The following is a 72,089-nucleotide window of genomic DNA, read 5'->3' as shown; positions in this document are numbered from 1 at the left end:
TAAATTCTAAAGTCTGAACACACTTGGAAAAGCATTTGAAATCTTGCTAAGTGCGGGTTAGGGCAGGGCAGCGCATAAATTGCCTACTATATGTATAAATGCCCATATTATCTTTTAGGGCGGAAATACCAATTTTTCATAAGGACAAAATAGACTTTAGATTCGTGAAATAACTTGCGGATCCCGAAAAAGAGTTGCAAGTAGGATGTGAAACCCTAAGAATAAGGTGGGACCTTAGAAGAGAAACCCTAGATTTAGGTGGGGCTGATTCCTATTCTAATACACTTGATGTTGTTTCTCTTAATTTGTGCATGCATTAATGGTTGCACAGGAAAGATTGATTGTGTTTGTAGCAATTAGATCTAATTGTAAATATATAATCAGGATAATAAGAGGAAAGATCATGCTATGCCTCCCCCACAACTATACGCAGAACCCTGCTCCAAGGGGTATCGTTTTGTACTGCCACAAGGAGCTTTGGACCGGCCCCGATGGCAAGAGGTTGCTCAGTGAGAAATCCATTAGGGAGGAGGAGGTGGGAGTTCCATGAGAGCTCTTGTCGTAAATCTCTCAATCGCTCCTAGGAAATGCCTGACCCTCACGTGAATCAAGATGGGATCCATGAGTTCCTAGTGTTGAGATATCGAGCTCCACTTGTGATATGCCAAGGTGACTGTTGTGCATTTATGTCACCGACTTGTCAGTTGGCAGATGCAGTTGGTACACCGCCCATGAATAATAGCTAGATGACAGCTATCCTTATCTACTCTAGTTCGTGGCTCAGTTAATATGCCACCTTAGTTAGTTGAGTTTGGTTTGAGACCCATATATAGGGTTCTTCTATTTCTATGTACTTGAGTTCTTTTTGGCTTACACAACTAAGAAGAGGAAAACTGTTTTCAGCCTCCACCCTTGTGTGTATTCCCCCATTGTGCAAGCAAGAAAGCTACAAGTGAGACTCCTTCCTTCTCTCCCACAATCTTGACATGGTATCAGAGCCTTGTTCGTGGTAAGGAGCTCAAGAAAGCAAGCCAAGTTCGCGGTGTTCTGGTAAGAGGACCAGTGTTGCTTTCATTTTTCTGTTTGGGAGCAAGTCTCTGCAGGTAGCACAGCCGGAAAGTGCAGGAGTGCATTGTCTCAGATTGAGACGCCCTTCGCGGTGTAGCAAGGGGGCAGTATATGCTGCGGGAGAGGGCTTTACCCCTTGGTGTCTCTGTTTTTTTTATTTGAGGCCATTTCGGGGTCTGTTTTGGAGGCGGAAGTTTTCTGCACGCACTCAGGAAAATGCCATGTTTTATGCTGTGCGACCATTGTTCTACAGGTCAGTGAAAAGTTACCACAGAAATTGCATCGTATGCTTGTGTGTAGAGACATTGGGAGTTACAGAATCATCCTTAGTACCTGTTTATGAAAAATCATCACTAGGAAGTGACTGTGTGGTCAAATACCACTTTCGCCAATTTTGCAGATTTGCCCTTGTGAGGGTGAAGCTGTGTTTTTTGCAGTGACATAATTTTTTACAGTGTTCTGTAATGTCGTCTGATTCTCTTTCACAGATTGTAACTGAAAAGCTTGACAAGAACAACTTCCAAGCATGGAAGTTTAGAATGACGAATTTCCTTATGGGAAAAGGATATTGAGAATTTGTTGCAGGAAATGAAGAAGAACCAGTTCTTCCTTATGTTCCTAATCAACAGCAAATGCAAGCATTTAAAGCATGGCATGAGAGAGCCAGGAAAGTTATGTACTGGCTATCTATCAGTATTTCAGACTCTATGATTGTGTATATTCAGGATGCAAGTATGCCAAAGGAGGCATGGGATACTCTGTCAAAAATGTATAGCACAAATACGCAAGCCAGGAAAATACAGCTCAAGCAAGAGTTGCATAATGTGCAAAGAGAAAGTATGAGCATCAATGACTACCACATGAAGGTGAAGAAGATTGCAGATGCACTTGCTTCCATTGGGTCGCCAATGGAAGATGATGATTTAGTTTCTGTGACCTTAAATGGTCTAGGAAAGGATTATGCATAGTTTCGGACATCCATTTCAGTTCGTAAAAGATTTTCTGATTTTGAGGAGTTGATTGCTCTTCTAATTTCTGAGGAGCAGAGAAATGGTGGTGCATCTTCTTCAGGAGGAACTTCAAAAGAAACTGTCTTCTACTCAAATGCTGGAAGAGGTAGAGGCAGAGGTAGAGGAGGCCGATCTGGAGGCCGTGGTAGGAAATCAGAATATGCAGCAGACTCAAGAAAACCAGTCCTATGGAGGAGGACGTGGTAACTCTAGAGGCAGGGGGAGCCAAAGAGGTCGTGGTGGATGGCAAAGAGGCCAAAATGCAAACAGCAATGTTGAATGCTACTACTGTGGTAAAATGGGTCATATAGCTAAAGACTGCTATAAAAAGCAAAATGACATCATGAATGGGAAATTGCAACAAGGAAATTATGCATCTTCTAGTAGACAGGGTGATGACAAAAATGAGCATTTGTTTATGGTGCAGCATATGAACTCAAGTGCAGAAGAAAGCAACAAAGTGTGGTATGTTGACTCAGGTGCATCAAACCACATGACAGGTCATGCAGAATGGATGCAGGATGCAAGAAAAATGGAAAAACCAAGATTTGTGGAGACTGGTGATGATACTGCACATCCTATTGTGCAGATTGGAAAAATTCCTTTGTCTATGCAGGATGGGAAAAAGAAATACCTGTCAGATGTATTTCATGTCCCGAATATCACCAAGAATCTGATTTCTGTTGGTCAAATGGTTGAGCAGGGCTTGCAAGTCAGATTTAATCCTCATGGATGCTTTGTTGAGGATATGAAAAATAAAGGTTGCTTGATAGCAAAAGGAAAGAACAAGGGCAGAATGTTTACATTGGATACAGACATGCCTGAATTGAGTGTAGCAATGTTTGCACATGGGACCAGTGTAGTTGTAGATATTGATATCTGGCATAAACGCATTGGTCATGTTAATGTACAGCGACTTAAATCAATGCAGGCCCAAAATATTGTTGCAGGATTGCCTAAATTCAAGGTTGCAGAAATGCATAAGGTATGTGAAGCCTGTCAGTTTGGAAAACAGGTAAGGAAACCATTTCCTAGACATGCTCAAGAGAGTAAGAAGCCATTGGAATTAATCCACTCTGATGTGTGGACTACTAAAGCTGCATCTCTTGGAGGCTGTCATTATTTTGTCACTTTTATTGATGACTATAGCAGAAAAGTTTGGGTGTATTTTATGAAAAAGAAAAGTGAAGTTTTTGGGCATTTCAAAACTCTTAAAGCTATGGTTGAAAAAGAAACAGGCCTGTAAATAAAATGCCTAAGGTCAGATGGAGAGGGAGAGTACCTCTCAAATGAGTTTGCAAGGTTCTTGCAGGAGCATGGCATAAAGCAGCAATATTCATACAGTCATACCCCACAACAAAATGGAATTGCAGAAAGGAAAAACAGGCATATTGGAGAGGTATCTCGTGCCATGCTCAATGAAAAAGACCTGCCAGATTTTTATTGGGCTGAGGCTATTGCTACAGCAGTCTACATAATGAATAGGACTCCCACTGCAGCAATACATGGGATGACTCCATAGGAGAGGTATACTGGTAGGAAACCAGATATTTCTCATTTGAAAATTTTTGGTTGCATTGCCTATGTTCATGTGCTAGATGAGTTGAGATCCAAGTTGGATCCAAAACCTGAGAAGTGCATCTTTATTGGTTACTCTTTGCAGCAGAAAGGGTATAGATGCTATAACCCTTCTACTCGTAAGTTTACAGTGAGCAGAGATGTTATTTTTGATGAGATGAGTAGCTGGTATAAACCAGTAAATGTGATTGATAATGTAGATGCACAAAATGGTAATGCTGCACAGAATTCATAGCAGCAGTCACAAGATATTAGTGGACCTGGAGCGTCCTCTAGCAGTGGTTCACATTCTTCGCCATGGACAGGCAGATTGAGATCAGGAGAATCTTCTCAAAGCAATGCAAATAGTGGTATGCAGGTATCACGAAAAGGAAAAGAGAAGGTAGATCTGCCCATGTTTGATGTGAATGCAGGTCACTCTTATGTGGATAGTTAATTCAGTGGCTCAGAACAGAGCATTGATGATGAGTTGGGTATTCCTTCTATTGTTACACCTGGAGTAAGGAAGACCATGGATGTTTTGAGAGCACCTGGGAGTGAACCTACTTTGCGCAGGTCTACCAGAGCTAGATATCCTTTGGATAGGCTGAAATATGATGGATTTACAGCCATTCACTATGCATATATGGTCAAAGTGATACATGAACCAAAACCCACTTCTTTTGAGCAAGCCATGGGAAAAGAAAAATGGGAGAAAGCCATGGATGAAGAAATGGATGCCTTGGAAGCAAATGCTACATGGGAATTGGTACCTTTGCCTAAAGGTAAGAATGCAATTGGCTATAAGTGGGTTTATAAGGTGAAGCACAATGCAGATGGTTTTGTGAACAGATACAAGGCAAGATTAGTAGTCAAGGGGTATACACAAACATATGGCATTGATTATGAAAAAACATTCAGTCCGGTTGCAAGGATGGCAACCGTAAGAGCAGTCATTGCTATGGTTGCATCAAAGGAATGGTCTTTACATCAGATGGATGTAAAGAATGCCTTCTTGCATGGTGATTTGCAAGAAGAGGTATATATGGAGCAGCCACCAAGTTATGTGCATGCTGTTCATCTTGAGTTTGTTTGCAGGTTGAAGAAAGCCTTGTATGGTTTGAAGCAAGCACCTAGAGCATGGTCTGACAAGATAGGACAGTATCTTGTCACTATTGGCTTTCAGATTTCCAAGGCAGATTTCTCACTTTATGTGAGAAAAATAGAGAAGGATATTATGTTGGTTGTCATTTATGTTGATGATTTGATTATCACAGGTGATAGTGATGAAGATATCCTTCATGTGAAAATGCTATTGAAGCAAAAGTTTGAGATGAAGGATTTGGGAGAGCTGCGTTATTTCTTGGGCATTGAGGTGATTAGATCACCAAGTGGGATATGGCTCTTGCAGAGGCAGTATGGATTGGACATGCTGTCCAAATATGGGATGACAGGCTGTAAGCCTATTTCAGTTCCTTTGGAGCAGAATGTGAAGTTGAGTGCAGATGCAAGTGAGCTTCTCGAAGTCCCTACTGTGTACAAACGCATAGTAGAAAGTTTGATTTATATTACTATTACCAAGCCAAATTTGAGCTATGCTGTTGGATTGGTAAGTCAGTTTATGCAGGCTCCAAGGAAACTACATTTGGATGCGGCTAGATGCATACTTAGATATGTGAAGTCCACATTGCAGTATGGACTATTTTATGAGACTGGGGTTCAGATACAGTTGCATGGATACACTGATGCTGATTGGGCTGGTAGTATTTCTGATAGACGATCTACCAGTGGATATGTGTTCTCTTTTGGGAGTGTTGCAGTCACTTGGAGCAGCAAGAAATAGCCTACAGTTGCCTTGTCGAGCACAGAGGCTGAGTACAGGGGTGCAGCAATGGCTGCATGTGAGGTAGCTTGGTTGCATAAGCTACTTTATGATATGCATCAGCCTATAGATGGGCCAGTTGTCATTTATTGTGACAACATGAGTAGTATACACTTGGCAAATAACCTAGCCTATCATGCTAGAACAAAGCACATTGAGGTGCATTATCACTATGTGCGGGAGAGGGTTTTACTAGGTCTTATTGATCTAGTTTATGTTAGCACAGAGGATCAGGTAGTTGACATATTCACGAAGGCATTGGGCGCAGAGAAGCTGCGCAAGTTCAGAGACCTGCTTGGTGTGCAGGAATTGGAATTGAGCTCGAGGGGGAGTGTTGAGATATCGAGCTCCACTCGTGATATGCCAGGGTGACCGTTGTGCATTTATGTCACTGACTTGTCAGTTGCAGATATGGTTGGTACATCGCCCATGAATAATAGCTAGATGACAGCTATCCTTATCTACTCTAGTTCGTGGCTCAGTTAGTATGCCACCTTAGTTAGTTGAGTTTGGTTTGAGACCCATATATAGGGTTCTTCTATTTCTATATACTTGAGTTCTTTTTGGCTTACACAACTAAGAAGAGGAAAACTGTTTTTAGCCTCCACCCTTGTGTGTATTCCCCCATTGTGCAAGCAAGAAAGCTACAAGTGAGACTCATTCCTTCTCTCCCACAATCTTGACACCCAGTGCTAGTGAAGGGATGGAAATCTTATAGGGTTTGTTTTCTTCTGCACAAATAGAAGGGATTTTCCGGTGAACAAAGGTTTATCTTCTGCATAGGCAAAAGGAAAAAAGCATTGTAAATAACTTTGAGAAATATATTTTGCCAAAAGACTGTTTTCTCTGTCTTTGTGTTGTGCTGTAAAATTATGCGAAGGAAACTATGATAACGGGTTAATTAACGAAACTGCTTTCATATGTCATAACTTAATGTGATAGGTAATTAGAAAACTAAATAACACCATTTGTGGAAAGTGGGTGGGCGAGATCGTTGACGGATCCATCCTACGAATGGGTGGTCTCGGTAAGTTGGGAGCGTCTCTCAAGAGATTGAACAAAACATTAATTAGGAAAAATTAGATTGAGCTGAGCATTGACTTACCTAGAAATAGGTCTTAAACCCTTTATCAGTATTTATCTTACGGAAAAGGTGCGGTGGCTGTGCCAGAACTACGTTAAGGTTCCTTTAATCCTAACCATGTTGGAAAAAAGTGTTGCACTCCATGAACCAAGGGTAACTATGATCACTCCAGTCAGATGAGAAGCCCTTATGGGACACCCCGATGGAGCTAGTTGATGCCTTGAGACCTCAGTTGTCAAATTAGGACCTCGAGCTTGCAGGTTGATCCTCGTGAGGACATCCAGTACCTTCCATTTTATAGGGTGGACTTTGGGAAACCTAGACGATAAACCCCATGCTTTCTTGCAACAAGTGTCAGGCAAAGCCATCTCGGATAGTTCCATGATGGACCACTAAAATGTGTAGGGAATTATTAGGTAGGCATATGACAAAATGGTGGGATTGTTCTTGAAGAGCATGTTGATTGGGATGGAGACACTTGTAGAGGCTAAAGCGGTTAAAAGATCAGGGTCTACTTCTTGATACCATAACTTCCTTGACTAACCTTGGGCTATGTGCCAAATTCAGTAGCGGGTCGTTCAAAGGTGTTATGGCCAATTGTTGAGGCCAAGGTAAGTGTGCTAGTGGTGCCATGTGGTTGCAAATTGTTCTTGGCTTCTTCAGCCCTAATTTCAGCTTGAGCCTTGTCCACCTAATTCTTTAATTTACTAATCAACTTAAGTTGATGCTTGGGGTCAAGGTATTCACCTACTTTGGTTGATGCAACCATTTCTGTGTGTGAAGCAAATGTAGCTTGCTTAGCACTCGAAGCAACTGTGAGAGCTGAAGTGACCTCGTCACTTTTGAGTTTGAGAGCAACATGCTTAGTTTTCTTCTTTGCATTCTTCTTTACAATGACATAACTAGTAGCTAGAGATGGACCAGGGATATTAATGCCACCTTGCTTAGCTTGTGTGTGGGTAATGCCATTAATCGGTGTGGGAATCACATCCTCATCTCTCAGTATTTCAACTGTGAAGAGAGTTAAGGGCATAGTGGGTACTATAGCTTTGCTAGAGCTAGCATTAGTTTTTGGGCAATCGGAATACATATGAGTTATTGCACATTCCAAACACCTTTGGTCAGCTTCATTCTCCTTTGATTGTTCTTGTTTTTTTAGGGCACCATGTGGAGATGTGACTGGGTTGGTCACAAGTCCACAACAGGAAAGAGTCTCTTGGGGTTGCATCAAGCCGTGCCCTTGGCCTCATCCGAACATCATGATTAGGATGGGCCTATAGTCTATAAGAACTGCATTTCCTTCTTCGTCTTAAGAGACATATTGTTTGGTATAATCATCATCCTCAGTAGGCTCTTTAACAAAATGGATTAGAGCATCCCTAGGTGGGTGAGTTATGAGCAGGCTCGGAGGCTGCCGTGGGATGCTCAATGGGTTAATCTTAGCTCAAGGAGCTACAGGTCATTGTTTAGAAGGAGCAAGAAGAACCATCTTTGAGGTATTGGGCATGGGAGCCCACGATTGGCATGTGGCGCAACATAGAGAAGATGCCTGGGGGCTCGACATGTAGATGCCTCATGACCAAACCACCCACAATTACTGCAAGCCTCCCTACTCTATTGAGAGCATTCAGATGGTAAGTGATCATCGTCACAATGTATGCACTATACATTTGGTTGGTATGGTTGAGTCTGCCTAAATGAGTTAATGTTTTTCAGGAGCTCTTGTTGTTGTTTCATCACATTGGCCATGAGATTTTGAGTTTGGATGTTGCCTATCTCAAGTTTTCCTTTACTAGATTGGGAGTTAGATTCTAAGCCTTTTCCTTTCTTGTCTCACAAGTTCTCTCCTTGTGCAGTGTAATATTTTCATGCAATAAAATTTAGTTGGTTAGTTCAAAAGTTAGTTAGTCAATTAATAAGTTAGTAAGGTTACTAACTAAAGAAAAAAAAACTAACGTTAGTAACTAACTAACATTAAAAACAAATAAATAAATAAAACCAAGAGTCGTAACTCGATATTTTTTTCTGAATTAACAAGGACCACAGCCACCCTTCACGGAAGTTACAATGTGAACAAGAGATATGAGCTATATTAATCACTAATGTTAATGTGTATAGTAAGGATGGTCTAAAAATATTAGATTTTTGGACAAGACTAGAATATTTTAGATATTTTAGATATTATCCTTTTTTTAAAAATATATGGAGATTTCTAGAATTGGATGCCATTTAAAAGAAAAGACAAGTGAAGTGTTAGTTAGTTTGAAGATTTTATAAAAAGAAAAAGAGAGAGAGCGAAAGATTAGCAAAATCACGCACGCCGCAATCGCAGTGTACAGATAGAAAACATCACTTCAAACAAAGAAAAGAAGAAGGAGTGAAGTGAGAGCTTTCTAATGAAGTGTCTTGGAGTTTTACCCCCCTTTCAAAGCCAATGGAACCATCATATTTATGAGTTAAGCAACATCAGATCACTGATCTTTCCAAGATTGTGCTCCACAAAGAGCTCCACTTCTCAGCTCTACTACAACCCTTCTTCTCCAATTCACTATAAATAAGAGGCATGGGAAGTAATTAGGGAGAGATAAGGAGACCCCAAGAGACTGTGATAGAGAGGTAGAGAGAAGGATACCCCTCTAAGAGATTGTGAGAGAAAGTTTGAGAGAGAGAGAGAGAGAGAGGAAGAGAGAGAGAGAGTTAGCTCAATTCTGTTGTCTCGATCTTCAACTAAGCCATATTCTCTTACACTTTGTCATCTTGAATCTATTCCACCTTCCCTATCTCTCGAACCACTCGTGGACGATGGCTCCAAAGTGACGATGTGGAAAAACCATGGGGACCAATGCAACTGGTCAAGCAACAGGTATTGCCAATGATATGGGAGTGCTCGAGGTTGCTAGATTTGCCATTACCAATGGAACATCGGGTGTGGCTAATGCAAGGGCAAGTAAAGACAAAATTCCTAATGTCATCATGTTGCCAAACTAGGTTATTCATTACTAGATTATTATTTTGCTATATAAAATAATTGCATAAGATTATAGCTTCCATATTCTTCACTCACACGAATCGATAACTCATCTAAAAAACATATTAGTAAAAGCATAAACAATTAATTGTTATGAATCGCAGCTAGATTAATTGAGATTCTAAGTCATAGAATCATGTTAGAGTTAATTGCCAAAGGTTATTGTACATACTTCGTTATGCACATTCGATATAGTTATGGTCAAATGCGACAAGGTTAAGAGTTGAGTAACGCTTGTTATAGAAACTAATTGTCTATTTAAGAATCCTATAAGTCATCTCGTTGAGTTATTGGCACAATATATTTCTTTAAGGAATTTTGCTTATGTTGGGTGAGATAGCCCAAACGGGAAATTCATGCCTTGCTTAACATGTTATAAGAGATGTACTCAACATTTCTTTATGGGGAGGAGAATCCTCATTAAAATATAAGGTTACCTTAGGATAAGGTCTACCTTGGCTATGTAAAGCTATGAATTGCATGATGGTTTGATTGTCATTGCATCATTTGATATACATTTGAAAGGATTGTTTGTGTTTGCTAGAATCTAGATCTCTGATTGAAATTATTGTCAAACAGAATAAAAGGAAGGATCGCGCTAGGCTACCCCCAAGCTAGCGGCGAGACCCTACTCCAAGGGGGTCATGACTATCACTATGAGAGGCTTGGACCGGCTCCGTAGGCGAAAGGTCTGTCAGTAGGGATAGTCTCAGACAATAGGAAATGTAGGTGCCAGAGGGGGCTCTTGTTGTAAATCTTGCATGTTTCCAGAATCTGACGAGCCCTTCATGACCCAGGATGGGATCTTGGAACCCTAAATACTAGTTATAAGGGTAGAATCTTGGTGGACAGAATATCCTCGTGGATTTCTGTGTATCTTCTGCTGGGACGAAAAGATGGAAATTGTAATAAGCTTTTACTTTACTGTTCGAATTGTATGTGTGTTGGTGAGATAATTTATGTGAAGGAACCTGTGATTTAATGGACTAATTAAGGAAGATAGTTGTATATGTTCCAATAAATGTGTTGTAGGTGATTAAAAAACTAAAGATGATCCTGTCATCAAAGGAAAGTGGGTGGGCGTAACCCCCATGGGTCCGTCCAATGGTAGGGTGGTCCCAATTAGTTGGGAGTTTTTCTAAATCGACAATAGCAATAGGAAGATGGTAAATTGACCAACTAGTTGTTAGATAAAATCGACTTGCATTGTTTTAGGGGGCCGGAATGGGATTTTGCCTTATGGGTAGCAGGGTTGACTCCGTCTCCCATTCTCTTTGAAGCAAGTGCAATGGCAAGTCTGATTCAAATCGAGTAATCCTATAAAAGTGGAACTCGAAATTACTAATGCTAGTTGGATGCTAGGAGAACCATTCAATTTTAGGAACCCGAAACTTCAGGTCGATCCTAGTGGGTTTGGCCAAAACTCCTGTTGCAAAGTAGACTCAGTAGGGCCTAAGTGACAAACCCAGTGATGTTCGAAGGGAGCACCGAGCAGCATCATTTTTAGAAAACCTACTGATGGACTACTAAAAGGTGTGCGGTGGATTGAGACTAGTGAACACATCACATGTAGGTCCTTTATTCGAACTAATTCATCTAAGAATCCATTGAGATTTGTTCAATCTAGCACAGAGTTGCTAGCCAATGCCTCATAGAGCTTTTAATCATTGATACCCTTGATGAAAGCCTTCGTAACAGCTTTGGCAGAGCAGTTGGTCTTTTGGCTAGTGAGATTTTGGTGCACAAATCGGACGTCGTATGCATGCATAGTGAGCATTAGAAGGTCCCCAAGAACAAAATAACTCTACTTTTTTCACAAAAAACAATGAAGAAAGCTTGCACGACATGAAGCAAGAGACAAATTGGGTGCAATCTCCCTCCATGCCTTGTGTGAGCACTCCACAAAGCATGTATTTTATATATTATTCATCTTCAAGCTCAAAAAATAGCCCAATTTACAATTAGCATGCTTTAGCTTTTGTGTTTGCTTTTGTCCCACTAAAGAATTAAAGCTATTGGGCGCCCAAGAAGTCAGGCGGTACCCAAATACAATGTCCAATACAAATATTTAAATCGTGCGCCCATGCGCATACAAAAATAATAAATAAATATCAAGAGCTTTAGTAAATAAGCACGACAAAATATGAGCGCCATGCCTAAGATACGCGCCCATAAAAAATTGATGATAATTTGAATACACTCTATCCTCCAATACTTCCCAATGCCACCGCTGCTTGCTCTACACATCAACTGAAGCATTCACAATTGTTAGAAAAATAACACAATTAAACCGACAAAAGTGAATACCTAGCAGTCTTCAACTACAAAAATAAATTGGTTCGAAATCAATCCTAACCTTAATTTATTACGAGTGTGCACTCTAAACTCATAAGCGTTTATTAATTTAAATATGTATTTTGCGAAATCACCCGCTATGGAATCACCCACTTACACATTAAATTAACAAAAACGCCCGAAAAGGATAGGCGTCCCCATCGACTTTTTGCACAAATAATCCACCTTGTGCATGAGCCCCGGTAATAAAATTTTATGGAATCCACTACAAAACCTCACGAAATCCACCATGGAATATGCCTCCTGGCATCATACCCCCTAGGTGGGATAGCAATTGTCCTCAATTGCTATTAGCTCAATGTGGAGCTAACAGTGTGGGGAAAGCACTTAGGTCTCTAGCATGCATCTATTGGGCCTCTTCAACAAGATGATTTTTAAACTTGACCAAATATCTAGAATATCTACGGCCAGTTCTAATGGTCATAAAGTCAGTATCTATAATAGTTTCAGGCTCAAGGATTTCAGTTTCTTCGTCTAGCAAAGGAGGGTTTTCATAGATAGGGTGTACAGGTAGCTGTCCTCTAAAAGGTCGTGATAAACTTATATGGAAGGTGTTGTGGATTTTCCAATGTTGTGGTAATTCTAGTTTAAATGCATTGTCATTGATTTTGTGTATGATCTTGAATGGTCCATAAAATCTAGGTGCTAATTTGACAACGGGGTGTTTATCTACACTTTGTAATCTACGTTTTTCAATTCATAACCAAACATAATCATCAACTTTAAAACTCATAGCCTGTCTTTTCTTGTTTGCTTGTTTTGTGTATGATTGCTGGGCTTTGGCAATCATATCTTTAACTTCATTAAAAATAGTAGCATGCATGTTAGCAATATCATCAACAGTTTGAATTTTGTTTGATAATGATGTAATAGGTGTAGGCAATCGATATCCATAAATAATTTCAAATTGTGCTTTCTTTGTAGCTGTATGTGGTGTGTTATTATATGAAAACTGAAGTAAATGTAGATATGTATCCCATGTGTGTGGTTTTGAGATTGTGTAGGCACGCAAAAGATCTAAAATAGTACTGTTAGTAGCTTCTGTTTGACCATTTGTTTCAGGATGAAATGAGATGAAAAATCAATCTTTGTTCCTAAGTTAGCAAACAAAGTAATCCAAAAATTATTGTAGAATCTAGAATCACGATCAGAAATAATGACATTTGGTAAACCATGGTTAGTGAAAACAGTTTCAAAAACAATTGAGCAACTTGAGATGCAGTTAAGGTTTTCTTGCATGGAATAAAATATGCTTATTTGCTAAACCTATCTACAATAGTTCAAATCATATCATGATTAGCTTTAGTGTTAGGTAGACCAGTGATAAAATCCATTGAAATCTGTTCCCATGGTCGTGATGGAATGGATAATGGCATTAGTAAAGCATATTGTTTACCATGGTGTCTTTTAACTCCTTGACAAATTAGGCATTCAGATACAAAATTAGATACACCAGTGTCCATATGTGGCCAATAAAAATCTTCAATCAATGTACGCAAAGTAGATATAATTCCTCTATGACCTTGATATGGGGGACAATGAATTTCATGCAAAACAAATGATCGAAATGGAACAGTCACACATAATATTTTTTCATAAAACATAAATCCATTAGTGTAAGACAATGAATCAATAGGAATCCAATTATTTGCAACTAGTTTATTCCAATCAGCTTGAAAAGTAGGATCTTGATGATAAGTATCTTTCATAGAAATAAGGGAATCAAATGATATCACATAAATATTTTGAATTGTCGGTCTTCTACTCAAAGCATCAGCAACAACATTCTCTTTTCCAGGTTGATATTGTATAAGGGGATGAAAACTTTGAATAAAAGCAGCCCATTTAATGTGTCGGTCAGATATTTGTGGTTGACTAAGGAGATGTCTGATGCTTTGTTGGTCAGTTTTGATCATGAATTCAGATCCCATTAAATAATGTTTCCATTGACGTAAAGCTTGTACTACGGCTAGCAATTCTTTATCATAGGTAGAATATTTAAGTTCAAATGGTTTGAGTTTGCAGCTAGAGTAAGCTATGGGATGAGAATCTTGCATAACGACTGCTCATATTCCAGTTCCACTAGCGTAAGTAACTACTAAGAAGAATGGTCTATTAAAGTTAGGTAATTGTAATACAGGAGCATGAGTTAAAGCATGTTTCAGCAAATCAAAGGACTTTTGTTGATTGTCAGACCAATTATACACGATACCCTTCTTTAAAAGATTTGTCAAAGGTAATGCAAGTAATGAGAAGTTCCTCACAAATTTTTTGTAAAAGCTAGTAAGACCTAGAAAAGAACGTAATTCATGCACATTTTTGGGTATCGGCCAATTTAAAATTGCTTTTATCTTTTTAGGATCGACTTTAATACCTTCTGATGAAATAATATGTCCTAGATATTCAATTTCTGTTTGGAAGAATTTACTCTTTTTGGGGTTAGCATATAATTGATTGTCTTTTAATAACTTAAAAACTAAAGACAAATGTTCATAATGCTCATTCTCATTTTTACTGAAAACTAATATGTTATCAAAGAAAACAATGATACAATGCTGATGTTTCAAAAATATGTGATTCATCATACGACTGAATGTGGCTGGTGCATTAGTTAAACCGAAAGGCATAATAAGAAATTCATAGTGTCCAAATTGTGTTCTAAATGCAGTTTTGAATATATCAGATTTGTCCAATCTTACTTGATGATATCCAAATTTAAGATCTATCTTACTGAATATGGCAGATCCTTGTAGCTTATCCATAAGATCATCTACCCTAGGAATCGGGTATCTATTCTTAACAGTAATTTTATTTAGGGCACAATAATCAATGCACATGCGATAAGTATTATTTTTCTTTTTCACTAATAAGATAGGTGCACCAAATGGAGAACTACTAGGTCTAATTAATCCTTTGTTAAGCAATTCTTCTATTTGGCTTTGAATTTCTTTCTGTTCAATTTGGTTATGTCTATATGGTGCTTTACATGGTGGTTGTGTTCCAGGAATTAAATCTATCTTATGATCTTCAGGACGTGAAGGTGGTAATCCAGGTGGTAAATCAGCAGCAAAACAATCTTGGAATTGGGAAAGAAATTGTGTATTCTTAGGATGCATCTGTTTTTCTTTAGCTTGAATTTCATTCACCCATATTAAATAGGATTTACTACTTTTACGTAATGCATGTTTAGCCTGAGTATGAGTAAGCAATGGAAAATTATTGGAAGCATGCATACCATGCAGTGTGATTTGTTTTCCTTGAAAATAAATTTTAATTGAATGCGTAGAATAATCTATATCGGGATTGTATTGATGACGCTAAGGCATTCCTAAGATAATGTCACTAGACTGCAAAGGTACAACTAAGAAATTTCTTCGTTCAATATAATCACCAATTTTAATTTCTAAATTATGCACCTCTTGTGTTCCATTATATCTCGTACCTAGGAATGTAGCCTTGATGCGATAATGTGTATAAACAATATGTAATTTCAATTCTTTGACCAATTTTGCAGAAATAAAGTCATATGTACTCCCATCATCATGTAAAATAGTCTTTTCTTTACCATGCACAAAACATTTCATTGTTAATAAGGAACGGGGAGTTGGCATACCTGGCAAAGTATCAGAAGTAGTACCAATGTCGTCATCTTCTTCCGTAAAGTCCGGCATCTCTTCACGTTCTTCATCTTCTATTGCTCCCAGATAATTGATATGGACTGATGGCTTTTTGGATTGACAATTGGCTGCTAGATGTCCAGATTGATGACATTTATAACAAACTATGGGTTTTGCTTTGGATAAATTATTGGTAATGGCGGGAAGTTTAGGAATGTTGGGATTTGACTGAAGAGATGGCTTAGGGTTTGGATTTGTGTTTAATGGCAAGGCAGGTGGTCGTGTCCAAGATTTACGGAATGAAGATGGAAGAAAACGACTTTAATTGAATCTTCAAAATTTGAATTGAATTGTTTGGAACCAAAGTTACCATTAGTTGGGAATTGTTATGGTCGCTTGTCTCGTCTGCGAATTTTGTCTTCAGTGTTGTGGGCCAAGGAAATTGCATCTTCAAGGGTTGTTGGCTTGAACATATTGACTTCCACATAAAAATGTCCAAGTCGGCCAGACATAAACTTGTGTTTATGAGTTGCTTCAGGTACATCTTTGAGCATACGTAGTTGCAATAGAGCATTCTAGAAACGTTTGATATATTAGGAAATAGGTTCACAATCCCTTTGTTGTAGAAGATCCCATTGTTTGATTGCTTTTTCATGGAATTGGGGAGAAAGGAAATTCTGCAAAAAATTCTTTTGGAAAGTCTCCCAAGTAGTGGGACAATCAACGCTTTTGCGGACCACAGTCCACCATAAGGATGCTCCGTCAACTAAATGGTTAGTGACACATTTAATTTTGTCTTTCTCAGCATATGTTTCTTCATGGAAATAATCATCAAATTGACTGATAAAAGCAAGGACAGTCTTTCCATCGCGTGATCCATTGAAAGTACAAAATTTGAAGTTTCTTTTACTTATCTTTGTTTCTTTTCGAATAGATTGGGCTTCAAGTGTTGCATCGATGGTACGTCGTATAAGATCTTCAGGTTGTGATCCATCTTGGTTGGTGGTAGATCGTTGCAGATTGGCCAATTGAGCTTGAAAAGCTTGTCATGCTCTTCCTTCCTCTTGTAGCTGCATCATAATCAAATCCAACTTTTGCTCCATTGTTGGTTCGGGTAGATCACCTTCAGCCATAAAATCTTCCATGGTTTGATTAGTCATCCTGCAAAATTCCAAGAGACCTCACACACTCGAAACCTTGTTAGCGGGATGAGCGTAGCTCAAAGGCAGGTTTACAAGGCTTGTATATTTTTTTTTAAAAGTTTGGCTTTTGTAGTATTTCTCCTTTACGATTGCGAAATTCGATGTTACAATCGTCTTCCAAGAAAGTAATTTTTCATATAGACTGCGTATAGTCTGCGTGTTGATGATTATTTGCTGTAATCTGCTTCTATTAGTTCACATGTGTGAACAGGGGCTTCCAGAGGGTAGTATACTGATTCGTGAGTTGCTGAATACGAACTGCCTTTATGATAGTTGTTGAAGATGACTTATAGGACCTTAGTAACTTGAGTAACTTAGAGAACTTGTAGTTTTAATCTTTAGTAACTAAGCATGATTTTGGGAGACTTTAGGAGCTTTTCGCTAGATTCGGCAACAGTCAGTTCGTGCTGCCGCTGTCAACAGGTAAAAACGGATTATGAAGCTTTTAATAAGCTTCTTTTTGGAAGCCTTATAACTAATCCTTAAAGCTTGAAAAGCTATGGCAAGGAATTTCTTATCTGTGAAGAGAAAACCAATGACTTCTTGAAGGATCTTCCCGCGTGGTCCTCCGCCTGCATAGGCTGGTCCCTCGCGATCTGAGTGTATAGCAAGGGATTCTTGATTGCCAGGAACACGTTGGTATCGACCGTTTGCCACGAGACTCACTGTAGAGCTCGATCGTCCCAGGAGCTTCGCCTTCGCGTGAGATGGTAAGCCATTGGAAGCTCTTGATCTCAGCTTCGCTTTGATACCACTGGTGCACAAATCGGACGCCACATGCGCGCGTAGTGAGCGTCAGAAGGTTCCCAAGAACAAAAGAACTCTACTTTTTGCACAAAAAACAATGAAGAAAGCTTGCATGACATGAAGCAAGAGACAAATTGGGTGCAATCTCCCCCCGTGCCTTGTGTGAGTGCTCCACAAAGCATGTATTTTATATATTATTCATCTTCAAGCTCAAAAAATAGCCCAATTTACAATTAGCACGCTTTAGCTTTTGTGTTTGCTTTTGTGCCACTAAAGAATTAAAGCTATTGGGTGCCCAAGAAGTTAGGCGGTATCCAAATACAATGTCCAATACAAATATTTAAATTGTGCCCCCATGCGCATACAAAAATAATAAATAAATATAAGGAGCTTTAGTAAATAAGCACGACAAAATATGGGCGCCATGCCTAAGATATGCGCCCATAAAAATTTGATGATAATTTGAATACACTCTATCCTCCAATACTTCCCAATGCCACCACTGCTTGCTCTACACATCAACTGAAGCATTCACAATTGTTAGAAAAATAACACAATTAAACCGACAAAAGTGAATACCTAGCAGTCTTCAGCTACAAAAATAAATTGGTTAGAAATCAATCCTAACTTAATTTATTACGAGTACGCACTCTAAACTCATAAGCGTTTATTAATTTAAATATGTATTTTGCGAAATCACCCGCTATGGAATCACCCACTTACACATTAAATTAACAAAAACGCCCGAAAAGGATAGGCGTCCCCATCAAATTTTTGCACAAATAATCCACCTTGTGCATGAGCCCCGGTAATAAAATTTTATGGAATCCACTGCAAAACCTCACGAAATCCACCATGGAATATGCCTCATGGCATCAGATTCTCTTATAGAGACCTCTCAAATGAGATATAGAATCCCATATGCTTTCTTCATCCTATTGCTCTATGTTCATGAGTCGAACAATTAAATTGTCTCCGTAGCCAGCCTCAGCAAATCGCTTAATGAAGAGATTATTAAGAGCTACAAAGGAAGCCTTCTTAGCTGTATTAAGGCCAATAAACCAAGTATGACCCTTCTTGCCCATGCAAAGCCCAAAATCTTGAGCTTTCTTGGTATTGCCTATAAAATTATTGGCCTCACAAACTTGCTCATATTGCTCTATGAAGTTGTATGGGTCATGTCTAGCACAATACTTGTCAATTTGCTTAGTTACTATGGGGACCTTTGCTTGGTCTTGCTGGGTAGATGTGTTACCCATCCCAAACCTTGGTCTTTAAGGGTCATGAGTTTTTCCTCTAAGTTAGTAGGGGAGAGTTGAGCACGATCAAAGCAAACAACTTGTTGGTAGAGTTGTTTAAGGATTTTCTGACATCTCATGGAAGAGAGTCTAGAAATGTGGCCTCGTCCATTGTGTTTGGTTGGGGATCTAAGGCTTCTCAATTGACCAAGTCAATCACTTGATCACAAAGAGCTGTGAGGTGTGATATCAAGGATTGATCATGTGTGACAGGAGAGGATTCAGTGTGTGATATGGTTTGGGGGGGTTTGGGGCTAAAGATTTGCTCTCAAGGGGGAGAGGGGATTACTTTGTCATTTCGCAAGTGCATACAAGGAAATGAGTGAAATCTTGGAGCCTAAGTCGTGAAGTGCTATGGAGTGTTCTAGAGTCTAAAATGTGTGCACGGGTCACATGAGTGAAATGTGTGTGTGTGTGATTGGGTGTTGCATCGATGAATGAGTGTGTGTTAATGTATGTGTGTGTGGTTGTGTGCATGTGTGTTGTGAGTTTGTGTTGGTGTGTAAATGTTTGTTAGTGGTGCCCTTTTTTTAAAATAAATTAATTTATTTATGTAAAATAAGACTTATGTACGTCAGTTGTCCATCGATCATGCTGTTGTCATCATCTACGTCACCATGTGTCTGCTCCAAGGACACACATGAAGGAAAATGCTGCCACCGTGCTGAGGGAGAGAATGAGAAAACGTTCATGCCAGTGTGCCACCCAAGAAAACATTCATGCTGCCCAACACTAAGCTCATGCCCGCTACCAGAGACAATGCCGCCTTGAGCTGCAAAGAGGGGCTGCTTTGATGGCTATATATATATATATATATATCTCACTTTCTCTCTCTTTCTCTCTCTACTTCCTCTCACCGACTTGTTTGCCCTTCATCCTCTCATTGGCCTGTTCTAATTTTTATTTTTTTTAAAACAGAAGTTCTTCTTTCACTTTTGTCTTTTTCTTCATCCTACCTTAACCTTTCTTTTTTATCTTCTTTCTCTACCTCTTCTTTATCTTCTTCTTCTTCTTCACTCCATCTTCTTCTATTCTTCTAGCTTCTCTTATTCTTCTATGGCCTTCTTCCTCTAATCTCTCTTGTCTTCTTCACCTTCTTCTTCTTTCTTAAAATCTTCATCTCCTACCTCTTCTTCTCTTACACCTTCTCCTTCTTTTCCTTCTAACTTTTTTTCTTCTTTCTTCTATTTTTTTTCCTTCTACTCACTCTTCTTCTCCTTCTTCTTCTTCTTCGTTTCCTTGTTTTCCTCTCTTTACCCTTCTATCCTCTTCTTCTACCTTTTTATTCTTACAATTCTTTGTACTCCCCTCTCCTATTCCCTCTATACGTTCTTATTTCTCTACCTCAACATGACAAGAGCGTCATGAGGCAAGTACAGGGGTAAGAAATACATTTGGTTTGCATTAAATCATGAACTTGTAGTATGAAACCACTGATAAAGGCAAGCTAAAAAGAAAAATCTTCATCCAGTAACCTTGCTACACAACATGCCCAATAAGAAGAATACCTTAAGTTTTGTGTTTTAAGTTCGAGTTTTGATTTTTTGTATTTTGGGGTTTTCTTCTACTCTACCTATTCCAATCTCAATCCAGCGAAGTAGTTCCTTCCGATTTGCCCTTCCTAACCTAGCCACATGGGTTTTGGAATGCTAGCTACAAACGCAGATGATTAATACTCCATCAATCCCATCCATGCCCATCCATGCCCATGCACAAGACTTCTATTCCACCACACAATAGGAGTGTGAGAACCTCAGAAATTGCACCATCCTTGGTGTTGGAAAAAACAGAACCAAAATGTTGGGCCAAACACACCAACAATCAGGAATTTTTGGACGGATTTCTATTGTTTCAAAAGTTGCAAATCATGTCAAAGACAATCTCTTACCATGTCTCTTAAGTCTCCACTCTAATAAATTGAACATCCTCCTCTCCAACCCAAGAAAGCAAGAACATAAGACTAGCGCAAGTTGTAATGAACTCACCTAACTTCCCTTCTTGCGTGTGATGACTCGAAGGCTCAAATATGGTTCCATGACCATGATCAACATGATCCAACACCACTACTACTTTGCATCCACCACCAAGCACACCAATCGGTCAAAGAGCTAGTAGAGAAGATGAGCAAAGAAAGATGATGATGAAGCACTTCACCTTCCCTCAGTTCCATGCTTATCACACCTCTCACTCTCTCTCAGTCACTCTCAACACATTCGAAGCAAGATGATAGAATGGAAAGATTGAATAGAAAGCTTGAGTAGTTACATTGATAGAGCTTACACAACATAAATGTGCCAAAAAAGGTGCATACAACTTTGAGACCTCCCACCCTTATATAGACACAATATTAGGGTTAGGCACTACAAGATATAAGTCTTATACTGACGTTAAAATCAACAAAAATATAAATAAAGAAATTTGTCCCCGTCATTGCAAAAAGCGTCGTTTTTGGCGATGCCATAGAACAGTAGGTATTAGCATCGTTATCTGCGTCGGTATCAACGACGCTGATACCAACGCAAATAGTGACGCTGATAAGGACGCTTTGCAATGCTAATAACAATGCCAATAACGATGCGTGCAGTAAATTTGTGACGCTAATAGCGACGGTAACAGGGAAAAAAAAATTGTGCACTGTGTACAATGCTTGTGTAAATGAAGACAAAGTGTACTTTAATCATAACACTAATATATGAAATAAATACATAATCGCATAATGAAAGTGGCTGGTACAATCATCGCAAGATATCACTACTACTACATAGAAAATGTCTACACATATCACGTGACTAAAAAAGAAAGGTGTGTGAACTCTAGGGATTTAAGGGTGAGCTATAGATCATCGCCATCCGAAAGCTCGCCCTATCGCAAAGGAGCATCGAACGGACTCTGCAAAAAAAGAAACAACTACACATAAGTCGATCAATGTAGGGAGACCGTGCCTCTTTGCATATCGAGTCTCAAGGCCGGTCGGATCACGATTTGTAATGGAGTGCTACAAAGGAAACAAAATACTAACTGTTAGAAACACGATTGTTAGTACAAAGGATATTGCAAAAAAATAAGCAAGCAAAACAAAAGAAAAACTTACAAAGTCCTCCAGATATGTCCTGTGGTGCCACCACTCCCAAGATGATGGACCACTCCGGTATCTAGTCGTGCCCTCGCCACCTCACGCTACTGTCTCCAACGTCTTGGAGAATCTGTAGCCTCCTCCCTCAGTCCGCGCCAGTCGTCCGCATCTAGCCACTCGGGCTTTGAAGCCCCACTCTTGAGTGCCTTGCGTACGTCTGATCGTCTATGTGACATATATGCACGCATGCACTCCATCATCCATCCCGTAAAAAACCTATCTACTATGGCTGGTACCGGAAACTCCTCATGCAAGGATGCTACTATGTAGTCCTTGCTCCCCTCCAGTATGTTTTTCCAATGATCTAAGACATTTTACCGAAAAACTTGTTGGCACAACTCTCTCATGCGAGCCATCACCCTCCTCCCCTCATCATTCATGATGATGGCTCCTAACCTATCATCTACAAGGTAGGTATACCCCTTTGGGATATGCCTAAGATAGGTCCTCTCCCACTTGCAACCACGCTCTTGGGCATATCTAGGAGACCCATGTACATCTAGTGTACTGACCAGGGTAGTATCTATTGGAGTAGCGCCCATAGGGGTGCCACTTGCGGACGACTGAGCAAAAGCCAGAGTGACTGGAGTAGACGTCCCCACAGGCGTGACAAATCCCGGAGGTGACACAACTCCAGCAAATAAACGAGACGGAGACACCACATCCGTGCCTCCATAGCAACCATCTGAGCCACGCTCTCTGGAACCGCTACGAGAGCAAGGAGTAGCACCTGTATCCTAAGCCGACCACAGGCTCACTGCATCCGGATCTCTGCAGCATCCCTCTCGAAGTAGATCTAATAGAATGGTCTGATGATGTTTGAGATAGCTCCAAGTCTGCCATGTCTATAAATTCGCCATCTGATCTGGAGATATGCATGTGAAGATATCCTGCAACTCCTCATCACTCATCCCTCGACTCATCCTGATGATCTAAGTATCCACAAAGGTCACCTGCATAGACAAAAAATGATGTTAGCATAATCAATTTAAATCATACAAAGCACGGTAATATAAATCTTTAAAAAATGATCTTACTTACAATGCATATCTTATGTACCCTTATAAGCGATTAGTCAACGAATTGAGTAAGTGGATGCTCCAAGTATGAAGTATCCTATCTATACTTTGAGAAAAAATTTGGATGGCATCAACTTTTGTTTAGCTTTCTTTGAAAGTGGTCAACATTCATTGTGTAAGCATGAATTGTGCATGTGTCATGACTCCTAATGCAAAGTTAATCATTTTTTATCCCTTGATACAATACGCCATAGTAAACCCTCTAAATTGTAATATCATTGTGGAAAATTATTAAGTTGATTGCCAGTTTTCCAAAATCTACAACATTATTAAACATTGCAACCTTTTGTTTGCCCTGGAATACTTGCCAATATAAAAATGTGCTTGTTCACAAACACACAGAACACACAGAATAGGGAGAGAGGTGTTTATAGTAAGCTTGATGGATTGGCTAGCGCTAGAGGCTAGATGAGAAGAATTCCACCACCGTGCTCAGAAATTTATTCGGTCTTTGTATGTGAGTGGAATGGGCATTCTCAGGGGAAGTTGTGGCAAGCTTGGAGGGGCCAGGGTAGCGATTAGATTGGGAGAAGAATTCATAGCCTGAAAAGGATAATAATTTGTATATACCATGCTCAAGACATGCCCTCTCTTTTGTATGGGAGCAAGGAACATGATTCCCAGCTTATGTATTTACGGGGTTCTTTCTCAATCCTTTGTCTATGACTTTGTGCATATTTGGACCTTTGAAAGAAATGGCATGGTTCGTTATGTAAAATGCAGTATTGTTTCTGTAAAATGGTCTTCAAATATTCAAAGCCTACAGCATCATCTATGAAACAAAGCGAGAGTGTGAGGGGAGGGAGGGAGGCATAATCACTTGATTTCTCCCTCACTGCAGGGCAAGAAGATTCCTATGGCAAGAGAGGTTGAACACTCATTTAAAATATCCAAGAGTGTTCAAATAACTAGACATGCTGGACCCTCACGAGGTATCTGTAGCAAAATATATTGGGCAGATGAAAGAGCCCTTAAGTTATGGTACAGTTACTTGGGCCTTAAAACAAAGATCAGCATTACTCCTGCTCTAGACTTGGATGAGAGTGCCAGTGAAGACTCAAGTGTTCACTGGCACTCTCAAGTGTTTACTTGAGTGAACACTTGAGAGTGAACACTTGAGTGAAGACTCAAGTGTTCACTCAAGTGTTCACTGGCTCGAGACTCAATCTATGAATGGAAAAACATCGCGCGTCCACATCTAGGTTCTATCCCACCCTTCAAGTTCAAAAAGGGCATGGGGTTTGGAATTCTTGGCTTTTTTAAAGGCACGCCAAAACCATTGAATAGTTTGATGGAAGCCCCTCCCTTTTTCTATTTTGAAAATGTTGAGAACGTTCCCAATTCAGAGTACGAGACCATCAAACGGCATTTTAATGGCATAGATCCAGAGTTCACAGACTCTAGATATTTTTCAGCATGCTTTAGGCCTCGTGGTTATGTTCATAACCTTCCAGTAGATGGAAGAAGGTTGATCCTTCCCCCTACTCCCATGACAATCTTTGAGGTGCTTTCAGAAATAAAGAAGTATTAGCATCCATGGGAACCGAGAGAGAAGTTGAATTGCATAAACACACGGCGTGCCCCTAGCACTCTATGTGGACTGATCAGAAAAATATTTTCTTCCCACAAAGAAAGTGAGATACCTTCTTATCTTCAACAGGAGATTGTCCTGGCATGCAAAAGATGGAACTTGGTCTGGGTTAGCCCAGGCCAAGCTGCCCCACTTGAACCCCATGAGATTGAGTTGGTGCTTGGATATGATCATGACCACACTCGAGGCTACTCTACCCTTTCAGATCGGTATGATGCATTGGGCAACTCATTTCAGGTCAATACTATTGCATAACATCTTTCACCACACTGAAAGAATTATATCTACAAGGTTTAATAGTTCTTTCCTTATTCTCGGGCCTTGGTGGGGCAGAAGTGGCATTGTACAAATTTGGTATAATTTTGAAGGCTGTTGTTATTGTGGAGATCAATGATAAATGTAAAAACATAATAGCCAGCTCTGCTGGTGGAACAAAACTGGCCAAACAGGCCGATTTCAAATGGAGGATGATGTTAGAGATCTTACTGATGATAAGTTGGCTAAGATTGTGGATGCAGTGGGAAAGATTGACCTCATAATTGGGGGAAGCCCCTGCAACAATAGAGTAAGCAGGGTAGGCTTGGGTGGCAAAGAATCCTGTCTTTTCTTTGAATTTCCCAGGATTATGAATAGTTTAAAACATATCATGCAAGCAAGAGGTTACTTTTGGGCTGTTTAAAGCTGCACTAGCATGCAAAAAAGAAAAGGAGGTGTAATTTGTATGAGATCCGAATCAGTTTTGGTCCTTGGTAGCCCTGCAGGCAATCTTCTTGAATACTAATAGTGGCTTGCCTTTGACAAACAGCCTATTTTTTGTACATGTCCTTTGTTCTTGCTGTTAAATTTACGGGACCCAAACTCTCAAATCAACCTTCTGCTGGCAACGATTGTACATGATCTTGTAGGGGTGTTAAAAACCTTTCATGTAACTTGCAACATTCCTAATAGAAGTCATCATATAGGCCTTTTCTAGTGTTTGTGAGTCCTACGGTTTCTACAATATTTGAGTCTTCCTTGGTCACTGTGTTTTGTTCAATGCAAGTTGTGAGCAATATTTGAGTCTTCCTTGGTCTTTATATAGAGAAAATTCTACAATATCTAAGTCTTCCTTGGTCTTTATATAGAGAAAATTCTCTCGTTCTTAAGGTGCATAAGACATTGGTTTCCTTCTTAGCTTCTAGCAAACTCCACCATAAATGAGGCGTGCATGTCACTTTTATTGCTTGATCATCTCTATCCACTTACTCGTGGTGTTGCTTGATCATCTCCACCCACCCACCCACAAATTAACGTATGTCAAAGTGTTTCCCATCTCGTGGTGTTGCACGGACCTCGCCACCACTCTCTCTTTGTTTTTTATCCATTCATTATCTCCTCTCCTTCCATCTCTCTCTCTTTTTCTCTTTCTTTATTATGTTGTATGTTTATTCCCTCTCTCTCGTTCCTTCTTCATTTTTCTCTTCCTCCCCCTCTCTCATTTTCTTTAACAAAACTATTACAACAATAACAACAACAACAACAACAACAACAACAAACAAGAAAACCACTACTACTACTACAACCATGACTACAACGACTACGACTATGACCACGACTACAACGACTACGACTATGACCACGACTATGACTACAACTATGACTACGATTACGACTACGACCATGACCATGACCACGACCACGACCACGAGCATGACCACCACTACCACTACCACTATAATAAACAAGAAAAGAAGAAAAAACAACAACAACAACAACCACAACAACTACTACTACTACAATAACAATAAACAAGAAAAGAAGAAAAAACTACTACTACTACAAAAAAAAAACAAGAAAACTAAACAACAATAAACAAGAAAAGAAAAAAAACTACAACAACAACAACAACAACAACAACAAACAAGAAAACCACCTCTCCCTCGTCTCTCTCCCTCCCTCTCCCTCTCCCTCTCTTTCTCTCTTTCCCTATTATGTTTAATGTTTTCTCTCTCTGTCTCTCATTTTTTCTTTCCTTTTCTCTCTTCCTCTCCCTCCCTCACCCTCACCCTCTCTTTCTCTCTTTCCCTATTATGTTTAATGTTTTTTCTCTCTCCTCTCCCTCTCTCATTTCCTTTTCTCTCTTCCCCTCCCTCTCTTTCTCTCTTTCCCTATTATGTTTAATGTTTTTTCCCTCTCTCTCTTTTTCCTTCTTTCCTTTTCACTCTTCCTCTCCCTCTCTCATTTCCTCTCCCTCCCTCACCCTCATCCTCTATTTCTCTCTTTTCCTATTATGTTTAATGTTCCACTCTCTTTCCTCTCCCTCTCTCATTTCCTCTCCCTCCCTCACCCTCACCCTCTCTTTCTCTCTTTCCCTATTATGTTTAATGTTTTTTCTCTCTCCTCTCCCTATCTCATTTCCTTTTCTCTCTTCCTCTCCCTACCTCTCCCTCTCCCTCTCTTTCTCTCTTTCCCTATTATATTTAATGTTTTTTCCCTCTTTCTCTTGTTCCTTCTATCCTTTTCTCTCTTCCTCTCCCTCTCTCACCCTCACCCTCTCTTTCTCTCTTTTCCTATTATGTTTAATGTTTTTTCTCTCTTCCTCTCCCTCTCTCATTTCCTCTCCCTCCCTCTCCCTCTCCCTCTCCCTCTCCCTCTCCCTCTCCCTCTCCCTCTCTTTCTCTCTTTCTCTCTTTTCCTATTATGTTTAATGTTTCCCTCTCTTCCTCACCCTCTCTCATTTCCTCCCTCTCCCTCTCCCTCTCCCTCTCTTTCTCTCTTTCCCTATTATGTTTAATGTTTCCCTCTCTTCCTCTCCCTCTCCCTCTTGCTCTCCCTCTCTCATTTCCTCTCCCTCCCTCTCCGTCTCCCTATTTTTCTCTCTCATTTCCTCTCTCTCTCAATACACATGAATTTTAACAAAAACAAGTAAAAGAGAAAGAGAAAACACAAAAACAAAGCAAGAAGGAACAATGCACTCACCGTAAAGGCTCGAAGATGGATTTGGCGGCTCCTCCTTGCAACGGCAGCTCCTCTTCGCCCTCCGCACACTTCCTCCTCTTCTTTGTGAACGGCAACAGTAGTGGTGAGAAGCTTTCCTTTTCCCTCTTTCTCTCCCTCTCCCTCTCAAATGCAAGATGTTCTCTCTCCCTTTCGCTCTCTCTTTCGTGTATGCGCGCAAAATAACGTGCTCAAGTTTCGGCCCATATTTTTTTCGTCTAGGAACCATCGCTATAGTGACGCCGCTATTTTTTTGCGTCGAAAACCACCGTCGCTATACCTCCATATCTTTGTAGTGAGGGTTACGTCCTTTTGCATTTAGGGTTTCCACAACTGTGAATTAGAGTTTGCGCCCTTTTTTGGGCTTCCTACCGACGTAGTGGGCTCTAGGCCAATCAAACCTCATTGCATGCTTGAACCTTAGCCTAAACAAACCTAGACTATGCTAATCTAATTACACATACATGTGGGCAACCCATGCAACATATGGTGCGACAAATACAACTACGAGTGATAGATATAATCTACACAAGAGGCTCTCACAAAGTAATACATCCATGATAATATGATGATGTCCATAATTACAATAATAATACAAGTGTCTAAAAGTAATACACTAAAGTTCCAAAAATACTAATACATAAAAAGAGTATATGTGATTGCATTTCTAGTTTTCCTTCTTAAATTACCATTAACAACATCTTTCTTCCTACTGTTGCAGTCTCGATGGACCCTAAAAAATCATTTTCTCCGAAGACCCTTGCTGACCATTCGCAAGACTCTCCTATGCAGTTTGCTTCCTACCCACCCATCTTATCTACTCATGGAGGTTTTTTCACATCACTTAAGGTTGTAGGAACTTGTGGGACCAGGTTTTGATAACACTACAACCACAGAGCCCTTTCTTCCCTCTTTCTTAATCAACCGTTGCAAGATTGGGACCTTGTAGGTGACTCCAATTGGAAATTCTTTGGCTAATCAAATATAGCATTTTATGATTAAGGACCATAGTTGGATGTTCACTAAGGCCAATACTGTTTAGGGTGTGCACAAATGTCAATATTGGTGGAAAATGACAATCATGGAGGGTTGGTTCAATAAGACACTACACCAAAGTAAATTCTTCCTTTGGCATGCCATGGTTGGTGGGCTACCTCTCATTATGACACTTGCAAAACACCAGATCTCAAATGGATTTTTTTTTTTTGCTTCACCTTTGTGAAAATTTCTCACCACCATTTTCTTCCAAGCCATTTGGCATGAAAAATCTGGTCCCTATTATCTACTATTTTGTGAGATGTGGTTGGCATGTTTTTGTGCTCCTTTGATTGGAACTTTGCTCAACCCAAATACCCTTTTTTGGCCCAACTACATATGAAGATTTAACATTCCTCCATTTCTAGGGCTGTTGGCACAATTGGACGACTTGGAATGTGTTGGGGGTAAAGGCGCCTCTACCTAGCCGCCCATGTATTACTACACTGATAGTACCCGCCACTACACATTGTAGGTGGCAGACGCTCGTCACCCTCACTTTATTCTTTATTCTTTTAGTGAAAATTTGAATAAAGGAAGGCCCGGTCACACATTGTGACTGTTGGAGTTTCCATTTATGTCACTCTCTCTTCTTGCTCTTACTCTCCACCATAGCTCATTTCCAAGCAAGCTTTGATCCTTCTTCTCACCTTTCAACTAGTATCAGAGCTTTGGATTAGAGCTTGACCATGGAGCTTGGCCCGGCATTGTTTTAGCCCGGATTGATCATGGAGCTTTGGATTAGAGCTTGATCATGGAGCTTGGCCCGGCATTGTTTTAGCCCGGATTGAAGATCTAGAGCTTGGAGCTTCAATGCCAGCCATGGCTTCCTCCCCCTGAGGTAAGATTTCATCTCCCGCCTCTCCCTGGTCCTCATAGGCTCTTTGCAAGTGTTCCTTGGTTTCATTAGGCACCTTGCATGCCCCCATTTTCCCCCTTATCCTTAGCATAACTAGTAGGTCCCATAGTCAGCTCATGTTTTGTTTTTGCGCTTGTTTCAAAATTTGGCTCAAAATTCCCATTTTTTCTCATATCTTGGATATTCAAAACCCAATTTAGGCAAGGTAAGAGTCTAACGTGGGGTTTTGGCATGATTCGGACGTGATGGCGATGTCAGATCTGCCAAATTCTCATCACAAAATTTTTTGCAATAGATCTGAGTTGATTTACAGTAAGAAAATGTCATGCACTTAGCTTATGTGATGCTCCCGAGGCTTGGTATTTGACACCCAGATATTTTGGGGATGTTTGCCTAATGTTTTGAGATGCTTTAGGACTTGGTTTGAGCTTCCATAGCTCGATTTATGCAAGGATTTACTGTTGTATATTGTTTGGGCAGCAAGGTTTTATCATGGACGGCTTATGCATAATGCTCTTTGTTGACATTCGAGTGTCATGTTGGATGTATTGATGCTTGGTCATCATGGTTTATGCCCAGATATGCTATTTGAGAGCTATTGAGCCTTGATTTGAATGTGGACACTTCGTTGTTGGTTGGGATTTATGCTACCTTGGTTGACAAGTTATTTTACGTCCAGTTTGGTTATGCCTATTGGTTTCGGGCTATGTCTTTGGGATATGCAATAAAGTATTGACCTTCGGGGTGCGACATCGAGCTTGTCTTTGGTTTCGGATCTTCATTTGAGCTTGAGCTTGTCTTTGGAATGCATTTGATGCTCCGTCTTGGATGTATATATGGCATGTATGTTACCTATGTCTGATCGGTCTTGGCATGCTTGGCCTATGCCACTACTACATGCTACTTACATTGTTTGGAGCCAATTGCTACTAGTGCCTTGTCCACGAAAACTTACTTGGGATATTTCTTGGATTTCCAGAGTTGTATTTGGGATACAATTGATGTCTATGGATGCTCTAATTGGAGGCTACAGAGCCTATATGCTCATGACGTCTTATTGATGTTTGGTCTTGGATCTTTCATCACTGGTGCTCTCATATACCCTTCTTGAGCTTCTTGGCTTGATCCATACGGCTTTTGTGCTAGTGGGAGCATTGTTGGATGTTTGATAGACATTGAACAGGTGGTTTATACTATTGAGCTTTGAGTCTTCTGAGAGTGGGATCTTCTTCACTTGGATATTGCATGGTTGATATGCCGTGGTCTGCATACATGTACTTGGGTTGATTTGGGCTTCGCACTCCTCCCTAAGCATACACCTCTTTGTGCCAAGTTTTGCGAGTGTCGTGTACACTTTGCCCTATTACACAGGGGTGTGCCGGCTTACTGACGGATTCGTTTAACATGCTTGGGTGTTTGCTCAATGTTCGTATGACTGTCATATGTTGATTTATGCCCACTTGATGCTAGTTATGCTTTGACAGTCAGTGGTTGACTTGGTGCATTGATTTTGCCTATAGTTTGCTCTCATTGTACCTAGTTGTATTTTATTATAGCAAGCAGTTATGTATGGACTGATGTGGAATTTCATGCTGAATCATCCTAAATTTATGTACTTTTGATGGTACTTGGTGGGCAACATCATTAGCTATCAGTTCGTGGTCATTTTGCCTTGGTTTGGTGGTATTTTTGGCTGTTTATAGCAGAAAATAGTAAGCAGTTTTGAACTGTTTGCACCATTTTAGACTGCATTATGGGTTCTCCTTCCATTGATAGTGCTATCTTCAACATCATTAAGCTTGATGGTACGAATTATGCCTATTGGAAGAGCCAAGTTTGGTAGGTATTGGTGCAGGAATCACAGATAAAGCCACTAAGGATGCATGGCGAGCAGCTTGAAACTATGACTAATGACGAATGGGATGAGCTTGATGAGTTATGCAAGTCCACCCTCATCTTATCTCTCACTGAATAGGTGCATTACAATGTTGTTGAGGAAGCAAAGAGTGCTTGGCAGCTTTGGGATAAAATTAAGAACCTCTATGACAAGAAAAGTCCAGCAAGTCAGATGTATTGGCTGAAGCAGCTTATGGACTTGTGCATGAAGGAGAATATGACAATGTCTACTCATTTGAGCTAGTTCCATGCTATTCTCAAGAACTTGACTTTGCAAGGTTTTACCTTTAATGATAAGGTTACTCCATTGTTTTTGCTTGGGACTCTAAGTGAGTCATGGGATGTATTCCACACCACCTTATGTGCTCTTGCTACTATTTTGAACTGGCCTGATGTAGACAGTGCTCTTCTGCAGGAAGAGATCAATCGTAAGAACTTGGATGCCTCTCGTGTGTTGCATGCTTTGACTGTTAGAGGCAGAGATGGTAATGGCAAGAATGACCGTGGGAATGGTTGTGGCAGAGACTCGCAAAAGTCTAGGTCTAAGTCACATGGTAAGTCGTGCAGCAAGTCTCATGGGAGAAATGCTAATGTGACATGTCATCATTGCGGCAAGAAGTGTCATATACGCCCACAGTGTCATGAGTTACGCAATGAGAAGCGCAAAGAGAAGGGAAAAGAGAAAGTACAGGAAAAGTCCTCTAATCGCAGCATTATGGCTGTGAAATCTAGTGTGAAAATCAAGGAGATAAATGTCATGCAGATTGATGACTCCGATGAGGAGTACATACTTGCAGCTAGTTCTTGTGATGCTACGTCGTTGACTGATGTTCACTCTATGTATGCGCAGGGCTGGCTTTTGGATTATGGTGCTTCATTTCATGTTATACCATGCTGCGAGTGGTTCCACTCCTATCGCACTGTCTCTGGTTCAATTCGCTTGGGTGATGATAGGTCACTTGCTATTGTTGGCGTTAGGGATGTATGGCTGCAATTCTCTATTAGCAGTACTTTTCTATTATAGGATGTACGTCATGTACATGCACTTACACGCAGTCTTATGGCTGCAGGGCAGCTTGATGATGATTGGTTTCATGTTCATTTGGGGATTCTTCCTAAAAGATCACCTGTGGCAGACTTGTGCTTGCTAGAGGTGCCAAAGCTGGCAACCTCTATCCTCTTGTAGTTGATGGGTCCTCCATTGACCATGTTTTGTCAGTGGGTTCCATTCCACATGTATCTCTTTGGCATGCCCATTTGGGCCATATGTCCTTGAAGGGAATGAAAATTATTTTTGGTTTGCAGTACTTACCGCCCCTTGACTGCGCATGTTTTGATTCATGTAAGCATTGTCTTTATGGCAGATAGACTAGAAATACACATAAGAAGTCTGGTAGGACACACATGAGTGAGCTCTTGGCATTGGTACATTCGGATGTCTATGGGCCCATGCCTTGTCAATTTATGGGTGGTGCAAAGTATTTTGTGATGTTCATTGATGTTTTTTCGTGTAAAGTCTGGGCTTACCCCCTATTAAGCTTAAGTTCAAAGTCTTGGCTGTGTTTCAGAGTGGCTTGCATTGGTTGAGAACTAGACTAGGCATAGGCTAAAATGCCTTAGGATTGACAATGGGGGAGAATATGTGTCATGTGTTTTTGAGCAACTATGTGATGAGAGGGGTATTAAGCATTAATTGACCACCCCCTATACCCCACCCCAGAATGGTTTGGCTAAGTGGATGAATAGAACCATCCAGGAGTGTGTCTGCAATATGCTTAGCCATGCAAGCTTACCACAGAGCTTTTGGGCTAAGGCAGTCAATATAGTTGTGCATGTCATAAATAGATCACCTTCTAGTCATTTGGATTTCCAGGTTGCAGAGGAGGTATGGACTAGGAAACCTCCATCTTATGCGCGTCTATGTGTCTTTGGATGTGAGGCATTTTGTCATGTGCCCAAAGACAAGCGTAGTAAGTTGAATCCTAAGAGCATCAAATGCATTTTCCTTGGCTATGGGGATGTAGGCGAGATGGGTTACCGCCTCTGGGATCCGCAAGCACGGAAAGTCATCCGCAGCCATGATGTAGTCTTCCATGAAGACAAGATGCATAGGTAGCTTGAGAAGGTGGTAGAGATGGGTATGGCTATATTCCAGGAGGAGCCACGTGCTCCTGCATAGCCAGTTGGACAGCTTGCAGCAGCAGTTGGTACACATGGCCAGGGTGTTGGACCGAGGGTGTTGGACCGGCCATAGAGCTTGGCATGCGATGGCAGTCTACTAGAGATAGACATCCACCTGATAGATTTGAGCCCTTGATGCATTATGCCTTGGCTATAGATATAGGTGAGCCTCTCACCTATGATGAGGCTATACGCAAGGGTGACAGTCACTCTTGGGAGAGGGCTATGCAGTTTGAGATAGACTCCTTACACAAAAATATGACTTGGGATTTGGTTGCATTGCCTCACGAAAAGAAGACTTTGCCATGCAAATGGGTGTACAAGCTGAAAAGTACCCTTGGACATCAAGCCAGCTTATAAGGCAAGACTTGTTGCTAAGGGTTTTAAACAGGAGCATGGAGTTGACTTTGATGAATTCTTTTCTCCTATGGTCAAGATGACCACCCTACGCTTGATCTTGGCCTTAGTCGAGTAGCTTGACTTGGACATGTATCAAATGAATGTCAAGACTGCATTTTTGCATGGGGATTTGCATGATCAGATTTACATGGAGCAGCCTAAGGGCTTTGCATGGGGATTTGCATGATGAGATTTACATGGAGCAGCCTAAGGGCTTTGCAGAACCTAGCAAGGAGCACCTAGTGTGCAAGTTGAAGAAAAGTCTTTATGGCTTGAAGGAGACACCTAGGGAGTGGTATCATAAGTTTGATGACTTTATGCAGCCACAGGGCTACCGCAGAAGTGCTATGGGAGGTTGTTGGGGGTAAACGCGCCTCTACTTAGCCGCCCATGTATTACTACACTAACAGTACCCGCCACTGCACATTGCAGGTGGCAAGCGCCCGTCACCGTCACTTTATTCTTTATTCTTTTAGTGACAGTTTGAATAAAGGAAGGCCCAGTCACACATTGTGACTATTGGAGTTCCCATTTGTGTCTCTCTCTCTCTTCTTGCTCTTGCTCTCTACCATAGCTCACTTCCAAGCAAGCTTCGATCCTTCTCACCTTTCAGAATACTTTTGTTTTTCATTCTTCATCTGGAGTGTAAACTCACCTTTCCAAGTTGAAAGGTCTTCTACATTAGCAACTTGACCTTATTGAGCACACTAATCAGTGATCTTGTTTCTAGGGAGGACTTGGTCCATTGGTATACAACAATCTTTGCTGCTCCTTTGCTATGAATTTTGTACTCTTTTAGTTATCTGATCTTATGTAAAGTGAGTTTATGCATGATGGCCTAGAGCCATCCTACATCTTGTAATCATGTAATCTTGTATGTTTTTCATAATTAATACACACACACACACACACAAAGAGAGAGAGAGAGAGAGAGAGAGAGAGAGAGAGAGAGAGATTTAGTTTTGTTTAGGCTATGTAGGTAGATAGGCTATATTAGCCCAACAAAGAGAGAGGAAGAGAGAGTATATGTTTTGAATGGCGAAATGCATGCATCCCCTTTGGTAGATGCAAACAACAAAAATGCAATTGATATCTTTTTTAATACCTATGCACAACTTAAGGTTCATTATTGATGGCTATGATAACACTAGCCAAATTTCATTATCTTCAGTAGAAAAATTATTCTATATGGATAAAATAAAAATAGAACCCTTTATTCATAGCCCAAAGGTGCTACAATTCTCACTATAGGAAGTTACAAAATTATAAGGATGAAGGGCTAATACATCAATATTATAGTATGGAGGTGGGCTTCTATCAAGATCCAAGAATCTATAGCCCATAAAGTGCTTTGAGTGGTGACATACCAATGCCCATATGATGAGTATTGTTATTAAAAGTCTAGGTAGAGACTGTATATACTATATTACATGGATCTGAAGCTAGGACTTGGGCTAGCAATTGAGTGGCCTTCCAAAGTAAGATACATCCTTGCTTTCTCCTTTCTTAAGGGTGCTCATAAGTTGAGCATGAGTATTATTCTAGCTCATTTGATAGGCAATAGGTTGTAGCCTTTCTTCTGTCAAGTAGCTAGCTAAGGCAAGAATTCCCTACCATGTTCTTTCATGATAAAGTTCCTTAGTGGGTAAAAGGCTAGGATTTGAGTGTGGCATATGGGGCAAAAGATTCCCATTATGAAGAAAATAAAAATGTTAGTGTTAGAAGATACTCGTCACCTCATGAGGGCTTGGTAGGTTCCAAGGTTCAAAATAAGCCCATGGCTGACAAGACCTACCTGTGGGGTATAAAGAAAAGAAAGAAGAGAAATAAAAATCTATATGTCACCTTGAGAAGTTTCAGTAGGTTGTGGGGTTTGAGATGGCTTGATCTACGTGGGGCATGGTGGAAAAAGAAATAGACAACAAGTCATCCCTACTGGATATATATATATATATACACACACACACACACTAAAAAGTTAAAATAAAGAAAAATAAATGGGCTTAGTATGTTATCTTTTATATTAGAGGGCCTTAAGTAAGGGAAAGTTGGCCTAGGGTTGCGCCTAGGTTTAATAAATCTTATGTGGGGCCAAGTTCTCTCTTGGGTGCCTATCTTGATATGCTTGGATGTCCTCTTAGTTAAGATTCACTTGATGAGGAGGGTAGTTATGGATCACTATCCTCTTGGGGCAGGAAAGGGGGCTCTCATTTTTTTTTCTCGATCTTAGCTATTGGATCCATGTATTTGGGGCTAAGTATTTTATTTTTTATAGTGTTTATATGTGTATCTTTCCCTATTAGTGTACTTTTATAATTTATTTTGATCAGCTGAGTTGCCTACCTCATGGTCGTTGATGAGAGGAAAATTTAAAGATGCATTTTGTAGGATTTTAAAGTGTTTTTGGAAAATTCACAAGCATTTAAAGAAGAAATGAAAATTCAAGGCTCAAATGTGGTTCATTTTGCAAGGTAGTCAAGGCACAATACATAGTGCATTTTAAAAATGAAGGTGAAGTGGAGCACCAACTTGACTTTACGAGTAGTGCATCTATCTTTTCCTCATTAAATCTACATGTTTGAGTTCTAATTTCATGTTAGAAAATCTTTGTGTGCATAGAAAAGTGATATGGGTAGCCAAGAAGGTTACTTTTTGGCCAAGATTTGAAGGGGTGGACCAATTTTAAGGGGCATGGGTCAAACCCAAAGGGCAAGAAGTGAAAATATGATGATTTTTGAAGAAGTAAGGAGAGAAGAGAGTCAAAAAATTCATGTCATCATCATGGCCGACAATATTCATCTTCTGTAGCATTTGAATATTGAAATGAAGTTTTCTCATAATCCTCTGCATTTGTGTAATCAGGATTTCATGAAATGGAGGACTGAGCATTAAGGATCTTTAGTATTTCTCTCTCCTCGTCCATAGTCATAAACGTGTGTTCATATGAGAGAGGGGGATAGAGAATTGAGAGCAAGAGATAAATGGTATGTGGAAACACAGAGTTTGGCTATGTTGTTGAGGCATAATAGAAGCCCTCTGAGTACAATAGCAACTGTGGGAAGCATTAGCAACCTTAGAGCATCAATGTCATCATGCACGTATTTTGGTAAATAAGGATTCTACATGTCAAATGGTAAATTTAGTGAATAATTTGATTATAAAATGATTATATGTGAATGAAATCTTTGATTTGATGAGATTTGCAATTCTTTTTTGAATCTTCTCTATTTTTCATGCAATAAATACTCAAAAATAAATAAAATACTTAAAAATGGAAGAAATTTCCAAAAACTACCAATAAATTTAAAAAACTTAGAAAAGACCTATTGAATCTCAAACAGATAAGCTCAAACTATCAAAACATCATAAATAATGAAAAACACCATTTTATTAAAAGAAATTGATGGTTACGTAGCATGGAGATAGCCCTAGTGTTTGCATCTAAGTTAAGATGAAATGCTACAAATAAGTTCTTATACACTAAAATAATTCATTTTTTGATGCATTAGTGTATTTTTGTATTATATGTGGTATGTGTTTACCTATGGTAGTATGAGACAAAGGGCTTGATACCTTAGGTATGTGAAGCAACAAAGCATTGCATAGGTTTGCATACATCTAAAAGAGAAATAATTATTTGATGTACCCATGTGTTGATTTATCATAAATCTTGGTTGTGCGGGTCATGCACTTTATGCATCAAAATCATTTTCTCGCATATATTGATGCATGGCAATTGATTTCATGATTATCAAGTGTGTGAGTAGATGCTAAGTTGTGATAGATCCGAGGGTCTAATTGTGTAGCAATTGATATCATTATGGACTGTGTGAGGAGGTGCCAAGTTGTGATAGATTCTAGGGTTTATTGTGTAAAAGTGAGCTCGGGTGGACACAAAGTGTTACGATCATTGAAAAATACACAAGGGTTGGCAGGTCAAATCGCTAACTGATTTAGGGCGCTTGTTTGAAGAGACGATGACATTCTTTTAGGGAGGAGCCTAAGTGAACATTTATGTGGCATATTAACATCATTCTATGGGGAAAACTCATTCTCAAAGATCCAGACCAGACAATTATTAGTGATTGGACTACAATGTAGTGTAATAGGTTAGTAAGAGGTTATTTTAGCTAGTTTGCTAGTAGCTTATGGTCGAGGGATGTGGAGAGTGGTCTTAGGCTTGATAGTGTGCTGAGTATGAGAGAGCCACTGTAAGGCCTATTTTTGGTCTTGACAACCTGTGTTGTGAGGTTGAAGTTGCAAAAATCTTTGGAATCAATGATATGTGGTGTTGCCTAAGATGACACCCTTGTTCTCCTAATATCAAGGCCTAATGGATCAAATATTAACTATCTTTGAGCAACTAACCCAAAAAGAGCAATTCCTACCAACAAAACATGGCATATACTTCTCCTAAAATCATCAAGAGGAGTTTGTATGTACACATCTAGATCCAAGGTTCGCCTACACACACAAAAGATTAGGGTTGCTTACATAGATAAGGTGGAGAAAAAGTTATAATTAGTTATACTTTTAATAGGAAAGTAAGAAAAACATACCTCCTCTTGCTGTCGAATCCTCATGGCCCGATTGTATTGGTCCTCAGTGATGAGACCCTCCTCATAAAAGTGAAGCCATGTCGCTGCGCAGTTATGGCCTCGATGGTAACCTACCTCTCTAGGGGTAGGTGTCCTACCAACGATGGTACTAGTCTGCAAAACATTTAGAGATATACAAACAATTAGACGTCACAATATATTAGACTAAAATATATAAAGAATTGAAAGAAATATAAATTAAAAAAAACTAGAAATCAAAATATACTTACAAACTCTGCCTCCCACGACTCTCTGCCGCCCGATCCGTAATGCGACGATCCCATTGTTTCCATTTGGATCCGTCGCGCCTCTGCGTGCTGGCGACTCTTCACTTTCTCAGCTACTTTCTTCTTGGCTTTCTTCCACTCTATGCAGTGGCACATAGGTGGTTGGCTATAGGCTCCACGCCCCTCCTCCAGCCTCTGTAGTGAGTCCCTGGCCCGTGTCATGAGGTGGGATCTTTTGTTGTGAAGCATATCCCTCACTTTTGTCCGTCCCCAATCATCCGAGAGTCGCTGACCCTCAGGATTTGGGTACCTCCTATGGACTGCCCTCAACACCTCCTGCCACAAGCCGATTTTCTAATTTTTGAAGGCAATGAAACAATCTTTATACGTCGCATGCATGACGCTCCTCATGTACGCCATTACATCCCTTCCCTCATCATCATGAAAGATGCCACCAGCATCTGTAACTCTATAGTATTGGCGTACTACCTCCTCTACGTGATCTACTGGTGAGGGTGATCGCTCGCCACCTCCTAGGCAACCCCCACACAAGCCTCGTCCTCCCCCTCGACTCTCCCTCCTCCCTCTCTGTCGACTTCCCTCTGCCTCGCTGGACGCACGAGCTTCTGCAGATGCACGTGCTTCTGCCAGATGCTTGTGCTTCAGCCAATGCATGTGGAGCACGTGGAGTACCTGCAAATGGAGTACCTGCATATGGAGTACCTGCATATGGAGTACCTGTATGTGGAGTACCTGCATGTGGAGTCTGGGAAGTAGTGCCAGGCAAAGACGCCAAAGGCGTCCCAGACATGACATTGAACACCTCGTCCGCTGTGGGAGAGCGGCCAAGGTGTCTGGTCATCTCTCTCATAAAGTCTTCCCTACTAGGAAAACCTCCAAAAAATACATTGACCCCCCTGCCAAAGGAGGCCAATGTATCATTCATGCGATCCACATTTGGGTCATTGCTAGATGAACCAGGATACGACATCTGCAAAAAAAAACACAGGAAAAAGACAAATTTATTTGCATACAAAAAAGCATATATTACCTATATTTTCAAAGAGCTTTCTTTAGACATTGAGCATAACACTTAAGTGCTAATGCTTCTCTTAAGCAAGAAAACTGATAAATACAAACATGGGATTGGTCACATTCATCATTGCAAAAATATATTGTTTACTATCAGAACTGGGAGACCTGGCGCGTGTATCCCCGCGTCTACATTGCAGGTTAGACGCGCCCTCAAACGCGCTCCAGAGTGAACCTTCTGTACAACGCGTCTATCTGTGCATCTAATATGCAACACAGACGCGCTCTCAGACGTGCATTCCAGGTCAATGCGCGTGTATAATCGCGTGCAGACTGCAAGTCAACCTTCTGTGTAGTGCGTGTATGATTGCGTGTACACTGCAGAGCACACGCGCCAGCACACACGCTGTAAGACGAGCCCTCAGACGCTCTGAGAGGAAACATTTTGTCGTGTCTATGTCTGCGTCTACACTGAGATGTAGACGGACTATTAGACGCGCTCGGTCGGCCGATTTTAGGCCGACGACCGCCATTGACGATTTACAAAATGCAATACATGATGGAATCACAAATCCTAAATACACAGATAGAGCAGAGAGAGGAAGAGAGAAACAAAGAGAGAGAGAGAGAGAGAGAGAGAGAGAGAGAGAGAGAGAGAGAGTGCATGTCGGCTAAACTCAAGCTTCAGAATCGCAAAAAACGCACGAAAGGAAAGGCACAGTTTGAAAAGAAATGATTTAAGTATGGTTTGAATTTTGACATGTGCGTCTATTTTTGCGTGTATATGTGTGTCTATTATTCAGATAGACGCGAGTATAGACGCGAACATAGACGCAAAAATAGACGCCAATATAGACGCGTATGTAAACGCGGATATAGACGCGCATTTGGGATTTATCATAATTTTTGGTTTTTAAGATAAGTTTTGATGGTGAATTATTATCATAAGTTTTAATGCATTTATGATGATTTTTGTGTATTTAAAATTAAGATCTTATGTAAACATATGAATGATAAATATTTTGATGTTGTCATGAATTAGGTTTAATCATGTCGACGTCGTCATCACCTAGTGCGGTGCAAGCTGGTGAGTCAATGAGCACATCCTCAAGTGAGGATGAAACATTGCGTCTTCATAATCGAGATGCATGGCTACGACGAAAAATTAAATGCATGTGTGATCGTTGTCGAGGGTGTATTTTTCGAGCACGTCGAATTGCAATGTCACACCTCAGCTTGTATGGAGAATGGGACCGAGAAAAATCACTGGTATTCATAGTTTTTTTTTACCACTAAGATTGCATGTCTATGTTACGAGAATTATATATCAACGTACATGAAATTAAACTCTCTTTTGTGGTTGAGCAGGATGCAATGCCACATCTTCAGATGCTCCCTCCCGGGTGTCGAGAGGCTGCAAAACGTCGATGCGAGGAGACAGAGTCTTCAAGAAGAGTAGAGACTGACGACCATGATAGTAGCCCTCATGAAATGCCCCATCAAGTCATAGAGGATGAGATTTTGGACAACATGGTACACCATCTATTTTCGCAACCGGTTCAGGGAGAAGGTCACTCTATGAAGCCAGATGATCCACTATATGTAGCATCATCTACTCCGTTGTATGAAGGTTGTACGTACTCCGTTCTTCGTGCGTCCCTCGAGATACTTAACTTGCAAACAATTTATGGATGGAGTAATTTCAATTTGGATGCGTTATTGAAGTAGGTATCAATTCAGTTTGGCTTATGAATCATAATATTAATTGTTCTATTTTGAAATCAGACAGAAATATATGTTGGTGGTTTTTTAACTCACTTTTAAAAATATATGTAGGTTATTATCACAAATGCTTCCAAAAGGAAACAAATTGCCAACTAAGAGAGAGCAAGCAAGACATTACTTGACATCTCTGGGAGGCCTCGATTATGTCAAGATCCATGCATGTGTCAATGATTGTGTCTTATTTCATGGGATTCATGAGTTCGCACGAGAGTGTCCTGTTTGTGGCGAATCAAGATACGAAGTGGAGATGAAGTCAATGGATGTGCCTCGTAAGGTTTTGCGACATTTTCCGATTGTTCCACGTATAAAACTTATGTTCAAGTGTAAGTCTATTGGAAAGCTCATGTCATGGCATGCTAGTCATCGTTCAAGTGATGGAAAATGGAGGATCCCTGCCGACACACCCGCATGGCAACATATAGATAATTTGTGGCCCGTTTTCAAAGAAGAGCCAAGAAATTTGAGATTTGGTTTAGGTATGGATGGAATCAATCCATTTGGCATCAAAAGCACATCATATAGTGTATGGCCAGTGGTATTGGTGAACTATAATATTCCTCCATCCATGGCAATTAAAAAGGGACATGTGATGTTGTCCCTTCTGATTCCTGGAAAGCACAAGGTAAAAAACATATACATTTACTTAGAGCCTTTGATTGAAGAGTTAGAAATGTTATGGGAAGATATTGAGGTGCAAGATACAAGTGCATCTGCATCCTCTAGAGATTTCACATTGAAGGCCATATTGTTGTAGACCATGCACGACTTTCCAGGATACAGAGAGTGTTCAGGTACCTGTATATAACTCTAGATTTGAAATTCAAGACTTGAATCAATTGCATTTTATTAATTCACTTGTTTTTTCAGGTTTAACCATGTCAGGATATCATGCATGTCCTATTTGCGGTCCCTCTCTAGTTTCCTCTAGGCCGGCACGTTTAAAGAAGGTTATCTACGACAATCATCATCGATTTCTTCCTATTGACCATCCCAAATGTGTTCTCCCTACTAATGGAATGACTCCACAATCTCTAACCATTCGAGATTGGAAGGAGAGATGGATTAATGCCGACAGCCACCCTCCACTCGGCATGAGTCGGTAAGAAGTACATTTCTGTCGATTGACTTTAAAGTATTTAGCATGATGAATTGTTTACATAATAATTGTTTGTTTGTTAGGTTCTCTATATTCTTTTGTCTTCCGTACTGGATTGAACTCAAGATCAATCACCTATTGGACCCCATGCACATATTCAAAAATGTTGTATCTACATTATGGGATCACTTGATAGGGGCTCGTGATTCAATTAATGTAAGGGAGGATTTACGTAACATTGGTCGCATGAGACGAGCCTGGCCACGCATTGGACCCAGAGGAAAGATTGAGCTACCCCATGCACCTTGGATGTTGTCAAAGAACGAGGAAAAAATAGTGAAGGAACAAATATATAGCTTTCGAACACCCACAGGATGTATGAGATGTCTCAAGGGAGCCTTCATAAAGAAAAAGAAAAGAGGTGTGGAGCAACTATCTAGTTTGAAGTCCCACGATTGGCACAAAATGATTCAAGTAAGCGTATCTCTAACCATGAATATAGTAATTAGTGGAGTAACTATGTGTAAACTTTGGGGTATAATGACTTTTTCCTCAACTAATCATTTGATCTATGAATATTGTTTACATTCAGTTCGTACTTCCTACTAGCATATCCCATTGTGCCTCCAAAGATGTGCGTGATATCATTTACAAGATGGGAGAGCTTGTGAGGTGTGTATACATTGTATTTTTTCATTATATATCTTTGAATTTCTACACAAAAATAAACAATTCTCAAATACATCTTGACAGATACGTGAGCTCGAAGGAAGTTGATCCAAACACATTGCAAGATGCTCGAGTATTATCTGTTGAGGTGGTTTGTTTGGTGGAGGAAATTTTTTCTCGATCCATTTTGACTACTCAATTACATTTACTCGTACATTTGATTGATGAGATCGCACTTTGTGGGGCAGTTCATGTAAGGTGGATGTTTTTTCTTGAGCGCTTCATGAAAACCTTGAAAGATTTTGTGAGGCAAAAAGCACGGCCTGAGGAAAGCATGGCTGAGGGTTGGTTAGTGCAATCATCCCTTGTTTATATCTCTTAATATCTTGCTGAAGTGGATCCCTCTCAACCACGACTATGGAATGATGATGAAGACTTGAGGATGACCTCTATAGTACCTCAAGGAAAAGGAATGGTAAAGTGCTAACAAAAGAAGAACTTCGTAAGTTAAATAGTTTTTGTGTGCTCAATAGTGATGTAATGAGCAAATGGGTGACACTATATAATGAAGCAAGGGCAAGAAGAAAAAACGAAAGACAAGAATTTCGCACTAGATATGGATGTAATGTCTCATTTCCAGATCATCTAAATGTACTCCCACGTCATATTGATATAGATTGGTTACATGAGGAAATGGAGAGAATGGAAAAAGATGAGGAAATTAATATATCTCAAGAAGAGTGGGAATATGCACGAGGTTGCTTATCAAAGGTGAGACATACTATCAATTAATTTGTTTCTATAAGTTTTATTTTATATAAATAATTGACATGTTTGATCTTTTATCTTTTACTACTAGTGCACATTATTCAATGCACTTTGGTGTGAGGGTAAACATCTTCGAACTCAACGTATAGATGAAAAGATAAATACCCAAGATTGTGGTGTCCTTGCTCACTTCGAGGCTGCCAATGGTACCATGGAAGGTTATTGTGGCTTGATCCAAGATATCCTAAAGCTTGACTTTAGACGATTCTTTATATATGTACTGGATGTGAAGTGGTTTAAAGAAGTGGTAACAAATGGTGAGCATTGCACAATCAGACGTCATCCACGTGGTTTTGTAATCATTGACTCTACAAAATTTCACCAAAACAAGAATGACACATTAGTACTACCTCAACAATGCGAGCAGGTATATATGCAAAGGCTAATTTTTTTATATGTATACATGTGATACATATACAAAATATAATAAGTACTTAAGTTTTTTGCTTTTGTTTTTCAAATACAGGTTGTGTATCATCCAATGGTAAACAATAACCGATGGTGGTATGTCATCCCTATATCTAATCGTTCAAAACCAATATATGGTAATATTACCGACATGGAGATAGCAGATGACAATCCAACAATTAATGATGATGTGCATGATGACACCATAATGGATGATATGCGTGATATAGTACAAGATGAACCTCGCGAGGATGTTCAAGGAAACACAGAAGAAGACAATAATGTGATTGTCGATGATATTGATGAAGTTATTGAGCAATATAGCAACACATCTGATAGTGGAATAGACTTATTTGTTTCGTTACCTCTTGGTAACATAGACCTAGAAGTAGATAGTTTAGCAAGGGCTGATCTCATTGAAGATGAGATAGATCATTCACTGTAACATACTTAATTTGCTTATTGATTCAATGTGTATTCCTAATTCTATGATTTTTATCATGCGCACACGTGCATACTCAAGAATCAATAGTCAATTTTAAAGCAAGCATTGAATTTTCCATAATAAAAAGAAAGTATCTTTTATCATCTTCAAGTACATAGAGAAATTACGAGATACGTATTGCAATGCTTGCTACTAATTGTAAGGTTTCTGTCGCTTGCTGCTAATTACTTATATTAGGCTTATCAACTGGAGGAACTGCCATTCATTAGAGAGCAATGAAAAAGTAATTATTAACTTTATTTTTTTAATTCAATGATTCAATGTGTATTCTTAATTCTATGGTTTTTATCATGCGCACATGTGCATGCTCAAGAATCAATTTCAGGTGGTTAAATAATTATTAACTTTGGTTTTTCAATTATGTGAATTGCTAATTTTAGGTGATTAAATAATTGTGCGTCTGCTGGCGCGTCTATATTAGTGTCTATTTGCACGGATATATAGACACAAAATTCATGTCTATTTACACGCACGTTTACACGCATTTATAGACGCTTTGATAGACGCACCCAACTTTGCGCGTCTAACGTGCGCGTCTATGCCTCGTTTCTGTTGTAGTGGTAGTCGAACCAAGCTGACGAGACATGCATTCCAAAGAGCTGATCAGTACGAGTTCAGATGCATCATATTACGGAATAATAACCATCTCATTGAAAGAAAAATGACGTTCAGGACAGACAGCTTGCCTGCAAGAAGCTCACCCTGCCTAGATATCAACTTGGAAAATGTAGTGTTTCCGTTCTTATTCCCACTTGGCCATGGCACCTACTACAACCATAATAAATGTGAACGTTCAAAATCACAATCAGTGACTCAAACTACATATGCATACATATTCTCCTCTTAACATCCTCCATGTATTTAAACAACGCAAAAACTTATCTATAAATGTACCTCGCTTCGAAACATGATGCATGTCTAAACACCATCAGTAAAACTGCTACATAACAAACATGTAAGAATCGCATATAGAACTTCAAACTCCTTAATTGAGCTGCACATGTCAACCTAGTTAATCTCTCCCTCTCTTTTTCCCCTCCCCTTTTTGATTAACCCCTCCTCTCTCTCATGTATAGGCTCTCTCTCTCTTTTAAATTAAATCAAACTTTACACAAATGTCTATTTTTCTCTTGTTTTAAATCAAAGTTTCTCTCTCTCTCTCTCTCTCTCTCCTTCCTTTTATCTAGATTAAACTTTCTAATTTAAACTTCCCTCTCTTTTTTCTAGTATTCTCCTCTTTTAGTTAAGTATTTTAAAAATATTTTTTAAAATGCTATTTCTCTTTTAATTAAAAAATTTTAAATTCATTTTTAATTAAAAAATTTGACATAATTTTTTACATATTTTGAGAGAGAGGGGGGGAAGGGAGAGAGACAAGAAGAAGAGAGAGAGAGAGAGAGAAAGAGAGAGAGAGAGAGAAAGAGAGAGAGAGTGTGTGTGTGTGAGTGAGTGAGAAAATCTATATCTATATATTATATTATTTTGGTTGTAGATTTAGGAAACCCCAAACCTCTAGAGGGCTTCTTGAACCTACCTTCCTTCCCAAACCTCTCCTTTTTAATTAAAACTCCATCTTTCTCACGTTTAATCTCTCATTCTCTCTTTCCCCTCCCCTTTTTAATTAAATCTCTCTCTCTCTCTCTCTCTCTCTCTCTCTCTCTCTCTCTCTCTTTTAGATTAAATTTTTTAATTGTAACTTTTTTTTTCTTTTTAATTAAATATTTTTAAAGTCTTTTTACAAATTTATTTTCCATTTAATTTAACATTTTAATTTTTTTTGAATTTATTAAATTTTTTTACATAGTTTTTCACATACTGTGAGATAGAGAGAGATTTATATATAAAATTCAAAAGAAAGAGAGAGAGAGAGAAGAAAAAGAAGAAAGAATATAAACATAGAGAAATAGAATTATAGAGAGAGAAAATGTAAAATTTAAAAGAGAAAGATAGAGAGAGGAACAATATCAAAAAATTAAAGAGAGAGAGAGAGAAGAAGAAGAAGGAGGAGGAGGAGGAGGAGGAGGAGGAGGAAAAATGAGGAGAGGGAGAGAAGGAAAAGAGAGGAGCATGGAGGGGGGGGGAGGAAAAAAAGAGAGAGAACAAGGAGATGAGAGAAAACAAACTAAAATAAAAAACAAAGAGAAAGAAAAAAAGACATAGTCAAAACTTAGCTATGTGTCTAGATAGAAAGAGTCACAAATCAACCGCAATGCGGGAATGCCCCTGCAAGTAGTAGTTGAAATAGTTTAATGATTCAAAGGTTACAGAAACTGACTTAGGAGGGCAAAAGACTTCTTCGAGGAAAGGGCTGAGTACAACAGGGAATTGTTATCGGTGTGTGCGGGGTAATAGACTTGGGACGCAAGCCGTGGACTATTATGTGATTATGGGGCGGCCATCCATGATATCTCTCTCTCTCTCTCTCTCTCTCTCTCTCTCTGTGCCTACTACGTACATATATATATATATATATATATATATGCATGCAGAATATGACTTGGAGTAGGGGAACTTGAACTTGAATTTGAGAGAGAGAGAGAGAGAGAGAGAGAGAGATGGGTCAATTCCTGAGCCAGGTTTTGGGGCCTCTGATCTACACGAAGAAGGAGATGCGGATCTTGATGGTTGGCCTCGATGCAGCCGGAAAGACTACAGTTCTCTATAAGCTCAAGCTTGGGGAGGTGGTCACCACCATACCCACAATTGGTAATCTGATCATCGTTCCAGTATGATGTTTTTATTGTGTGTGTGTGTGTGTGTGTGTGTGTGTGTGAGAGAGAGAGAGAGAGAGAGAGAGAGAGAGAGAGAGAGAGAGTCCATCCATCCATCCATCCATCCCTGTCTAATCAGCTCCCCCTCCCCATGTTGCTGCAGGGTTCAACGTGGAAACTGTTGAATACAGGAATCTAAGCTTTACTGTCTGGGATGTCGGAGGTCAGGACAGGGTAAACCTTCCCTCTCGCTTCTTCATCCATGATTTTACTCCACACTGTAAAGATATCTGTCCTAGTACCCAGCCTGCCTATTAGGGCATGTGCATGTGGTTAAGGTCGTACATGAAGAAGAATGGATGCCTTTCAGCATTGGTAGAATTGGTGGTAATCCGATCACCATCAGGCAGTGCTGCAATGCTGAGTGTTTGCTGTTACGTCCTTTTGCGGTGCAGATCCGTCCTTTGTGGAAGCACTACTACCAGAACACTGAGGGCCTCATCTTTGTGGTGGACAGCAACGATCGAGACCGGGTCATAGAAGCACGCGACGAGCTTCATAAGATACTGGATGAGGTGGGATTCGGGAATTATGCTTTTAAGGCAGGAGCGTGATGATCTCATGATAGTGTCTATTGTGATGTGTTTTTAACACCTTTTGGCAGTATTTATTGATGGTAAAACGCGCCTTTCACCCAATTTGAAAGGTGCAAGACTAAGAGCCACCCAATTGTGGGTTTTGGACATATGACCTTACATAACTCGCACACACTCCCAACAAACAATTGAGCTGCCACATGTTGGTCCTAATTATAGTGTTAATACCATACCACAAAGTCAATAGAGCACTAGATGATCAATGGTCAAAACAAAAGACTGCACCATTCCGATCTCTTCTCTTGGTACATGATGCACAAGTTCTTACACATATGCACCTACATTTTGTTGAATGAGGCAAACAAAGAGCTTGGGACCGTAGCCTTCATATACATGCATAAAAGCATGTGGTCTTTCCTCAACCAATGTAGAATGCAAAAGCTTTTGATCTAGGACCCTCGACCACAAAAAAGCTTTGGACATTTTCCCATATGGTAAAAGGGGCTCCTTTCCCTTGTTTTTTCCTACAGAGCTCAACATCATGAGCTCTTACTCAAGAGACACCACATACCTACTTGCCCCTCCCTCGTAGAAGCTCATGATGTTTGTCATAATTCACAATGTGAATTTGTCTCAATCTTCTTGTGAACCAATGCAATAGGACAAATGAGAATTTATTTGTGGTCAAATCCACCCTCAACTAATCATATAAGGGGGAGGCACTAAGCCTATATTAGAGGCTTAGCATTTGTCACATTCAGATTAATCACATGCAATCAATATGGTAGTTACACTAACAAATTATAAGACAAATCAATAGGTTTCTTATCTTCTTCTTTTGCTTTTGCTTCCATGTAGGATGAACTTCGGGATGCCAGCCTTCTTGTGTTTGCAAACAAGCAAGACCTTCCAAATGCCATGAATGCTGCAGAGATCACTGATAAGTTGGGCTTACATTCAACTCGCCATCGCCATTGGTAAATTGAATAAGATAGGGTCAAAGAAAGCTTAAATTAGTTAACTACACCACAAAAGAGGCTATGGAAGACTTAACTTTATACATGGATTTTTGGATTTCTAGGTACATCCAAAGCACTTGTGCAACCTCGGGTGAAGGACTATACGAGGGTTTGGATTGGCTTGCAAACAACATTCCATGCAAGGTAGGACAACCTCCTATATGACCCTATATGGATAGCTTACACTGCAAGGTAGGACAACCTCCTATAACCTTATGTGGGTAACTTGCAAGTAAAGTACTTTCATCTTAGTTAGCCTACAACAAACCACATGAAGAAAACAAGACAATGCAATGAGTCGACATCCGAGTATTCCCCTTTTTAGAAGAAGTTTTAGACAAATTCCCACTATAATTCCCACATTGTGAATTACCACAAGATCATCAACTTCAATGAGGGAGGCACACACAACTGACAACCCCTTTCCCCGAACATACCTGGCTAGGTATGTAGTGTTTCCCTCGTAGAAGCTCATGATATTGAGCATTATAAGGAAAAACAAGGGAAAACAAGTTCCTTTACCCTTTAGGAAAATGTTAAAAAATTCTTGTGTTTGTTATTAGCATTCTTTAAAACTAGACCACGTGAGTCAAGTTAACTAGGGATAATTTTACAAAGGAGAATTACTTTACCACTATACCATTGCAATAGCATATGCCCTATGGGGCAATGCTAACAAAACCATAAATATGCCAATTCTATCGTTCCTAGTGTGCACATTGTCTAAGGCCAATGGCCTTCTAGTCATAGTTACCATCTTTGAGTTAGATGATGTAAGCTTTCTCTAAGTGTTTGTGTCATGTGTTGTGTGTGCCTAAAATTTGTATCCTACCTTTGTTTTTGCAGAAATGATCTATCACACCAAGAGACACACATGCATCCTTCACCAAATGATCTCTCTTGTGTTTAGCTACTCATTGCACATTGATGATTCAACTTGTATTTCTTGTTCTTTATTCATAGGCCTTGTGTTTTACAAGTCTTCTCGAGAATTTATATTATGATTTGTGCACCATGATGTTGTGTTACACACAGATCTCCTAAAAAACACCAATTTATTTTTCATCTTTCCTTACATCATCTTATTTTTAAACAACCATCAAGATTGCAAAATATGAGTCAATTTGTAACAGTGAGTTTTTAAAATGACAATCTTCACATGATGGTATGTTGGATCAATAGATAACTCTATACATTACGATTACACATTATATTAGATATGTCAATATGAACCAATTGAAGTATGGAATAGCTTTCAGAGGTCATCAAGATGATAGGATAATATTATAAGGATTTTTTGAGTCAACTTCTTAATGTATGGGAATTATGCTAATACGTGTAATGGTATATCTAAAAAGTGTTTTAGCTCCATGGCAAACTATTAAAGTGGAGTATATTATTTTGCATGAAGTGTGTCTTAAGGAATTGGACACAAACATACAATAGAACACTATCATTTTTTATACTGGGCCATGATATATAGCATCATGATTAACTAAGCACCACCATAGCATATAATGATGGATGATAGATAGTGCATATGCATTCACGTGCACACATGCGCACACACACAAGGTATGCTCCTATTTAAACCATTAGCATAAATATACCAATGCACATGACATGCACAATTTATGATGTCATTAATATGTTCTTTGTATTTAAAACCTTCAAAAAACAAGCAACCTCATACAAGTCCTATTAGGTAAAAACTAGCCCAATAACTCACAATGTAAAACCCTATGTGATATTTACTCCTAATTACAGATCTATAAACCTCGATGAGGTGTAAGGTTATGAAAAGGCTTTGTGGCCTCAATTTAATTATCTTCATCGACATATCAACAAGATTGAAAGATGAGATGGGCAACATAGCTAAGTACCAAATGAGCAAATGTAGCTTATGAGCAAGTGTGATTAAGTGCCATGTGAGTTAGATATGGCTAATGACCACATGAGTATTTTTTCATTTTTAGGAAGTTTTTGTTGAGATATCGAGCTCCACTCATGATATGCCAGGGTGACCGTTGTGCATTTATGTCACCGACTTGTCAGTTGCAGATGCGGTTGGTACACCGCCCATGAATAATAGCTAGATGACAGCTATCCTTATCTACTCTACTTCGTGGCTCAGTTAGTATGCTACCTTAGTTAGTTGAGTTTGGTTTGAGACCCATATATAGGGTTCTTCTATTTCTTTGTACGAGAGTTCTTTTGGCTTACACAACTAAGAAGAGGAAAACTGTTTTCAGCCTCCACCTTTGTGTGTATTCCCCCATTGTGCAAGCAAGAAAGCTACAAGTGAGACTCCTTCCTTCTCTTCCACAATCTTGACATGGTATCAGAGCCTTGTTCGTGGTAAGGAGATCAAGAAAGCAAACCAAGTTCGCGGTGTTTTGGTAAGAGGACCAGTGTTGCTTTCATTTTTCTGTTTTGGGAGCAAGTCTCTGCAGGTAGCACATTCGGAAAGTGCAAGAGTGCATTGTCTCAGATTGAGACGCCCTTTGCGGTGTAGCAAGAGGGCAGTATATGCTGTGGGAGAAGGCTTTAGCCCCTGGTTGCTCTGTTTTTTTGATTTGAGGCCATTTCGGGGCCTGTTTTGGAGGCAGAAGTTTTCTGCACGCACTTAGGAAAAGGCCCTGTTTTATGCTGTGTGACTACTGTTCTACAGATTGGTGAAAAGTTACTGTAGAAATTGCATCGTATGCCTGTGCGCAGAGACATTGGGAGTTACAGAATCATCCTTGTTGCCTGTTGATGCAAAATCGTCACTAGGAAGTGACTGTGTGGTCAAATACCACTTTCGTCAGTTTTGCAGATTTGTCTTTGTGAGGCTGAAGCTGTGTTCTTTGCAGTGACAGAATTTTTTGCAGTGTTCTGATTCTCTTTCACAGATTGTCACTGAAAAGCTTGACAAGAACAACTTCCAAGCATGGAAGTTTAGAATGATGAATTTCCTTATGGGAAAAGGATATTGGGAATTCATTTTGCAGGAAATGAAGAAGAACGAGTTCTTCCTGATGTTCCCAATCAACAGCAAATGCAGGCATTTAAAGCATGGCATGAGAGAGCCAGGAAAGTTATGTACTGGCTGTCTATTAGCATTTCAGACTCTATGATTGTGCATATTCAAGATGCAAGTACGCCAAAGGAGGCATGGGATACTTTGTCAAAAATGTATAGCACAAATACGCAAGCCAGGAAAATGCAGCTCAAGCAAGAGTTGCACAATGTGCAAAGAGAAAGTATGAGCATCAATGACTACCACATGAAGGTGAAGAAGATTGCAGATGCACTTGTTTCCATTGGGTCACCAGTGGAAGATGATGATTTAGTTTCTGTGACCTTGAATGGTCTAGGAAAGGATTATGCACAGTTCTGAACATCCATTTCCATCCGTGAAAGATTTCCTAATTTTGAAGAGTTGATTACTCTTCTAATTTCTGAGGAGCAGAGAAATGGTGGTGCATCTTCTTCAGGAGGAACTTCAAAAGAAGATGTCTTCTACTCAAATGCTGGAAGAGGTAGAGGCAGAGGTAGAGGAGGCCGATCTAGAGGCCGTGGTAGAAATCAGAATATGCAGCAAACTCAAGAAAACGAGTCCTATGGAGGAGAATGTGGTAACTCTAGAGGTAGGGGGAGCCAAAGAGGTCATGGTGGATGGCAAAGACGCCAAAATGCAAACAGCAATGTTGAATGCTACTACTGTGGTAAAATGGGTTATATGGCTAAAGACTGCTATAAAAAGAAGAATGACATCATGAATGGAAAACTGCAACAAGGAAATTATGCATCTTCTAGTAGACAGGGTGATGACAGAAATGAGCATTTGTTTATGGTACAGCACATGACCAATCTGCAGGGCTTGCAGGTCAGATTTAATTCCCATGGATGCTTTGTTGAGGATATGAAAAATAAAGGTCGCTTGATAGCAAAAGGAAAGAAGAAGGGCAGAATGTTTACATTGGATGCAAACATGTCTGAATTGAATGCAACAATGTTTGCACATGGGTCCGGTGTAGTTACAGATATTGATATCTGGCATAAACGCATTGGTCATGTTAATGTACAACGACTTAAATCAATGCAGGCCCAAAATATTGTTGCAGGATTGCCAAAATTCAAGGTTGCAGAAATGCATAGGGTATGTGAAGCCTGTTAGTTTGGAAAACATGCAAGGAAACCATTTCCTAGACATGTTCAAGAGAGTAAAAAGCCATTGGAATTAATCCACTCTGATGTGTGGACTACTAAAGCTGTATCTCTTGGAGGCTGTCATTATTTTGTCACTTTTATTAATGACTATAGCATAAAAGTTTGGGTGTATTTTATGAAAAAGAAAAGTGAAGTTTTTGGGCATTTCAAAACTCTTAAAGCTATGGTTAAAAAAGAAACAGACCTGCAAATAAAATACCTAAGGTCAGATGGAGGGGGAGAGTACCTCTTAAATGAGTTTGCAAGGTTCCTACAGGAGCATGGCATAAAGCAACAATATTCATGCAGTCATATCCCACAACAAAATGGAATTGCAGAAAGGAAAAATAGGCATATTGGAGAGGTATCTCGTGCCATGCTCAACGAAAAAGACTTGCTAGATTTTTACTGGGCTGAAGCAGTTGCTACAGCAGTCTACATAATGAACAGGACTCCCACTGCAGCAATACATGGCATGACTCTAGAGGAGAGGTATACTGGTAGGAAACCAAATATTTCTCATTTGAAAATTTTTGGTTGCATTGCCTATGTTCATGTGCCAGATGAGTTGAGATCCAAGTTGGATCCAAAAGCTGAGAAGTGCATCTTTATTGGTTACTCTCTGAGCAAAAAGGGTATAGATGCTATAACCCCTCTACTCATAAGTTTACAGTGAGCAGAGATGTTGTTTTTGATGAGATGAGTAGCTAGTATAAACCAGTAAATGTGATTGATAATGTAGATGCACAAAATGGTAATGCTGCACAGAATTCACAGCAGCAGTCACAAGATATTAGTGGACCTGGAGCGTCCTCTAGCAGTGGTTCACATTCTTCACCATGGACAGGCAGATTGAGATCAGGAGAATCTTCTCAAAGCAATGCAGATAGTGGTATTCAGGTATCACGAAAAGGAAAAGAGAAGGTAGATCAGCCCATGTTTGATGCGAATGTAGGTCACTCTTATGTGGATGGTGAATCCAGTGGCTCAGAACAGAGCATTGATGATGAGTTGGGTATTCCTTCTATTGTTACACATGGAGTAAGGAAGACCAGGGATGTTTTGAGAGCACCTGGGAGTGAACCTACTTTGCGCAGGTCTACTAGAGCTAGGTATCCTGTGGACAGGCTGAAATATGATGGATTTATAGCCATTCACTATACCTATATGGTCAAAGTGATACAGGAACCAGAACCCACTTCTTTTGAGCAAGCCATGGGAAAAGAAAAATGGGAGAAAGCCATGGATGAAGAAATGGATGCCTTGGAAGCAAATGCTACATGGAAATTGGTATCTTTGCCTAAAGATAAGAATGCAATTGGTTGTAAGTGGGTTTATAAGGTGAAGCACAATGCAGATGGTTCTGTGAATAGATACAAGGCAAGATTAGTAGTCAAGGGGTATGCACAAACATATGGCATTGATTATGAAGAAACATTCAGTCCGGTTGCAAGGATGGCAACTGTAAGAGTAGTCATTGCTATGGCTGCATCAAAGGGATGGTCTTTACATCAGATGGATGTAAAGAATGCCTTCTTGCATAGTGATTTGCAAGAAGAGGTCTATATGGAGCAACCACCAGGTTATGTGCATGCTATTCATCCTAAGTTTGTTTGCAGGTTGAATAAAGCCTTGTATGGCTTGAAGCAAGCAGCTAGAGCATGATCTGACAAGATAGGACAGTGTCTTGTCACTATTGGCTTTCAGATTTCCAAGGCAGATTTCTCACTTTATGTGAGAAAAATAGAGAAAGGTATTATGCTACTTGTCATTTATGTTGATGATTTGATTATGACAGGTGATAATGATAAAGATATCATTCATGTGAAAATGCTATTGAAGCAGAAGTTTGAGATGAAGGATTTGGGAGAGCTGCGTTATTTCTTGGGCATTGAGGTGATTAGATCACCAAGTGGGATATGGCTCTTGCAGAGGCAGTATGGATTGGACATGCTGTCCAAATATGGGATGACAGGCTGTAAGCCTATTTCAGTTCCTTTGGAGCAGAATGTGAAGCTGAGCGCAGATGCAGGTGAGCTTCTGGAAGACCCTACTATGTACAGACGCATAGTAGGAAGTTTGAATTATAAGACTATTACCAGGCCAGATTTGAGCTATGCTGTTGGATTGGTAAGTCAGTTTATGCAGGCTCCAAGGAAACTGCATTTGGATGCGGCTAGATGCATACTCAGGTATGTGAAGTCCACATTGCAGTATGGACTACTTTATGAGACTGGGGTTTGGATACAGTTGCATGGATACACTGATGCTGATTGGGCTGGTAGTGTTTCTGATAGATGATCTACCAGTGGATATGTGTTCTCTTTTGGGAGTACTGCAGTCACTTGGAGCAGCAAGAAACAGCCTACAGTTGCCTTGTCAAGCACAGAGGCTGAGTACAGGGGCGCAACAATGGCTGCATGTGAGGTAGCTTGGTTGCATAAGATACTTTATGATATGCATCAGCCTACAGATGAGCCAGTTGTCATTTATTATGACAACATGAGTAGTATACACTTGGTAAATAACCCAGTCTATCATGCTAGAATAAAGCACATTGAGGTTCATTATCACTATGTGCGGGAGAGGGTTTTACTAGGTCTTATTGATCTAGTTTATGTCAGCACAGAGGATCAGGTAACTGACATATTTACGAAGGCATTGGGCGCAGAGAAGCTGCGCAAGTTCAGAGACCTGCTTGGTGTGCAGGAATTGGGATTGAGCTCGAGGGGGAGTATTGAGATATCGAGCTCCACTCGTGATATGCCAGGGTGACCATTGTGCATTTATGTCACCGACTTGTCAGTTGCAGATGCGGTTGGTACACCGCCCATGAATAATAGCTAGATGACAGCTATCCTTATCTACTCTACTTCGTGGCTCAGTTAGTATGCCACCTTAGTTAGTTGAGTTTGGTTTGAGACCCATATATAGGGTTCTTCTATTTCTTTGTACGAGAGTTCTTTTGGCTTACACAACTAAGAAGAGGAAAACTGTTTTCAGCCTCCACCTTTGTGTGTATTCCCCCATTGTGCAAGCAAGAAAGCTACAAGTGAGACTCCTTCCTTCTCTCCCACAATCTTGACAGTTTTGTAACAACATAGATGTCAGGGTGTATTTTGTCTGTTTCTAGCATTGAGTCATGAGTGTGTCTCGTACATTGCCTCTATTTTGATTGAAACTCAATCCACATGGTTTAGTACAATCAAGTTGCAAAACTTCTTGATATTCATCGGAGGCACCTTTGTTTTATTATGCTATATCAAGCACGTTGTTTTTTGACTTATCTAAAAGAAAATTGATTTTATATATATAGAGTTATGGCAATTTGTCTCACAAAGTGAAGGAGATAGTTATATGATTGTGGATCAAGCATATGAGGGTATCTCCAAATGAAAGAGATATTTTTTGGCAATGACTTCGAAGAGAGCATTATATCAAGTATCTATTGCACTTGTTTGATGAACAAGCTCCGATACAAACATGCCTCATGTTATGATGTCTAGCTCAATATGTCATACGTAACCATGTTAGTGCTATAGAGCTAGTGCATAAACATTGGGTAAAAGCTCTAATGGTGCATGCTTTTGAATTATATATCACAAAATATATGTGTGGTATAAATAACTGTGTTGATGAGGTCCCTTGGGCTATACATATACAAAATAGCCTTTTGTTTATTTTTTTAAATGCAATCACAAAAATTAATTATATTAAATGGTAAATATTTACAACCTCCATCATCAAAATAAGAGAATGCTCTCTCAAGAGGATAGGTCAAAGCCATGTGAAACCAGCATTACAATAGGCATACTAACATAAAGGCATTTACATCTATTTTGTACACTTGCTTCCTTCCACACATTGACCAAATGAGGGATTTCACCTCTTTCTTAACTTTCTCGAATAGATGATCAATATCATCTTTGCTAAATTTTCTACCTCCATGGAATGCATTGTTCCTATATCTCTAGATGTTCCAACATACCACTGCTCTAATTAATGCTGGCATTCCCCATACTTCTTTAGTCATTGCACCCATGTCACCCAATATTGCATGTTTGAAGTTAACTGTACTAAAGAAACCTACATTGAACATTAACTTCTCGATCCTTTTGTCCTAGAACAAGTGTGGGATTTCTTCTTCTTGTGTGTTACGTAAGATGCACATGGGATTAGATCCTCTAAAGGTACTATTTTTTGCATGGTAGATCTTAGGATTGGACCCTCTTGCATCTTCTTTCCTATACTTTGAGGGACTCATAGGGGAATGTATAATACTATTTGGCTTTTAGCTTCTATATAGGAATACATGAGATGGCTTGTGGAAATTCTTCCGCTTCCTAGCCTTGTCAAGTATAACTAGGGGTTTGTAAAGCACAAAGAGTGGATGCTTAGAGGAGTAATTATGGTGGGCCAAGTCTCCATCTTGTGCCCAAACATTTCTACTACCCAATTGACTCTTTTCATTGGAGAGAGAGAACTCCTAATCTAATTCCCTACAATATTTCCACTCAGTTAAGTAAACTCTTCACAAATCTATCCATTTGTGGAGTCCTTTTGCGCTAGTCTTCTTAGATAGCCTACTACTAACCCAAATAAGGGCAATAGTTGTCTTCATATTCCATCTTTTTTGTCCACAAGAATTGCATAAGAGAAGGATCTCCCTCGGGATTTCCTTTCCACTCAACCTTGGTTAAGAAATATTTCTAGCATGTCAATGGGCTTATGGCCACCTCTAACCCTCTTATCCTTACTCTTATGTCTTCTCCCATTAGTTAATCCATAAATCTCATCCCTTGATGAAGCTTTGGTTTACACTCCAATTTTTGGAGAAAGAAGTAGGTGAGGGTGTATCACAGCTACTACCAATTCAATTTTTATAATAGTGTGGAGCAAAATCTTGTCTATTATAGACTCCACAAGCTCCAGTCCCCATCCTCCTCCTTCCCTTGGAGTGCATACTTGGGCCCAACTCACTTCAAGGCACATTTTGTTATCCCAATATGTCCAAGAAAGGCTCTAAAAAACTTTTCCACTTTTCCCCAATTATACTTGTAGAACAACAAAATATCTCCAACAAAAAGTGTGTAGAAGGAAGGATTGACTAGATTACCACCCCTTTACCTGTTAGGTCCCTTAAGAAGTCAAACCAGCAAACCATCTTAATCTTGACTTTATCCAGTATAGCCATTGGGATCTTTGAGAGGAGGTGATCTCAATTCCTACCCTAAGTATCTGAGAATTTGTCACCCATTGTGGAGTGGGGTCCCATGATAAGAGATAGCTAATATCTATGTTATTTTGACTGAGCTTGGAGCAAGATGCTACGCAGAAAGCTTTATATGTCTGTAGAAAGTTACTTACCACTTCCTCCAATGCTTCAACCATATTTGTGTTATCATCAGAAAAAAGTTGTGTGACAAAGGTACTTCCATCAGGGAGGGGAATGCCTCTAAGTATTCCTCTTTCTTCCTTGACCCAAATGTTAAAATACTGAGAATGCATCCTATGGAGATCACTGATGAGCAAATAGATAATTATAATGAGGAAGAAGCATTGATAAAGAAGAACAACTAATATTATCCAAGCATAATGCAAGTACAACTGATCGATAATGTCTGATGGAATGAGTGTGGGGATGAGTGCCTTTTATAGGCTTATAGTAGGTGGTATTGGTAGGTGGAGATAGGTGGAAAGGGACCATGGTATTCAAAAACCATGGTTTTAATAAACCATGCATACATGTCCTAGTTTAAGGCTTTATTTGTTGTATGTTTCTTTGCCTTATTTGTCTCAACACCCCTACTCAATCACAACTGGAAAAGACACTGAGTATATAGAGGCTGTCATGAGTAGAACCTTGCTAAGTGTAGACATGGAAGAAACAAAAAAACAACCATACAAAGCTAGAGGTTGTTACAAGGCCTCACTAAGTGTGTAGAGGCTATAGTGTGCAGAGGTTACATGAGGGGTTTAGGAGCTTATCATAAGGCAAGTCCACATGTTAAACTTTTAAAAAGTCTATCATCAGAAAATAAGCTACAAAAGAGGGACTAGTGAGTCCTATCCTTTTGTTCTTGGGGTTCTTCTTCTCCTTCTTCTTCAATGTTGTCTTCATCTTCTTTGATTGTAGCAAGATATGCTCATTGAGATTTTTTCTTAGCATAGAAAAATTTCTCAATATGCCTAGATTTCTTACAAAAATCACAGACTACGCTCTTCTTCCCTTTCACATAGAGGAGTTGTTGGTCTCCTCTTGGGATGCTTGTTTCTCCTTTGTTCTTGATCTTCTTTTCCTCCTCCAGGAGAGAGGCTTTGATGTCCACAAGTTTTGGCTTTGGCATGTTGATTAATGTGGTAGACACATTATCAAACTCAGGTGGAAGACCTTTGAGAAGCACTCCAATGCAAATGTCTTCATTCATCTTCAAGTTGATTCCTACAAGTTGTATCAACAAGATTTCCATATAATTCAACAAGTGAGATATTACTTTGCATGCCAAGCCTAAAAAATTCAATTAGTAAACCATATTTTGAGGATTTGGAATGAGCTCCAAATAAGGTTTCTAATCAATCCCATGTCACGTAAGATGTTTCACAATCATCAACATGATGAATGTAGCTGTCATCAAGTTCGAGCTTGATAATAGCTTGAGCCTTATCATCATTTTTATCCCATAAAACTGAAAGTGCAGGTTCCCTTGGTTTCTTCTCTTGACCACTTGTGATTGACCACAAGACTTTCTAACACCATATTGGGGAATATGGGAATTTCCCATAAGTTTGGGACACGTGGTCAAATCTTTGGATTTATCATAACTTGAACACCAAATTGATCGCTCTATAGCTCAATAGATTCCATTTTTCAAGCACTTTCCAATGATAGGTCACATCATATGGTTTTGAGAAACTTATGGGCATGTTATCTAGGTGCCACCTTTTTAGGTTACAAAAAATGGGAATTGGGAGATTCCCAAACTCACTAATATTGTGTTTTCTTCATTAGGATCAGTTTGATCCTAGTTTTTCATGTATGGAATTCAACTCCATTGAATCGAGGTGTTGGTGAGTCCTTTCCCATTTTGAGATTGCAAGATCAATAGCAAATCAGCTCCAAACAATTCAAATTTCAGTTGAGCACAAGTGCTAAGAAGCACTAGGTGATTAGTACCAAGTGATGCTAGATGATTTGGTGACTATGATCCCTTCGAAGTTGGAATCTTCAAGATCTTGCAAATCTAAGTCTTTCCCTCGTTGATTTGATGCTGGAGTTGCAAAAAAGAAAAAAAGATCAGAGGCAAAGCTGATTGTGTTAAATGACATAAGTGCTAAAAGCACTAGATGGGTGTCAATGGACACTATTGCTTGAATGCTTGAGAATCTTGTCAAGATCTCCCCTCCTTGCTGGCAACAAATAACTTGAATGCTTGTTGAAGACTGAGTGTTGGAGAAGATTAGAGAGACCATATTGCCTACACTATTCTCAAAAACTATGTAGAGTTTACTTAGGTATGCTTCCCAACTGGAATTAACACACTAATCATGTACGAATACTTCTAGCCACTTCTTAATCATGTCCTTGAAAATAGCACACATAAGACATTGAAAGATAGCAGGTGCATTAGTTAGCCCAAATGGCATGACTATGTAGGCAAACACATCCCATTCGATTGCAAATGATGTTTTATGCTTCTTGTCTAGGTGGACTTGCACTTGGTTATACCTAGAGAAGCCATCCAAGAAACTCTAGGCTTCCTTCTGTGCCACTCTCTCGAGCATCTTCTTGGTGTAGGTAATGGATAGTTATCTCCCTTCCTCACTACATTGACGTTTTTGTAATTTAGGCACACTCAAATCTTCCCATTCTTCTTCAGGACAATTACTATGGGTGATACCTAGTCCGTGTGCTCAATCTCATAAATGAATTCAGCATTCAACAGCTTGTCTATTTCCTCCTTCACCACATGAGAATGCTTTGGATTCATTGGGTATGGTCTTTGTTTGATTGGTGTATTGGTGGGGGTCATAGGAATGTTGTGAGTCACAATACTTGGATCAATTCCTTTCAGCTCTTCTCAAGACCAAGAAAATACATCTACATACTCTCATAAGAGATTAATGGGATTGGCTTCCTCTTTCTCAATTAAGTCATTGACTATGTACACAGGTCTAGGCTTACCTCCTTCCCTTGCCAAGTTGACTTCATTAACTTTAGTATGTCCTTCAATGGGTTGACTAACTTGCCCTGCTCATTTGGCTCCTACGAACACCACTATGTGGTTGCCCTTCCTATAGTTAATGAAGCATTTGGTTAAGTCATGTGATTTATTTTTTCATTTAGCTTCCGATGACTTGGGTTGTTTCCTTCTTTGTTCCTTGAGCCTCTTGCACCTGAGATGGATCGGGAAGTCCCCTTTGGTGCATCTAGTCTTAGGTGGTTGTGGGATTTGTGGATCACTTTCAAAGATGACTTTTGACTTAGAGTTGAACTCATGGCCTTCACTTAAAAAAGGAGTTTCCCTTGGTGGTCATAGCCCCGAGACCGATTCTACTCTAAGTAGTGGTGTAGCGTCTGATTGCACTCATCCAACTTGTTCATAATCCACCATGTCTAGGTGCTCTAACCAAGAAAAATCATAATTGACCTTGATAAATCCTATTTTTTCTCTAAAGGCACTGGCCTTTTAGGGTTTGGAGTCTTCTCTTATTTTCTCAATCTCTCATCCCTCTATGTTGTGGAAAAAATTAGAGTTGCAGCATTGGAATGTGTGCACAAGAGGGAGAAAGAGGCTCAAAGTACAAGAACATTATTAAGTTGCTCAAGGTACAACTTGGGTACACTCTATCTCAAGTTTGATAATGACCCATAGGCTATTTATATAGCCTCTGCCAAGCTAGGGTTAGGGTTTCCCCTGCCCCTAAGGCTATTCACACCCATCAGCCCTCATACACCCTTGCTTACAGTGGGTTCCTATGCCTATCTTCTAACACCCCCCCCTCAATGCCAGGGTGGCATTGGATTACAAGGCATATAAGATGCCCCCCCCAGGATGCCTTTATAAATCAGGCTTACAAGAGTGTTTTAGGTAGATGATTTAAAGAGTTAAAACAGTCGATCTTCAAATGGATTGGAGGCATAGTTGGCCACCAATTCTTTGGGTACATCAGGAGTGTTGGGGCATTTACTAGTGATATGCCATGTCTTCTTGCATTTGTTACATTTCATTTTCTCGGGATACTTCTTCTTCCAACAGATGTTTACAAGATGTCATTTTTTCTTACAGAAAGAACATCTAGTGAGAATTGTATGTACCAATACTTGATCACGGGAAGTTGAAGATGCCTGACAATTGCTACTTTCTTTGTGGTTCCAAACAGGATTGGATGGTACTTGCCAATGTAGGGTCTGGAATGTTGGTAAGAGTGGTTACAAGAGTAGGAAACACATGTTTTACAGCTTTTAGGAGAATAGCAATAGCATCTTCTTCATGTACCAGAGCTTGTACAGAGGCGAGCTGTGCCATAAGTCCCTTCATGTGAGAGATGAATTTTCCCAAATCTTCTCCTAATCTATATTCCAAGCTAAAGAGTTCAATTTTAAGGAAGGTTTTAGTATTTTTACCAGTGGCTCCATAGAGCTTTTCAAGCTCATCCCATTTTTCTTTAGCGGTATTTAGTTGATCAACATGATGAATCATGGACTCATCCAAGTGTAACATTATGATGGCTTGGGCATGTTGGTCATCCTCTACATCCACCAGATTTCCAAAGTTTACAACTCTAGTGCCTTGAATGAGAGGCCAATACCCTCTCTCCATCATTTTGTACTTTATAAGTATTTGCCATGGGTGGAAATATCATCCTTTTGATTGCATTGACTAGTGTACTTGAACCAAAGTCACTCAAGATATGCAATACAATTCTAGTATATGATGGTCTATCTGTTTATAATTGTACACATAACCTTACAACAATATAAGAAGAGGAATATGACAAAATAACACTCACTAGATTTAATAAATACCCAGCAAGAAAATGATTAGATGATTAATGATAAGTGTTTAAAAACACTAATGTCAAGCTTAGTGAAATGCTTGAATGAAAGCAGGTTAGAAGTCGGCTTCCCAATGCACTTAGTGATGTCCATCGAGCATGTCCAAGAGCTTTTAGATTTCAAATAAGCTTCAGAGAAGATGCTTTAGTGATTAGAATCATTGTTAATAAAGCTCAGAGTGAAAGAGGTGAAAAATGCCAAGTTTAGAGCTTACTGGCTATGGATACCACAGGGTACACAGTTAGGGTTTGTCAGAGATCTCTCTCTGTCGAGCAAATTTCTAGGAATCCTTGTATATGAGGATAACCCACTAGGGGGGCTATCAAAGCCCCAAGGTGGTTGCTAGGATTGCGTCCCCTACTGTGTGCACACTGGTACGGATGTTGGGGCTCAGTCGTGGACAATTTTAGGGGAAGAGTTGACGAGGAATTGTGCCCTAATGTGGAGAAGGGATATCCAAAAGAAAGCAGGAGCAGATATGGCCTCCTTTGTCCTCCCCAAGTCCTCCAAGGTTTGCAAGTACATGATAGCTATGGAGGTGAAGGAGATAAGTTGAAGATGATGGACAATCTTGTGCACTTAGTGAGGATGAGGGTATAGGAAATTGAAGAGATCAGAGGAGGCTCTGATACCATGTGGAAAAAATCAGAGTTGTAGCATTGGAATGTCTGCACAAGAGGGAGAAAGAGGCTCAAAGTATAAGAACAAATTCTTGTTTATTAAGTTGCTCAAGGTACAACTTGGGTACACTCTATCTCAAGTTTGATAGTGACCTATAGGCTATTTATATAGCCTCTGCCAAGCTAGGGTTAGGGTTTCCCCTGCCCGTAAGGCTATTCACACCCATCTGCCCTCATACACCCTTGCTTACAGTGGGTTCCTATGCCTATCTTTTAACATATGTCATATTCTATGGTTTCAACTTCTTCCTCACTTTCCTCACCATTGGAATACCAATCTTCATATTCATCATCCGGTCCTTGTACTTAAGATTGTTCATTATTCCCTTGGGTTTCATTTGTAGGACTTTTCTCATCCGCAATGAGAGTCCTATTGTACAAGAGATTTAGGTCATGTACCTTTGTCCATTGCCACTATGGGTTCTCCACCATGAGATCCTTAAGAGGTTTAAAACTTGTAGCTAGGTTACCAGCAAGCTCTCTTATTAGGTATTCAATAATTCCATGGAGTTCAAGTTTATTAACGTACATGGTAGGTGGTAGGCATTGGTCAGTTGTTGGTGGTACTCCTAGTCATCATGCAGAGAGGCACTGATGGTGTTGCATCATTCTTGGGTAACTCAGAAGTTGTGACTCCGTTGGGTTACTAGCTACTTCTACAGCCAACCTCATCATCTAAGAATGGCAAGTTAATGGTACATGCATCCAATCGCCACTCATCCTCAAGGAAAGGAATATACTTAGTTAAGGTTCCATGTTCATGCTTTCCTTATGAGTCACCCTTTCGTGTTGCAGAGATAGCATCAAGGTCAACTGATAAGGTTTTCCAAGTATCCATATCTACTTGAACAGCTTCTATTCTTTTACCCAAGAATAGCAAACCATTACCCCAATCCTCTATCACTCGGGAATTTCTCATCCATGGCATACCTCTAGTAGAATATCGTAGTCCACTCCCTTCATAATTTTGAAGTTAACAAAGTATTGAACTCTTGATATCTTCAAAGAATAATCTTTAAGCACTTTGAATGGTCTAACTTTCATTCTATTTACTAGTGTAATATTAAACGGTGCAGTTTCCACTAGTGGTTTTTCCCAAGCTTGTAGAACTACATGGCTAAGCACACTAACTCCTAGTCTTGTATTCAAAATTTCTTTTTGTGTGGCATCACCCCCTTTTCCTTTTCCTCTAGCTCCATTTTTCTACCCCACCAATGTTGTTGGGCAATTCATCTGTTTGTGGTGATAGCTAGATTTTTCTTATGTAGTGCTACATGGGGTGTCGATGCGCTTCTTGATCTCAAGTGCATAGGGGAGAGTAGTGGACTCATGCTAGAGAGCTCATTAATCTCATACTCCATAATAGACTCTACATCCTATAGATGTGCTTGATCTTCTTTCTCACCCACTCCTTGACTTTGTTCACAACATCTAATTGGTGTTTTAGGTTAAACCTTGGCACTTCCCTTTTGCACTATCTTAGGAGCACACAGTTTTGCCTCCACATTCGTAACTTGTTTCCCTTTGGTCATTGTGGTGGTACTACCTAAGTAATTCTCCTAATGGCAAAGTTACAGGAGTTGACATCAGCGTTGTGAGAAAATTTCCAACCTTTTCCTTTTCCTCTAGCTCCTTCCTATATATTCAAAATCTTTTTTCCTTTCTTTCTTTGTTCCCCTATTTCCTAGTTGTTATAGAGACTTATTATTTCCTTCTTTTTTCCTTATTTTCCCAATATTAATACATCCTACTAATGAAAAACAACACATCAATGATCTAATTAATGCTCCTAAATCTTCCAACATCCTCCAACTCACTCACTTCCTACCTAAACCAAGCACCGTTTCGAAGACAAACTCCTACTTCGTCACTCGATTTGGAGTCACAAGCACTCAAGCTTGAATCCATTGTCTCAGCAATGGAACCAAAATGTCATCACTATCACTAGCAATCGTCAAGACCCTATAGACCGCTTATCAAGTTAAGAGTTTCAAGTGAGTGGCTATGGCTACCTCTCACATAGCTATGCACACAACCTCCCACTCAAGGATGTATTGAGCTTATCATTGAATACAATCATTATAGTCCTCTTCGATGAATCCTTCAATAGATCCACAATTCAAGGCACTAGCTCAAGCAATCTCTATCCCCATGCTCCAAGCTCCAACCTCCATAGATGCGTGCACGAGAAAAGAGAAGAGAAGAAGGAGAAAAAGAGCTTCTCCATGGTCCCTCACTCTCACACACTCACACTCTCCCTCTCTCACTCCCTCTCTCATGCACAAGTAGGAAGCAAGAGCAAGAACAAGAAGAGAGCTAGTTTGCACACACACCAAGAATGAGTTTATCCATTTACATTTTGACTCTTATATATGCCCTTCTCCCTTTGCGCACCCAACCCTTTTTCCATGATTGGCCATTCAGCCTTGGTTCTCTTTTCTACTTTCTTTCCTATTCTTTTCCTATTCTCATGGCTCTTTTACATGTGTCTTTTGATTTACAACTTTGCACAGGAGGGAGCCTAGCACTCTTTTACAAAGGGAAAAAATATGCCTTATTTAAAATATGCTTTATTTTTTACATGTCTTGTTTTTTATTTTAAACATTTTTTCCATGCTTCTTGGTTTTCTTTTTCCAACAAGTTGTCTTTTCATGCTCCTTCATAAGTCTCTTTATGCATTGAGTTGTTTATTTTTTGCCTTAGTACCTTGTGTCATTGCAAGGGTTAGTAGTCATCACATCCTATGTACAATCTCGGTCTTGGATTTGCGTATCAGATCTCTTGACACCTCTATATACATACTATAAACCTGCATCAATTCCTCTACATTGTTCCTTTCTGCTAGGATGAAACTAAAGTTGTTGTTAGCAAATATTTGAGTACACATGGCCAACCCATCTAGCAGAGGAAACCCCTTGAGTGTCCTACTATGGACCCTAAAATTTATGGCCTTAAGAAGTGGGCTGGTTGCTATACCAAAGAGTAAGGAAGTGAGGTGCATATTACCTTACGGGTGGAGCTAGAAAGCATGTGAAGTGTAGCTAAGTTTCATTTATTAAAAAATAGTTAAAAATGAATTGTATGTGTACACATAAACCATTCTTGCTAACCAAAAATCAAAAAACTATTTTCTAAATGCTTGATTAGTATGCCTTCTATAATAATAATTGGTATTTGAAAGGTGTTCATATGAGTAAAGTTGAGAAATATTACAAAAAAATGGAGTTTTGGGAGGAATTGAATGATTAGATGCATCTCAATGTTATGAAATAATAAATGATGGGATCTAAAATGGGCCGGCACTGGCTCATGCACTAGCAGGACCTCTATCATGCGCTCAACAACCCAACGGCCTCGCGGCCAGGAGCGTTGATGACACATACATCATACACTGCCTTCCTAAACATCTTGCATTTGTATCACATCTCGTAGTCCAACTCTAACCCAATTAACACTCCTCAGAGGGAGTCCCGACACATTACCAAATGGCACTAAGTACAAACATAGGAGGTCCTCCCACGGCTGACTGCCGCTACCTCACTGCGACTCTCCTACATCTTGGGGATTGGCCCCTCGATTCGTTGCTAAACATATATAACACTTCGCACATAGTCCTCTCAAGGTACCAATTATTTCGTTCCAGGATGTACCATACCTCACTTTACTTTTCCCTTAGACCCAACGCCTAGCCTACAGCTTAGGACAACCTTACTCACTCAACGTTGGTCACGATCTAGAGCATACATGTGCTATGCATCCAGGAGGTATTGTCTGATACCTTTTATCATTTTATGCTTCATGAAAATTGTGAATGTCCATGTGCTCAAACAAAGAAAAATCATCATTGTGCTTAGTGCAAAAACATTCTTTCAATGAATTTCTCTGATGCGTAATTGCTGCGTTGCATGAACCTAACACCAAGGAGACCTCGAGCTACTAGGTTCTTAATTTTTAATTATCGACCAACCTAAATGGTATGCATAAAAACCAGCAAGCTTTTCATCATTTCATTCAGCATTTAAACACCTTTTATACACTCTACCCCCTCACCCGTTTAGATTGTGCATTATTGATCGGTTTGGGGTTCATTTGTCCATATTTTTATTGTATGAAAAGCAATAAAAACTCACTAAAACATAAAGGTAGGGCTGAACTGAGGCTAAACCTCATACTTCAAACCCCCCATACATCCACAAACATGAATCTTATTTTTTAGTATTTTTCGCACTCTCAAAACCTATTTTTCCCTTATTTTTACCCATTTTCCCTATTTTTCTTGTATTTTTTCCAATATTAAATAACTAAAAATGCAAAATGGATTGTGGGTTGTGGCCCTTAGGTTCATTTTTAGAAAAATATAAATTTAGTTGGTGTGTCTTATTATATTTTCCATTTATATATCAAAAACACCCAATTTTCCCCTATTTCGCATGTTTTACGGGTTTTACACCATTAATTTCCATCACAACACTTATGATTGTCTGATTTTCTGAGCATAAACTGATCAAAATCATAGCAAACAACAAGATAATGCATAATCATCCCATGGGAACAAATATTCATGAAGCAAATTGCATAAAACATCAATTTCCTTTGTAAAAATGAAATTACAGTTCTTTGCGGGTTGCGAGTTTTTATTTGCCATGTCTTGGGACTGATTTCCAACAGCCATTAATGCTCATGACAGTCCACAATCCTTGAACCACGGAGCAATCCGGTCTTCATTGGACAAGCATCCGTCATCCATTCTTCTTCTTCTTCTTCACCGCATGAATCTGCCCTTAGAAGAGAGAAAGGGAGGAGAGAGAAAGACTGATTTCTGTCCTCTCTCTACAGCCCGCCATTGGACGCGCGAGAGATGGTGATATGGAGCGGAGAAGGAGTAGATCAGCCTTGGCTTGTCATTAATATGACTTGCTCTCAGCCCAAAATCTCATCCATGGGGGGGGGAGGGGGGGGGGGGGTTTCTATGTGCACCTGATCTGCACGCCGCCCTCCTCCTTTTCGTTGATTTTTGGGGTGGGGGGTCCCAAGAGGCACCCCCTTTGGCCCCCTCCTTGGCCACCCTTTCATTTCTGGCCCTTTTTTGGGCCTTTCTCCATATGGTGTACGAATCAGGTTCTGAAAATTTCTGTGAGCTCGTCTTGGAATCCTGGACTAGCCGGCAGCTTCCCTCACTTGCACAGGCACATGGAAAAATTACTAAAAATCCGCAAGTGTTGCACGGGTGTCCTTAGAGCACTTTGACGCTTAAAATCGTCCTTGGTCGAGCCGTCGCCTTCGACGTTGAATATTTTTCCCTTGATATTTGTAATTTTTAGCTATTTTTAAGCACTTCTCGGCATCAAAATTCCACTCTCATTGGCGACCACGGGATAGGGCGACTCGGCCCGTCGAATCCCACAATAGATCTGCACAAAACAACCAAAGGAAGCATCAAGCTGATACAAAATAGATACATATTAAACACAGCACAATGCTCACCCTACCCCTTGACAAAAGCAAGGCATGACATCCACAAGGAGTAGGTCTAGCATAGTCTGATAAAAGGTCCACAGCTAGTCACTAGCCAACTGCTCCAACATGACCAAACTAAAAAGAACTATCAAAAAGGTTGCCCTAAGTGGTGGTCTGAACTACCTTCCTAACTAAAGACAACACAACTAGGAGCTCCTCCTAGGCGAGGACTCCTATAGCCTGATCAAGAAGTATTTTCTTGTAGCACATTTCTTCTTTTAGGGTTTTATTTTCTATACTTGGGCATGTAAAAAGGAGGGAGCTGAGCGTAGTGACCCAAGGAGAACGGGGCATGGGTCTCAGGACCTATCTCAGTACCCAAGAAGCTACCAAGCCCTCGCAAGGTGACACTGAATCCTTTTCTGATGCTCACTTTTATTTTCGCTCCAACCTTCCTTAGTTTCTTCTTTTCTAGCAAGATGCCACCCCTAGAAAGACAAGGCAGCGGCCCCAGGTCTGACTCGTCCCCAGGAACCTACCGAGGCCTTTGCAAGGCAATGATCAACTAATTCTAAGATTTTTTCATTTTCTTTTCTATTTATAGGGGTTAGAACCCCTTTTTACACACCTCTGTATTTATATTTTCTCTTTAGGTATTCAGGGTTTCTCCTTCCATCATCATTATTATTGTCTGGTAGGCTTCTCTAGCGGCCTCACAACTAACAAGAGCTCCTAGAACGGCTGCCTAGCAAGCTAGTAGAACAGGGTCACTAAAACTCCCTTCTAAAACAGGTCCTTCAATGCTTGGCAATGGCTTTACAGGAGGCAATGACTACTCAGACCTCCCTCAAACATACTGAACCTAAACCTGGGACTTCATGCCTTGGACGCCGGTCCCCAATAAGAAACGAAAAACCCCCTTAACAAGTACACAGACACATAGAGCAATAAAACACAGTACTCGTAAAGGGTAGATGTCACTTGGATAGGGCCACGAGAAGCTTCCACGCAACAAAAGGCTCCTTCCAAGCTCTTCTTCAAAACTGTCTAGCACAAAACTAAGACAAGAAACCATTAACCGCACCTGCACTAAACAGACAACTGGCCCTCTTGGCCTAATGAAATAAAACATTCAAAACCTTGCAACACTAGCCCTCTTGGCCTAATGAGATAAAACAAAGTAGCACCTACACATCCTTCCCTGAAAGAATCCAGATATATAGTAATAGACTCCTTTCTAAGGAGGAAAAACAGGCTCGTAGCCCTAAACTAAATGCATAAGGTTATGACCCATCCCTCCTACATAGATAGCAAGAGGCGTACGCATAACATGTTGTCGAATTAACCTATGGGTCCAAGATAATAATGGTAGATTGGTCTCGGCTACTCTTTGCATCACCCATATCAACCATCGTCTACCATATATTGCATGCTCTGATAACATTTCCCACAAGCGACCGGGTCCTGTTTCATCATTTATCACAATATCTAAACTAGGACCACAATTGAAGAAGAGGTCTTCCTCATAAGCAAGATTGGCCAAGGAATCCGCAAACTGATTCCAGTAACGTGGAATCAGCTGAAAAGACACTCTCTCAAACTCTTCAAGTAGGGTCATAGCAGTCCGATGATACATACAAAGAATGGGATTCCGCACTATGTATGTCCCATCTAGCTGATTCAGGATCAACTGGGAATCCCCTTTTACTAACAACCGACGAATACCACCTTGTTTGGCAATATGCAGTCCCATAATCAAGGCTTTATACTCCGCCATATTGTTAGTGAATCCTACCCCAAGATAAGCAACGAACTTCATCGTCACTCTACGTCGGGGATCTCGGATTACTACTCCAACACTTCCTTTTTCATTAGGGCCTCTGGGGTTTAGCATGTTGAGAGGATGAACTGACGGCTCCATCCCACCTTCTTCATTGAACTCAACAGGGATACTCGTCAACAGTCGTAAGCAGTGATGGCAGAAGACTTTGATCTTCCACACAAAGGCTCCGTCTTCTTGCTCAATCACTTTGTATCGTTTGCTCCACCAGATGAGTTTCCCCTGATGGTATCTTTGCTCTAGATATGGGTGCTCCAAATAAGGGATTAACCGACCCATCCACCGACTTTAAGCTCTTCCGCAGGTCTCAAATCATTCCTAGCATGGACATGCAATGCATTTTCTTTGTATTAGCAGACTTGGAAATAATAAGGTTTAATCTTATTAAG

The 72,089-nt window shown here is 39.9% G+C and overlaps 1 protein-coding gene and 1 pseudogene across 1 annotated transcript; both read left to right on the top strand.

The window, feature by feature from the left end:
• Nucleotides 1–24,294: 24,294 nt before the first annotated feature.
• Nucleotides 24,295–25,330, top strand: LOC148038864 (DNA (cytosine-5)-methyltransferase DRM2 pseudogene; annotated as a pseudogene).
• A 22,315-nt stretch (nucleotides 25,331–47,645) lies between these two features.
• Nucleotides 47,646–50,619, top strand: LOC148038863 (ADP-ribosylation factor 1-like). Its single transcript, XM_087675479.1, has 6 exons — nucleotides 47,646–47,851; nucleotides 48,020–48,090; nucleotides 48,312–48,431; nucleotides 49,311–49,429; nucleotides 49,534–49,615; nucleotides 50,318–50,619. Exons 1-6 carry the CDS (start codon nucleotides 47,701–47,703, stop codon nucleotides 50,321–50,323), a joined length of 549 nt encoding a protein of 182 aa, XP_087531605.1. The 5' UTR covers nucleotides 47,646–47,700; the 3' UTR covers nucleotides 50,324–50,619.
• The last annotated feature ends 21,470 nt before the right edge of the window (nucleotides 50,620–72,089 follow it).

The sequence above is a fragment of the Lygodium microphyllum genome, chromosome 3 (assembly GCF_053477565.2).
Source record: "Lygodium microphyllum isolate KBCC chromosome 3, Lygodium_microphyllum_v1.1.10, whole genome shotgun sequence".
Taxonomy (NCBI): Eukaryota; Viridiplantae; Streptophyta; class Polypodiopsida; order Schizaeales; family Lygodiaceae; genus Lygodium; species Lygodium microphyllum.
Note: the sequence above shows the minus strand (reverse complement) of the source record. Positions and strands in the feature narration are given on the sequence as shown.

What these genes read in the sequence shown, in the direction of transcription:
- LOC148038863 (XM_087675479.1), top strand. Translation starts at nt 47,701, where the DNA reads ATGGGTCAATTCCTGAGCCAGGTTTTGGGGCCTCTGATCTACACGAAG. An exon ending in CACCACCATACCCACAATTG is followed by an intron (nt 47,852 to 48,019) that starts GTAATCTGATCA and finishes ATGTTGCTGCAG; the next exon opens with GGTTCAACGTGGAAACTGTT. An exon ending in ATGTCGGAGGTCAGGACAGG is followed by an intron (nt 48,091 to 48,311) that starts GTAAACCTTCCC and finishes TTTGCGGTGCAG; the next exon opens with ATCCGTCCTTTGTGGAAGCA.